Source organism: Delphinapterus leucas, chromosome X (genome assembly GCF_059928025.1).
Source record: "Delphinapterus leucas isolate spDelLeu-1000000601 "Yukka" chromosome X, BTC_Dleu_Yukka2, whole genome shotgun sequence".
Classification (NCBI taxonomy): domain Eukaryota; kingdom Metazoa; phylum Chordata; class Mammalia; order Artiodactyla; family Monodontidae; genus Delphinapterus; species Delphinapterus leucas.
The window spans coordinates 96,146,550-96,218,638 of NC_143150.1; the positions used below are offsets into that span (position 1 = coordinate 96,146,550).

At 43.1% G+C, this 72,089-nt stretch overlaps 1 protein-coding gene across 2 annotated transcripts; it reads right to left on the reverse strand.

The window, feature by feature from the left end:
• Positions 1-27,589: 27,589 nt before the first annotated feature.
• On the reverse strand, positions 27,590-43,557 carry DDX3X (DEAD-box helicase 3 X-linked). Of its 2 annotated transcripts, none has more exons than XM_022556324.2 (17): positions 43,402-43,557; positions 40,399-40,456; positions 38,208-38,255; positions 36,317-36,449; positions 35,127-35,285; positions 34,944-35,043; positions 34,355-34,490; positions 33,161-33,246; positions 32,856-32,954; positions 32,586-32,746; positions 32,024-32,168; positions 31,797-31,941; positions 31,424-31,605; positions 31,214-31,331; positions 30,773-30,926; positions 30,372-30,508; positions 27,590-30,167 (listed from the first exon to the last, which is right to left on the reverse strand). In XM_022556324.2, exons 1-17 carry the CDS (start codon positions 43,444-43,446, stop codon positions 30,088-30,090), a joined length of 1,986 nt encoding a protein of 661 aa, XP_022412032.1. In that variant the 5' UTR covers positions 43,447-43,557; the 3' UTR covers positions 27,590-30,087. The 2 variants fall into 2 exon arrangements, with proteins under 2 accessions (XP_022412032.1, XP_022412031.1); XM_022556323.2 differs by having other exon boundaries at positions 30,372-30,511; positions 43,402-43,556.
• Positions 43,558-72,089: the final 28,532 nt, after the last annotated feature.

Sequence of the window (72,089 nt, forward strand, 5' to 3'; positions counted from 1 at the left end):
AGCCTGTCCTCGGCAGGGACGCATGCATGGTGGGGGGTTGGGGGGTAACATGACACACCCGGAAAGGCAGGCCTCGGGACCTGACAGTCACCTCATCCCTATCCCTGTAACATGGGGCATGACTCTACCGTGGTGAGGAGTGGCCAGGAAGTCCAGGGGTCCATCCTGGGGCCAGGCCAGAACAGGACCCCTGCAGGATGCATCTAGTACAGAAAGAGCTGGTGGCAAGGCCAAGTTCGGTGAGCCCGGTGAGCGCCAGGCCTGAGGTAGCTGAGATCATTCAAGGAGACCAAAGGGTAAGAGGAGGACTGGACCTGAGAGGGAAAATGCAGCACCAGGAGCTGGAGTGCCAAGGGGCAAAGTCCAGTGGGAGGCTGGGAAGCAATGGGCAACTCCTAACCAGCTGAAGGCCTGGGCCCCCAGGGGAATGCTCCATGGCTGTCCGTGGTGAGCTGTGCCTGAATCAGTTGGGCTAACTTTGTCAACCGTTCCAGGCTGTTTGAAGAGTTTGGGGAAACCTTCAAGGAAATATGTAAATGCAGTTTTTTGTTTCAGTGTCAAAATGAGTGCAAAAGGGCTTCCCTGGTGGCGCAGTGGTTGAGAGTCCGCCTGCCGATGCAGCGGACACGGGTTCGTGCCCCGGTCTGGGAAGATCCCACATGCCGCAGAGCGGCTGGGCCCGTGAGCCATGGCCGCTGAGGCTGCACGTCCGGAAGGGGCCACAACAGTGAGAGGCCCGCGTAAAAAAAAAAAAAATGAGTGCAAAAGGCATGAGAAGAAGACGTAGTTTTAAAAATGTTGACCTTGTACCATCTATACTCAGTGTAAAAGTGGCATGAATGTTTTTTACAGTGGGAAATCTGACTTCACAAACACAGCCAAAGAACCATCAGTTCCCTACCCGTTCTGCAGCTTCTATTATGTCTGTGAAGAAAATTTTCATGAAATTATTCTATTAAAATGGAAGAGTACTTTTATAGTCAAATAAACAGTTGTCATTTAAGTGGATCACCCCATTACCTAACACAGCCATGATTTCAGATTGTACTAAACATCAATTTTCACATATTTAAAACCAATATTTTATCAGCACTAACAAAAAGTGGAACGATTGTAGAAGAGTTTTCTTCCAAAGCCTCAATTTCTTTTTTCTTCTTTTTTTGGCCACACCTCGAGGTATGCAGAACTTCCCTGGCGTTGAACCCACGCCCCCTGCAGTGGAAGCGGGGAATCTTAACCACTGGACCACCAGTGAAGTCCCCCAAAGACTCTTAAGAATTAGCCAGTGGGAGACTTCCCTGGTGGTCCAGCGGTTAAGAATCCGCCTTGCAATGCAGCGGATGCAGGTTTGGTCCCTGGTTGGGGAACTAGGATCCCACATGCCGCAGGGCAACTAAGCCTGCGCGCCACAACTAGAGAGAAGCCCACGCGCTGCAATGAAAGATCCTGTGTGCTGCAACTAAGACCCGACGCAGCCAAAAAATAAATAATTAATTAGGAAAAAAAAAATTAGCCAGTGGTATTGAGTGAAACTTTATCTCTTAGAAAGATTTCTCTAAATTCAAACAAAAAGTTGTTCCTATCATTACTAAAATTTTTTTATGAAAACACTATAGTTAATGTGAAAGCCCCTGAACTTTACATTCTACTGTGGTAGTTAACTGAGTGATTACATAAATATTGTCATTGTTATAAGCCATAAAGAACATGCTACTGAGATTGCTGGCACATCTGCTCAAAGTATAAATACTGACTTTGGAGAAGCAAAACTTACAAAGTTACAGTAGGGTTTAGAAGAAAGAAAAACTTCTGAAATTTTGTAGTTCCTAGAAATGAAATTTCAGGAGACAATTGCTAAGGACAGTAGAGGCAAATCTTGAGACCATCTATTGTTTATTCTAATTCAATAGGGGGGAAAGCGCCCTGAATAGGATTATCTGAAAAAAGCATGAAGTCTTTTAAAAATCCCTCTTCCTTCTATATCATAGTGTGTCTCATCTTTCTTTATTTCTCAGCGAGAACAGTAGTTAAACATTCTCAGGAATGGTTGGATGTTCCTAAAAGTATTCATCACAAGAAAACAAAAATATTGGTCCTTTCACTTCTAGGGAAGTGAGATTGTTTTGTTGATTATCCATTTTGAGGGATCTGAAAAGTAATTGACCATTGAAACTGTAAAACCTCTCCTAAGAATTCAAATTAATTATTCAGAGTCAGGTCAAGAAATGTTTGAAAGTTTAAAGAAGAATAAATAATGGTTGAGCAGACTGAGTTCCTCAGACAAGTACATGTAGACCCACATGAAAATTGCGGGAGATAATTATTAATAACAGCTTAGACAACTACCCACTAATCAATGTTCCTAACCTGTATGATCCTGTTGTAAAGTCCATAAAACCAAGTACTAAGTTTTTCTTGTTTAAGAGGAATACCCAATACCTAGAATAGTGCTTAGAATTTAGTAGAGCCTCAATAAATATTCATGGAATTTTAAAAAATAGGTGAATAAAAAATCAAGGCACTTATAAACTCCAGGAAAAAATGGTGTGGCAGAAATTATCCGCAGTAGCCATCCCTCCTTCTTTGTTAATAGAACTCTGACTTCGTTTAAGTATAGGTCAGTTTCATCTACTTCAGGAGTGTTGGGACTCCTCCTGTCCCCCAGAGGGAGAACACTGATTAGTCAAAGCCAATCATGGTAATTTATCCCCTTTGATGGTGACTGGTTTACAAATAAACACGTGACACAACACTGGTCAATGAGACCCAAGAAGAAGTCTGCTGGGAAGTTTCCAAGAAAGTTCTCACACTTAAGAAAAAGACAAGGAGACAGGACATCCTCCCTTCAATCCGATTGACACTCTGTGATCCTTGCAGCTGCTGCAGCCCCCCTGTGACCATGACGAGACCAGCCAGAGGACCAAAGCCAACAATTAGCAGAAAGATGGAAAAGGCTTGGAACTTTGCTGCCACTGTTGAGTCAGTGGCTAAATTAAGCAACCCTGGAATTCCCTAGCTCTGGACTTCTTTTACAAGATGACAAACCTCACTATTGTTTAAGCCATGTTAAGTTGGGTCTTCTGCCACTTGTGGAAAAAAGCACCCCAACAGGCTTATGCTATTGGTTGGCTACTCATTCCTCACCTCCTTTTTCATTATAGAAAGTGAAAATGCTTTCCCAGCTTCCCTTGCAGCTGGGAGCTCATGCGACCTCGTTTTGACCCATGAGATATAAAGGGAAGTCCACTTGGAGTTCTGGGAAAGGAATTACCTCCCCTCCAAACAAAATAAAAGACAGAGGCATGGGAGGAGAATTTTCTTTCTCTTCCTGAATGATGCAGTTGGAGCTGTGTCAACCACCTTGTGGCTATTAGGAGCAAAACTGAATATGAAAACCAGGACACAGGATTGCAGAATGGAAAGAGGGAAGGGACTGGGTTCTGATGACACTGCCAAGCCTCTGAACCAACCTTTGGCCTTCCTGCTTTACACACATTAAGAAAGTAAGAAAGAGACTTATGGTTTAAACCACTGTTTTGTTTTGTTTGTTTGGTTGGTTGGTTGGGTTTTTTTGGCCGTGTGGCGTGGCTTGTGGGATCTTAGTTCCCCGGCCAGCGATGGAACCCATGTCCCCTACAGTGGAAGCGTGGAGTCTTAACCACTGGACCACCAGGGAAGTCTCTAGCCACTGTTGGTGAGATGGGTTTTCTGTTACTTGCAGCTTAGAGCATCCTTACTGATACAGCCACATTTATGGAGCTGTTGAGTCAGAAAGAAAGTGTGGCTGTGGAGCTCAATCTAGCTCAGCAGTGAATGTTTGCCTGGCCATAATAACAGAAATGCTGACTTGTTTTAACCAAAAAATGTAATATAGCCCTGTTGGGGGGAGCAGAGGGAGGGGGAAAATGGGATCAGGGTATCTGAAAAGGTCCAGTTTTCATCACCATGATGGGAAGTCCACAGATAATGTCTAAACTTAGAAAATAAAACATAGTGGTTTAAGTGTATTAACTATTAATATGGAGAGATATATCAGGAGGAAGAGAGAAAAGGGCTGAAAATATCTGCTTTGGAAGAAAAGTGAATGAAGTAGGGAAGCCTGGGGCAGGGTGATTGCCCTGATTTATTATGAGCCTTTCAGTTCTACTTGACTCTTTAAGAAATGAACACATATTCTCTGATAAAATCTTAATTTCAAATCAAATAACATCCAAAAATGTTAGATTTGGAGACAAATTTTACTACTTAAACCAGGCCAAAGAGAAATAAACTAACAAAATGAGTGACTACAAGAGAGGTTACTCATGTAGTATCATTTAATAATTACAAAAATGGATGGAAGTCACAAAGACAAGGCTGTTAGGGGTGTATGGCGATGTGTATTTGTAATGAACATAGGAAATGTGAAGACAAAGCCTACACTTTTGACTTCCAGTTCAAGGCATCAATTTATCGGTTTACAGACACTAGTTTTATGCATATCACATGCTCAGTCTTATATTTGAATCTCTTTGAATCCCTGCAATGAAAACACTCAACATCACAGCTGGGGAGCCAAGAGTAACCAACATAGAACAGCATAAGAAAAGAGTCAAGAGGAGTTGATAAATGAGCATTGGTACGGTCAGGCATGGCCCTCCGGGCAATGTGGGTTTGACCTGGGCTGTAAAGAATGAATGGTGCTTCTGGAGGCAGCAAGGAGGAGGGTGGGGTTCTAGGTAAAATAGATAAGACAAACAAAGTCATTAAGGTAGCAAAGATCCTTAACGTATAAAGAGCTCTTCTAATTTAAGGAAAAGAAAAAGACCAGAAACCCAGTAGTAAAAGGGGCACAGGATATAAGCAGATATCATTCACCAAAAAAAACAAAGAAATGTAAATGGATCTTAAATATGTGAAAAGATTTCCAGACATAGAAAGAGAAAAATCCAATAAATTCCATTTTCATCTCTCACATTTTACAAAGATGAAAAAGTTTGATAATTCAGTGTGTGGCAGGCAGAATTCTAAGGTGGTCACCCAAATCCCCACCCCATGGTATACCATCACCTTCTCCCAGTTCTTCACTCATATACTAATCTAGGTGTTGCTGTGAAGGAATTTTGCAGATGTGATAATGTTCCCAAATCAGGTGACTTTAGGATAATCTGGGTGGCATGACTTAATCACATGAGTCCTTTAAATCTAGGTATAGAGGTCAGAGACAGGGAAGGCAGAGATTCAAAGCACAAGAAGGATTTGATTAGCTGTTGTTCACTTGAAGATGGAGGGGGCCATGTGGCAAGGGCTGTGGGCAGTCTTTAGGAGCTGAGAGTGGCCCCCAGCTGACAGCCAGCAGAGGCAGACCTCAGTCCTACAACCATAAGGAACTGAATTCCGCCAACAACAAAAACAAGCTTGGAAGCAGATATTTCACCAGAGCCTCCAGACAAGAACTCAGCCCTGCTAACACCTTATTTTTAACCTTGTGAGACCCTGAGCGGAGAACCCAGCCATGCCATGCCAGACTTCTGACCTACAGAACTATGAGCTAATAAATGGGTGGGGTTTTAAGCCACTGAGTTTGTGGTAATTTATTACACAGCCATAGAAAACTAATATGCTGTGTTTAAAAGGGCGTGGAGAAACTGGCTTATTCATTTCTTGCTGGCCAGCATGTAAATAAGCATAACCTCTATGCAGGGCAAGTTGACAATATCTATGAAAATTAAAGTTGCTCGGGGCTTCCCTGGTGGCGCAGTGGTTGAGAGTCCGCCTGCCGATGCAGGGGACACGGGTTCGTGCCCTGGTCCGGGAAGATCCCACATGCCGTGGAGCGGCTGGGTCTGTGAGCCATGGCCGCTGAGCCTGCGCGTCCGGAGCCTATGCTCCGCAACGGGAGAGGCCACAACAGGGAGAGGCCCGCGTACCACAAAAAAAAAAAAAAAAAAAATTAAAGTTGCTCATCCGTTTGACCCAGTAACTCCACCTTTAAAGACTCATCCTACGGGTATATCCACACGTGTACAAGATGATCCACAAACAACAACATCAAACAACAACATACACTGCAGTGTTGTTTGTAACAGCAAAAGACCATCTGCCGCCTGAATATCTAATCAATGGCAGGCTAGCCAAATACATGATGGTATGGCCTCCAAAATGAAACCACTCCAGATACACTGATGTAGAGACATCTCCAGAATTATTGTTAGGTAAAAATGTAAGGTTTAGGTGGTGTATAGAATCCTACTATTTATATGGGGCCCCAAAAATAGATACAATCAGATATGTTGGTAAATGCACAGGATATTTATGGAAGATACACAAGAAACCTGTCCCAAGAACACTTTGGGGAGTGGACCAAGTGACAAGAGGACAGAGGAGGAAGATCGTTCCCAGGTTACCTTTGTTCTCTTGTGTGTATTACCTGTTCAGAAAAATAAATACAAACAAAAGAACAAGGTTAGCTCTGCCCTTGTGGGTACTTGAAGAGAAGGAAACTACATTTCATTTGTTTCTCCTTCCTCCTTCAAAGGGAGGAAGAAGGAAAGAAGGGCAGGAGACAGGGGGAGGGAGGAAGTGAGGAAAGGAAAAGTAGCAGGAGAAACAGAAGGAGAAACTTCCCCTCTGTTCAACTGGCTACTTTTACTTGGTATGAGCATTATGGTTCATCTTCAGGTAGAGGTCCACTTGCAATTGGGCACAGAGACATCCCCTGTGAGAACAGCGCCTGCCATTTCTTTGTGCTGGCTGTGCACCCTCCTGGCTCCCAGTAGCTGCGCCATAAATATTTCCTGCAGGAAGAAGCGATTGACTAATGGCTGCTTTATCCACATTCTTTCCCTCGAAACAGTAGGGTGGAAATGTGCTTTTGTTCTTACGTTTGTGAAAGATTTCTAAACTTTTGCTAAAAAGTTGGCATTTCAATATGAGCTGTTGTCTCTTTTTGCCAGCGGGCGCCAATTGGGAGAAGACTGGGTTGGGGGGCTTGCTTATGGTGAACCAATTTTGAAATTGAGAAAGGACTTGATGGCAAATGGAATAGGGCAGAGAGGGACCCCGCAGACTCAGAGCCCACCCCAGCCCTGGCTGCAAGGACGATCACTGGACAGCTCTCACATGTGCGTACCCTGCATCCTGGTCCTTCTGAACTATTTCCAGTTCTCCACGATTTCCTACACACCTATCCCTTTCCACTTGTTGGCCCCTCTGCCTGGAAAACAACCCTTTCTCCCTCTTTGCCTGACCAACTCAGGCTTCTCACCAGACTTGGTTCAAGGCTTTCTGTTTGGTGAAACTGTCATGACCCACCCCATCTGGATTAGGGGCCCCTCCTCTGTGTTCCCATAACCCCCCGACACTGTTCATATCCCTACTGTCTTAGTTTGTGCTCCCCCCAAAGCAAGCCAAGAGACATTGAGACAAGGATTTTGGGTGCAGGTCGTTATTTGAGAGGTGACCCCAGGAATCACCAGTGAAAGAGTGGGGAAAGTGAGACAGAGGGAAGCCAATAAAGGATAAGTTTATGAGTTGATTATCACTGAGAGCAACCAGGCTGAATTCCCCTGGGGATCATCTGATTTGGGAGAGGGGGCGGGAAACATGCCTCAAATCTGTCCCAGTGGAGGACAAGGCTGGGGCATTTCTTCACCAACTCCCATTCCCCTTTGGTAACCACTCTCTCCCTACAATTCCCAGTTGCCCCTCCAGGTTCTCAAACTGAGAAGCTGAGAGAGGCAGGCCCTGAGGTAGAAAGCAGTTACCTGCCTAGCACAGCTGCCGGTGAGCTCAGGAGGCCCCCAGGAGACAGCATCTGTACCACCTAGCATAACACTTTCACATAGAATGGAAGGGTACATTTGTTGTTGTTGTTGTTGTTTAATATTTATTTATTTGGCTGCATCGGGTCTTAGTTGTGGCATGCGGGCTCTTTCGTTGAGGCGCATGGGCTCTAGAGTGCATGGACTCAGTAGTTGCCATGCCGAGGGCTCTCTAGTTGTGGTGTGTGGGCTCTAGAGCGCGCAGGCTTAGTTGCCCCACAGCATGTGGGATCTTAATTCCCCGACCAGGGATTGGACCTGTGCCCCCTGCAGTGGAAGCGCAGAATCTTAACCACTGGACCACCAGGGAAGCCCAGGATACATTTGTTTTTATTTGCTCCCTCCCTGCTCCCATAGACTATATGTTTCATCTCTGCATCCTCAGCTTCAAGCAGTATATTGGCACACATTTTGTGCTCAAAAACTGTTTACTGAATGAATGAATGAACAAGCTTGGAGTTTATGTTACTGACTACTGAGTGAGAAGACTGATTTTTAAAAATATTTTTTAATTAGTTTATTTATTTAGGCTGTGCCAGGTCTTAGTTGCAGCATGCGGGATCTTCGTTGCGGCATGTTTAGTTGAGGCATGTTTAGTTGTGGCCTGCGGGCTTCTTAGTTGCGGCATGCATGCGGGATCTAGTTCCCAGACCAAGGATCGAACCCGAGCCCCCTGCATTGAGAGCACGGATTCTTACCCACTGGACCACCAGGGAAGTCTGAGAAGACTGATTTTTGAGGTTCCAGGATCAAACTACAGTGGTGAATGCCAGAATGAGTTGTCTACTTTAATAATTCGAGGGAACAGTTTTTACATATAAAAATTGGCAGAAAACACAGGAGTTTCAAATCATAAAAATCTCAAAACCACTTGGCAAACAGGGCTGTGCCGTATCCATGTGGTGCCATGAGGATGAATTATCGCATGAAAAACGGTTGTCATTTCTATAATTTCTCAAAGCATCCGAGAGCCTCAGAAAATGACATCCCCACTCTTCCCTTCTCAACCAGGGGTTTGAAAAGCCATCCCCAAACTTCCCTCTGAGTCCAAATAGAGGCGCTCTTTCTTTTTAGTTTCCTTTTTCAGTTCAAGTGCTATGGAAAGTAACCACGGCACAGCTAAAATGACCCCGGGCAGGAAGAACAAGAAGGGGCAAGTCATGTGGAAATCGGGGGTTGTGTGTACAGCCACTGCCGTCCTCAGAGAGTTGCCCAACACACCCTCCTGGCCCAGTTCGGGGATCTGGACCAGGCAGGCCTGGCCACAGAAGTGACCTACCCACCTGCCCTTGGGCACTCCCACAGCCTCTGCCATGCTGGCACCAGGATGGGGCCACCCTGCCCAGGTTGCCATGGAAGTAGACGGGGACTGAGTTGATCCCATGACCTCTGGCCTGGAGCCAGGACCCAGGCTCCCCGCTGACAGGGAGTACTCCCCTGGGCTGTCAAAGGCCCTGACTCATCTGTCCTGGCTCCAGTAGGTGTGGCCTCAGCAGGGCCTCTACCAGTAGGGGCCTGGGTGGCCTCCAGGATGCTTTCCTGTCAGCCTGGGATCCAACAAGAGCGCTCTGGTTCCCCCAGAAAAGTACACTCAAGGCCTGGACAATTCAGCCCGCCTACACTAAAATGTAAGGCAAGCACGACTATGAGAAGGATGCAGGGAATGCAACTCTTTCCACAGGGATTAGCCTCACTTGGCCACCCAGTGCAGTGGGGGGGCCCTGAGCACTCATGGAATTGAAGCCCTGGCCGTCTCTGGCCTCTTTGACACAGTACTTTTCCAGCTTTCCTGCTACACTGCTGGCCTCTTCGGTGACTGTCTTTTCATCCTCCCCTTGGCTGGGGGTGCTTCCAGGCTTCTGTCCTCATCTTCCCTAATTTATACGTCTCCCCACCCTGTTCGTCAGTGAGCTCACCAAGCCTGTTTTCAAGGATCACTTTTTGAGAGCTCAAACTGTAATTGACCTTTGCACCACTCTCTATTTCCCAGGGCAGAACTTTCTAGGGGCTCAATGGATGTGGACTCCTAAATTTCTACCTAGAGCCTGACTCCCTCTTCTTAGCCTGAATCCAGCCAGAACAGAAATTTCTGTCCAGGCCATGCAGCACCATGGGACACTCCTGGATGGCTACAGCCCTGCCCTTCTATCTCACCATGCTGCACCGCCAAGACTTCCCCATGTGACCTCCAGTCTCCTCTTAAGGTACCAAAGGTGAATCTGGTCAAAGGCCTCCTGCTTCTGGCTTCCCTTTCAATTTCTCCAACTTTCCACCCTTTCCTGGCCAGAAGCCCAGAAAAGTGACCTTGGGACCCACTGCCACACCTCTCCTGGCCCTGCCTCTATGTTTCTTCCCATAATTCCTGGTGACCAGAAGGGACAAAGGCTGGGTTTTCACTTCCTCTAGATCATATCCTCCTCCTCAAAGACAAGTCCCGTGGCCCCATCGATGGTGGAAGGGGTACTGTCTGTCCATCCTGGAAGAAATACTGTGATCTAAGTTCTCCAAGAAATTCTCTCCGATTCTTGCAAGAAACTTAGGAAAACCTTCCTCACTCCCAAGCAAATGGCTCCTCAGGCTGCCCAGGGAGAAGGTGGCCTGTAGAAATGCAAGACAGAAAAGCCCATTTCGAATTCTCCAGTGTTCCCTGTTTCAAGTGGATTTTCCCAGTTACACCTCATGACAACCTATGTGGCAGTTACTATTATTTGAATTTTACTGTTGGAAATATTAAAGCACAGAGAGGTCATGTGAGTTGCCCAAGTCACACAGCCAATAGTGGCAGAGCTGAGATTTAAACCAGGTCCTGGTCTCACTCGGGAAACAGCTGTGGGTCCATGATTGTATAGCGTTCCCTCTGATTCTTTTTCTTCATTCTCCATTAGCCAATCTCATTCTAATTTCCCCTTTAAACTCTGACTTTGCTCTTTCCTCTGCAGTCCCCCATCAAGCCCCAGGCCTAGAACCCCACCATTTCATTTCTTGATTCCTGCCTTTGGCCTTTTACTGCCACTCCTTGCTTACAGTACATTTTTACACAAAAGCCAGGCTATTCCTCCTAAAACCCTGCTTTCTTCACATCGTTATAATCATCTCTGGGCCCACATCTTCAGCTGCAATGCATCCTGGCATTCAGGGAGGACCTCAGCCCACTCCTGCAAAACTGCCTTCCCCAACTTCCCCAATTTGACCGTCCGGTCAGTCTGCGCAGACCCTCAATCACTCCCAGCACATGCCATGCACATTCCCAGGCCCAGTCTCCCACCTAGAATGCATCCTTCTGTCTGCATAATCCTGTCTCTCCTCTAAGGCTCTGCTCAGTTCTCCCACCCCTCCCAGGCCACCCTGACCCACAACGGTCCTCTCTCTCCACAACTGTACTCTTCTCTAAGACCACACAGTTTGACCTTAGGGTCCCCTAAGAGACCCCTATGTTTCCCCAGTGTGACCGTGAGCTCCTCAGGGATGTGAGTGACGTTGAAACAGGAGGGAGGGGGGCAGGGCATAACCTTTAAAACAATGACATAGCCATAGGACATGACAAAAACTGATTAGAACCAACTAGAACCAAGATGGCAGAAGATTCAACTTCCAGGGGAGCTTGAGCCTCATTATATGCTCATTGTAATGCATTAGCATATGCTAAATGATACACAGGCGCCATGACAGTTCTGAGGCCAACCATAAAAGGCCAAAAACTGGGCAGTAGCCCAATTCCTGGAAATCCCCGCCCCTTCCTCCAAATAGTTGGAATAATCCCCCCACTCATTAGCCTGTGAAATTACCCAGCCCATAAAAACTAACCACCCCATATTTCAGGGCCTCTCGCCTTCTGAGATGGCCCACACTCGGTGTGTGGAGTGTGTTTATCCCAAGACCGTTCTTGCCTTTTGAGAGGTACTGCATTCTGTCTATGGAATGTGTATATCTCTAAATAAATCCACTTCTTACCTATCACTTCGTCTCTCACTGAATTCTTTCTGTAACGAGACATCAAGAACCTGAGTTTCATTAAGTCCTGAGACCAGGTGTGTGATCTCAATTAAAAGATAGCAGGGGTGAGGGGAAACTTCCCTGGTGGTGCAGTGGTTAACAATCTGCCTGCCAATGCAGGGGACACGGGTTCGAGTCCTGGTCCGGGAAGATCCCACATGCCACGGAGCAACTAAGCCCGTGTGCCACAACTACTGAGGCAGCGCTCTAGAGCCCACGAGCCACAACTACTGAAGCCCCGCACACCTAGAACCCATGCTCTGCAACAAGAGAAGCCACCACAGTGAGAAGCCCTCGCACCACAACGAAGAGTAGCCCCCACTCGCCGCAACTAGAGAAAGCCCGCGTGCAGCAACGAAGACCCAACGCAACCCAACGCAGCCAAAAAAAAAAAAAAGATAGTGGGGGGGAATTCCCTGGTGGTCCAGTGGTTAGGACGCCTTGCTGTCACTGCCAAGGGCCTGGGTTCAATCCCTGGTCGGGGAACTAAGAGCCCACAAGCCGTTCAGCGTGGCCAAAAAAAGGCAGTGGGTTCAAGTCACAATCTGGGTTTTGGCTGGGTTCAAGTCCCAGTCTGAATTGTGCGGTTTCAGTGTCATACATATTTCCTCGTAAACCACTCTCTCCCCAACGTTTAGGGTACTTTACTAAAAAGGCAGCTGGCCAGCTCCCACCTCAGACTTGCTAAAGCAGAATCTCTGAAGGTAGGCCCAGGTGTATGTATTTTTTTGGTAATAGCTTAACTGGGATCTAGTTTACATACCATAAAATTCACCCTTTTTTCTCTTCCAGCTTTAGTGAGATACGGTTGACATACAGCACTGTATAAGTTTAAGGTCTATAGCATAACAATTTGGCTTACGTAAGTTTAGTGAATAAGTTTAAGTGAATTTAAAGTGAACAATAAGTTTAGTGAACCTCCATCATCTCATAAAGATACAAAATAAAAGAAAAAGAAAAAAATTTTTTTCCTTGTGATGAGAAAATTCACCCTTTTAAAGTATACAAGTCAGTGGTTTTCAGTATATTCACAGAGTTTTGCAAGTATCACCACTAGCTAATTTTAGAACATTTTCATCACCCACAAAGGAAATTCCATACCCATTAGTAGTCACTGCCATCCCCCACCTTCCTCCAGCCCCTGGCAACCACTAAGCCACTTTCTGTCTCTATGGATTTGCTTAATCTGGAAATTTCCTTTAAATAAAATCATATGATATGTGGTCCCCTGTGACTGGCTTCTGCACTCAGCATAATGTTTTTAAGGCTCATCTATGTTGTAGCAGGTGTTAGTACTTCATTCCTTTAAATTGCTGGATGATAGTCCACTGTAGGGATAGACAGCGTTTTGTTTCCATTTATCTTTTTACTGTTGTGGCCTCTCCCGTTGCGGAGCACAGGCTCCGGACGCGCAGGCTCAGCGGCCATGGCTCACGGGCCCAGCCGCTCCGCGGCATGTGGGATCTTCCCGGACCGGGGCACGAACCCGTGTCCCCTGCATCGGCAGGCGGACTCTCAACCACTGCACCACCAGGGAAGCCCTGTTTCCACTCTTTGACTACAGTATTATGAATAATGCTGCTGTGAACATTCGTGTACAAATTTTTGTGTGTACATAAGTTTTCACTTCTTGTGGGTAGATACCTAGTAGTAGAATTGCTGGGTCGTGGGATAACTCTCTGTTTAACCTTTTGAGGAACCACCAAAGTGTTTTCCCCAGCAACTGCACCATAGAACAATCCCACCAGCAATGAATGAGGGTTCCAGTTTCTCCACATCCTTGCCGTATGTATTTTCAACATGGTCCACAGGTATGACACAGTTTGAGCATCCCTGTGCTAAATTCTGGAAGCCCTGCTTGTGTACGTCCTGAGAATTAGCTGGGACTACTCTGAGGTGTTGGGTGGCCCTGGGTTGGATGACCTTCTGAGACAGGGGGGAATAGGGCAGGACACAACCTTTAAGAGAATGACATAACCGTTTAGGATACGACATAAACTGGTTAGAACCGGCTAGGTCCAAAATGGTGGAAGATTCAACTTCCAGTGTACTTTGAGCCTCATTATACCCTCATTGTAATACATTAGCATATGCTGAATGACACACCCACAGGCGCCGTGACAGTTCCGAGGCTGATCATAAAAGGCCAAAATGTGGGTGGTGGCCAAATCCTGGAAATCCCCACCACTTCCCCAAAATAGTTGGAATAATCCACTCATTAGCCTATGAAATTACACAGCCCATAAAAACTAACCACCTCGGGCTTCCCCGGTGGCGCAGTGGTTGAGAGTCCGCCTGCCGACGCAGGGGACAGGGGTTCGTGCACCGGTCCGGGAAGATCCCACATGCCGCAGAGCGGCTGGGCCCGTGAGCCATGGCCGCTGAGCCTGCGCGTCCGGAGCCTGTGCTCCGCAACGGGAGAGGCCACAACAGTGAGAGGCCCGCGTACCGCAAAAACAAACAAAAAAACAAAAAAAAACTAACCACCTCCACAACCCCCAGGCCTCTCCCTTTCCAAGATGGCCCACACGCTGTCTATGGAGTGAGTACGTATCTCTCTCAATAAATCTACTTACCTATCACTTTGCCTCTCGCTGAATTCCTCCTGTGCCGAGACCTAAAGAATCTGAACTTCATTAAGTCCTGAGATGAGGTGTGCGGTTTCAGCTGGGAGACTGTGGGTTCGAGTCCCCCACTAAGCCAGAGACTGTGGGTTCGAATCCCAACCTGGGGTGTGCGGTTTCACTTCCAAGTGCGCATGGTGGAAATAGCGAGACTATGAGCGTGAACATTGCAGCCCAGGTGCTAAAACTAAAGGCCCAAGAAACTGAGTGCTTCGAGATATTTAGGAGGAAGTAGCTGGGCTAGGGGGAGGGCCTGAGACCAAGCCAGTTCCCGACTCAGCCTTTGAGTTGCTGTTTGTGTGTGATTGGGTCACTTAGCCTCCTGGGAGGCCTCTATTATGTAAAAATAAAAAATAAAAAAATGAGGATGGTATCTGCTCCCCATCCCCACCCCCACCCCAAGAAGGACGCTGTAAGGTTAAAATTGGTTAATCGAAAGCATACGGGGGGCTTCCCTGGTGGCCCAGTGGTTAAGAATCCACCTGCCAATACTAGAGGACACGGGTTCGAGCCCTGGTCCGGGAAGATCCCATATGCCACGGAGCAACTAAGCCCGTGTGCCACAGCTACTGAGTCTGTGCTCCAGAGCCCACGAGCCACAACTACTGAAGCCCATGCGCGCCTAGAGCCCGTGCTCCGCAACAAGGGAAGCCACAGCAACGAGAAGCCCGCGCACCGCAACGAAGAGTAGCCCCCGCTCGCCGCAGCTAGAGAAAGCCCGCGCGCAGCAACGAAGACCCAACGCAGCCAAGAATTTTAAATATAAATTTTTTTTTTAAATGAAAAAAGAAAGCATATGGTGCAAGTTCTGGGTCACTCCTTTGCGTGATTATGCTATTATCTCTGTTTTGTCCTCAGGTGGGAACGCGAGGGCGTGGTCGATGAGCCAGGCAACGCCACAATTTTCTGGACTGATCTATCTGTTCAGATTCCTTCCCAGTGCCACAGCCATGGTTTAAATCCCCGCCCCCGGGGCTTTAAAGGACTAAAATAAACAGGAAGTTTCCATTTCACCTCGACCTCTCTGAGGCTTGGGCGGCGTGTGACTTTTGCTGTCCAGTTCCTTATCTCTCTGGAAGGACCCGTCAGGCTGAGCTGTGGCTCCTTTGTACTCACAGCAAAGCGTCATCTTTTTTGTTTGTTTTGGGGTTGTTTTGTTTTGCTTGTTTTTTTGCCTGTATAACTTCCTGTCCAGAAGTGATTCTAGTCACACACACACACACACACACACACACACACACACACTTTTACAACATCGAGAGGACATGTGCTGAAATCACAGGGTTAGAATTCATAGCAAAGCCCCCCAGCCCAGATCTTGCTGCAAATCCAGACGAAGCTATTTGTGTGGGACGCGGACAGTTGCTACTCAGAAGCTCAGTTCCTGGCAACAGGAAGAGTGAAACCTTAGTCCCTGGAACAACTGAAGGCTGTTTTCTTGCCTTGCGGGGACAGACTCCCTGTGAGGTAGGTCAGAGTCCGTTGAGACCCAGCTTTTCTTTGCCCCTGGGCTTGTCATCGAGTCCCAGGCAGGACTGAGCGAGGGTCACCGCGTGTCAAAGGGCGGAGGAAGGGGTGGGTTTTGTTTCGTCTCTGCCGTGTAAAGGACAGCAGATCCCTGCAATGGGTCTACGTGGAAATAGTCATTGAGAATAAACAGCTGTTCACAGCTGACAGCCATCACTGATCAGCCTCCCTTCTCCTGCTTCCTGGAATTGTACTCCTTGGCTGGGAGATGAGCAGATGGTGTAAGTTCCTTTGCGGCTATGGAATGAAGGCTTTCCCCCACCCCTTTTTAAATAGAAAAACAAATGGATTTCACATGGGCTGCTGCCCAAGTCTTTGCTAAATTTTATGGAGCCTTTGTATGTTTCTCATGTCGCCTCATCATCTGGATCTCAGTCATAAATAAATAAGCCCATCGGAACGTCTCTCGCAGAAGCCAGTGAGAGTGGAGCTAAAGGGGACTCTGCCCTGAGGGAAAAGCAGCTGAGCCCTTTGCCCCCTGCCTACTCGGCAATCTTCTAGCTTTTGGAAAACAGAGTTCCAGTCCCAGGAGGGGGTGGGGGAACTCTGTTCATGACTGGAAGAGTCAAGACAGCTTCTCCTAAGTAGGCTGAGAAAATTCCCAGAGCTCTGAGGAAGAGCGAGCAAGGTCACCCCTGAGGAACAGAGGCCACGCAGGTGCTCGGGCTATGTCCCCAGGGCCATGTCCTAGGGATAGAGGCTGTTTGAGATAAGGCTTTGAACTGAAGGGAGAAATCCACGGGAGAGCTCATGGTGTACCGTCTATTTGCTCTAGCTTGCTTAAGGTCAGCCCTCCAATCTCATCCAGCCCCAGGCCAGGATTGGGGGACATTGAGAATTTGAACTCTGAATGTACCCACACTGACCTTCCAGAAGCTTCAGCTGGAGTCAAGTTCCAGACCTCGCTCCTTTGCAGCATCAGTGGATTGGAGCTGCCTTGTTCCTCACCAGGCACCCTGCCCACCCAGTTTGACGGGTTGGGGGCCACTGCGTCCCTGGGGGCCAGTTTCTAGCCTGGCACTAGCACCCCCACACCTGGCACTGACAACCCTCAGACTCCAGGGCATCGTCCAGAATGTTGATGGTTGGGAGATGGCTCTGGAAAATGACCAAAGTTTAAAAATAACTAAACAGTGCCTCCCAACCCACCACTCTGACTCCCTGCCTGGCTGTATGGAAAGGGGGACAGAGCCTCCTTTTCCAGGAACTCAATTCATTGGCTAATGATGCAAGGTCAAGATGGAGGGCCTCTCAGCCATCCCTCCGCCATGAGATTGATGAAATAAACTACACAGAAGGGCTTCCCTGGTGGCGCAGTGGTTGAGAGTCCGCCTGCCGATGTAGGGGACGCAGGTTCGTGCCCTGGTCTGGGAGGATCCCACATGCCGCGGAGCGGCTGGGCCCGTGAGCCATGGCCGCTGAGCCTGCGCGTCCGGAGCCTGTGCTCCGCAACGGGAGAGGCCACAGCAGTGAGAGGCCCGCGTACCGCAAAAAAAAAAAAAACCTACACAGAAAAAAAGCTCTCTACATAGCTGAGAAACAAAACTATGATGTGAAAGTGAAAGTGAAAATACAAATGACAAAGTTAAAAAAAATTGGCCACTCTTATAACAAAGAACAAATCTTCCTAATATAGAGAGCTTCTACAAATCCATAAGAAATAGACCACTAACACAAAAGAAAAATAAGCAAGAGATATTTGTAGATAATTCACAGAAAAAGAAATGCAAATAGCCCTTAAACATACGGGAAGGTGTTTAAGGTCACTCAGAAGAGAACTATTCATTAAAACCATACAGGTAAAAAATAGAATCGGTCACACTGGCCAAAATACAAGTTTGTCACTGTGTTCACAGACAAAGCTATGGGAAAAGAAGCACTCTGATGCATTGCTGGTGGAAGTGCAAATTGATTCAACTCCTGTGGGGAACAACTTGTTCACATGTACCCAAATTTCCACAGACATACTTATGTGTACAAAGTTAATCACTGGTAATAGCAAATGATGGAAAACTACCTATGTGGCCATCGATAGGAGGATAGTTGGATAATTATGGTATAGCCACACAATAGAATATTCTGGTTATACAAATGTAAAGAAGAATGGACTCTTTCTGTGTACTGATATGTAAAAATCTCCAGTATATATTGTATAGTAGGAAAAAGGTATGGAACAATGTTTATAGTGTTCTTTCATGTAAACTGAGGAGAAAGTATATTCATACATTGCTACTTTTGTATATGGACACTCTGTAAGGATATACAAGTAACTAATATGTGGTTACAAGTTGGGATGGGGCAGGTGGAAATAAAACTTCACTATAACTTCATATATCACGTGAAATAAGTGAATGTATTATCTACATAAAACATTAAATAATTAAAAGAGATGATAGCCGAGGCCATAAAGATGGATGAAAGCGCTTAGGGAGAGACTGGAGACAGAGAGGCTGATTAATGACTGCACCCTGGGGCCCTCCCCAGGTAAGTGTGAGCTTGTTGGGAACCTTAGGACAAAAGGGTCAACGAGACAGCGCTCAGTGTCAGCGCTGGCTGCTGAAAGGCCTAGTAAGATGAGGAAGAATAGGCGACTGTGACTTCAATAAGAGCCACTTCAGTGGAATGATGGAGAAGAAAAGCTGATTAGAGTAAAAGAAAAATACAAGAGGTAAGGAAGTAGTTGCAGTGAATTTGAGGTTTTGTGGAGACAGGCTGGGGTGGGGGGGAGAAAAATGGAGTAGCAAGCAGGAGAGGGACAAGAGATCAAGAGAGGGCTTTGAGATGGGAGATAATAAAGGAATGATCTGGGAGAGAGGGCAATATGGATGATGCACTAATAGATGAGAGAGTACCACAGCACTAGGTTCTTGGGAAAGGCACGAATAGAAGATTGGGCCTTAAACAGGAACCCTCCATGCTTCCTCACTAGGAAGTAATGGAAAACATGTGAGAGGAGAAAAAAGCATGATAGGGCCAGGGGTGATGATGCTAGTTCCTTTCTTAAGCTTTTTTTTTTTTTTGCTGTACGCGGGCCTCTCACTGTTGTGGCCTCTCCCGTTGCGGAGCACAGGCTCCGGACGCGCAGGCTCAGCGGCCATGGCTCACGGGCCCAGCCGCTCCGCGGCATGTGGGATCTTCCCGGACCGGGGCACGAACCCGTGTCCCCTGCATCGGCAGGCGGACTCTCAACCACTGCGCCACCAGGGAAGCCCTCTTAAGCTTTTTAAACGGGGCTGTTACCCAAACATAACCTTATCTTCTGGTACTACACACTTTTAAAAACACCTTTATTTTGGCTGCTTGATCATTAAAACATAGTAAGCCTGTAGCTATGTCCACCTTATTGACGCTACCATTCAAAATAAATCTCATCAGTTGTTTGATCTCCCCTAGTAGATAGCACATTCATAGGAACCATCCAGGACTGAGCCTCTGGAAAGCCACAAGACAGGAAGATAAACCCAACTTCCCGCTAGAGATAAAACCTGAAGAGTTGTATCCCACCCAATTCCTAAGCAGGAAATGAATAAGATTACTTGAGTTGCTGTGCTGACAAATTTTAGGAAAATTTTTTTAATTCTTAAAAAGTAATTTTTATTATCATCATTAAATCTAAATTCCTGTCCTCAAGATATTCCTTCTTGTTTGGTAGGAAACCAAAACAATACTCTAAAAAAACAATAGTGCTAAGTTTCATTTTATATATTTATACCTTATCTCTAAAATTTGGAGGCAACTTATAAATTTCCATGCAAGAAAATGAAAAAAAGTTGGAAAAGAAAAACTGAGTAGATGAAGATTCAACCAGGGATATCGTCAGTAAATGCCATAGACCTGGGGCTCGGTGGGGTGGGGGGAGGTGGCAAGTGAAATCATGTACAGCTTCCACAGTGTTCAGAAGAGAAAAACATGTTTCTTAGAAGCAAAGCCTATTTGTTACACTAATACCAAGATAAATTTATCCCACAGGTCCTCTTACAAGATAAACTGTTAACACTGTAGATCTCTTTGAAATCTACAGAATGAACAGGAGTGTGAATTGCACATGGCAGCTTCTGTGCCCCTTGTGAAAGAGAAGGCTCTGCCTGAGTGTATGCCAGCTAAAGAACTCCTACGGGAAGTCTCCACAGTACATTGCAAGGACACAGTTCCTTGATGAAAACTGCCATTAAAATTTTGTGTTATTAAAATTCTGGAACACTATGGTAATTAAGTTCGAAGCATGCTGAGAATTAATATTCAAGTAAGACTCCAAAGTACTCTCAAAATAATGAGTTTTAAGAAGATGAAACTGAAAAGGTGTAAGGTTTCTTCCAAGTTTGGGATTAGCTGAATGTTGCAATTTCTTCACAGGCAGTTACTAACTTACTTAATTGGCTATTGGGAGACCTCTGTCTCTCTCCCGACCCTTCCAGGAGGTGCTTACTGGCTCAGAAAAGGAATGATGGCATGAAATTTACACTTGCATTTTTATGGTAATCTTCAACAGGAGAGTTGGTCTGAAATACCCAGGCTGCCATGACTAGCAGCTGGACTCCTTAATATTCCTGCATGAACTTTCTCCACAAAATGTGGCGTTTCATGGAGACACTTGCACCATGGACATGCTCCAAAAGAGAAGCATGATCCTAGGATGAATTAATGGGAGTGTTCCATGTGAAAAGTACCAGATAATCTCCCTGTTGGCTGGATATAAGTTTTAGCACTAATTCAAAAAGATACATGCACCCGGATGTTCATAGCAGCATTATTTACAACTGCCAAGATAAGGAAGCAACCTAAGTGTCCATTAACAGATGAATGGACAAAGAAGATGTGGTACATATATACAATGGAATACTACTCAGCCATAAAAAAGAATGAAATTTTGCCATTTGCAACAACATGGATGGACTTGGAGGGCACTATGCTAACTGAAATTAGTCAGAGAAAGAAAGACAAATAGTGTATAATATCACTAATAGGTAGAATCTAAAAAATAAAACAAACTAGTGAATGTAACAAAAAAGAAACAGACTCACAGATATAGAAAACAAACTAGTGGTTACCAGTGGGGAGAGGGAGGAGGGGGCAAGATAGGGGTAGGGGATTAAGAGGAACAAACTACCCTGTATAAAATAAATAAGCTACAAGGATATATTGTACAACACAGCCAATATTTTATAATAACTATAAATGGAATAGAACCTTTAAAAAGTGTGAATCACTGTTGTACACCTAAAACATATAATACTGTACATCAATTATACCTCAATTCAAAATACATATATATATATGTTTTCAACATAGTAAAGATGTCAGTTCTCTCCCAAATTGATCTATAGTTCAGGACAATAACCATCAAAATCCCAGCAAAATTTTTTTGTAGATGTAGAAAAGCTTATTCTAAAATTAATATGGAAAGGCAAAAACTAGAATAGCTAAAACAGTTCTGAAAAAGAGCAAATTGGGAGAAGTCACTCTAGCCAATTTTAAGACTTACTATATAGCTAGAAACATAATTGAAACTCTGGTATTTGTGGAAGGATAGACACATAGATCAATGAAACAGAACAGAGAGCCCAGAAATAGACCCACACAAGGATAAACAACTGATTTTTGACAAAGTTGCAAAAGCGATTCAATGGAGGAAGGATAGTCTTTTCAACAAATAGAGAAAGAACAATTGGACATCCATAGATAAAAAAGTAAATCTCAATCTAAACCTCACACAGTAAAAACTGAGTCAAAATAGATCATCAATTTAAATGTAAAACAATAAAATTATCAGAAAAAATAGGAGAAAATCTTTAGGACCTAGGACTAAGTGAAGAGTTCTTAGACATGACACCAAAAACAAGACCCACAAAAGGAAATATTGATAAATTGGGCTGCATCAAAATTTTAAACGTTTTAAAAAAAAATTAAAAGTGTTCTACAAAAGACCCTGTTAAGAAGATAAAGGGGGGCTTCCCTGGTGGCGCAGTGGCTGAGAGTCCGCCTGCCGATGCAGGGGACACGGGTTCGTGACCCGGTCTGGGAGGATCCCACATGCCGCGGAGCGGCTGGGCCCGTGAGCCATGGCCGCTGAGCCTGCGCGTCCGGAGCCTGTGCTCCGCAACGGGAGAGGCCACAACAGTGAGAGGCCCGCGTACCGCAAAAAAAAAAAAAAGATAAAGGGACTTCCCTGGTGGGACAGTGGTTAAGAATCCGCCTGCCAATGCAGGAAACACGGGTTCGAGCCCTGGCCCGGGAAGATCCCACGTGCCACGGAGCCACTAAGCCCGTGCGCCACAACTGCTGAGCCTGCGCTCTAGAGCCCGCAAGGCAGAACTACTGAGCCCGCGTGCCACAACTACTGAAGCCCGTGCACCTAGAGCCCGTGCTCCACAACAAGAGAAGCCACCTTAATGAGAAGCCCGCGCATCACAAGGAAGAGTAGCCCCTGCTCGCGGCTACTAGAGAAAGCTAGGTGCAGCAACGCAGCCGAAGGGGAAAAAAAGACAACGAAAAGACGCGCTATAGACTGGGAGAAAATCTTTGCAAATCCAATATCTGACAAAGGACTTGTATCTATGATATATAAAAACTCAACAGTGAAAAACAATAATTAAAAAATGGGCAAAAGACACGAACATGTATTTTACCAAAGAGAATATAAGGATGGCAAATAAGCACATGAAAAGATGTTCAACATCACTAGCCATTAGGGAAATGCAGATTAAGACCACAATGAGATATCACTTCACACCAATTAGAACAGCCAAAATGTGAAAATACCAAATGATGGTGTGGACACAGAGAAACTGGATCTCTCATATGCATTGCTGGTGGGAACGTAAAATGGTACAGCCACTCTGGAAAATGGTTTGATGGGTTGTTAAACTAAACATAACTTACCATACAATCTAGCAATTGCATTCCTGGGCATTTATGCCAGAAAAGTGAAAACTTATGTCCACACAAAAACCAGTACACAAATGCTCACAGCAGCTTTAATTTGTAACAGTCAAAAATGGGAAACAAGCCAAACGTCTTTCAATGGCTGAGTGGATAAACAAACCACGGAACATCCATACTGCTCAGCAATAAAAAGGAACAAATTATTTGCAAAAACCTGGATGGCTCTCAAGGGCCTTATGCCGAGTGACAAAAAACCCCAGTCTCAAAAGGTCACATCCTGAGCAATTCCATTTATGCAACAATTTTGAAATGACGTTTTAGAGATGGAAAACAGGTGAGTAGTTGTCAGGGGTTGGTGACAGGGTGGGGAGGCAGGAAGGGGACAGGTGTGACTACAAAGAGGTAGCATGAGGGAGATCTTGGTGATGATGGAACACAAATCAACACATGATAAAACTGCATAGAATTATATAAATCCATGTAAAACTGGTGACATCTGAATAAGGTCTGTGGCTTGTACCACCATCAATTTCCTGGTTTTGATGTTGTATTACAGTTATGCCAGATGTAACCACTGGGGAAACTTGGGGAAGGGTACTCAGGACTTCTCTGTACTATTTTTGAAACTTCCTGTGAATCTGTAATCATTTCAAACTAAAAAAATTTTAAAAACCTAAGTTTTGGGAGTTCCATGGCAGTCCAGTGGTTTGGACTCAGCACTTTCACTGCCATGGCCCCCGGTTCAATTCCTGGTCAGGAAATTAAGATCCTGCAAGCCATGCAGTGTGGTGAAAAAAAAAAAAAAAGAAAAAACAAAAACCTAAGTTTTATTAGAATATATATTCTAGGGCTTCCCTGGTGGCGCAGCGGTTAAGAATCCGCCTGCCAATGCAGGGGACACGGTTTCGAGCCCCGGTCCAGGAAGATCCCACATGCCACGGAGCAACTAAGTCCATGCGCCACAACTACTGAGCCTGCGCTCTACAGCCCGTGCTCCGCAACAAGAGAAGCCACTGCAATGAGAAGCCCGCGCACCGCAACAGAGTATCCCCCGCTCGCCACAACTAGAGAAAGCCCGCGCACAGCAACAAAGACCCAACGCAGCCAAAAATAAATTTTAAAAATAATTTTTTAAAAAAGAATATATTCTAATTGTATAAAATTTGTTCAATAAGAAGCAACAGAAAAGCTTTAGTCAGAAGCAAGTATTGTCATTATTTTAGCAGATTCCCTTCTATGTATTTTCAAAATAGTTGAGATCATTCTACACTAACTGTAACCTACCCTTTCTTCCACCCATTAGAGAAATTATTTTCTCCACATCCGTTATAATTGTAAATGGCAGCTTAATATTCTGAGTACAATACATAAAATTATTTTAAACATTAATATAGCGCCAATTCCAGCTAGAAGGAACAGGGTGAACAAAAACTAAGTCAGAGGCAGAGTGTGGGACGCATCTGGACAACAGCATATTCGGCTACTGTTTAAGGCCTGAGAAATAAAAGCTGCAAAGGTAGACTAGTACCATACCATAGGGGCCACTTAATAGACTGCCATTAATTTGGTTGTATTATAATTTGGAATACAGTGATGCTTCTGCCATGAACTACCTGAAGCATGATAATGGTATTTGGAACAAATGATAAAGGGTAGAGAATACTGGACTCCATTCTAATTTTGCTGCATCAGCATTAACTAGGGAGCTTTAGGAACAAAAACAAAAGCAAAAGCAAAACACAAGATCCCTGAGGGAACCCCAGAAATTTTATTAGGACAGTTGCCCCAGAATCACTTCCCAGGTACTTCTGTTGCAACCCAGCGGGGAAACCACAAAAGAAAACCTAGGTTCCAAGAAGACAAGGACTACACCTGAGTTCACTGTTACATTCCCCAATGCCCAATACTCAGCAGACCCCAAACCAGTTTTTGAATGAAACTTAAATCAACCTTTGCCTCGCAAATGTCTACTAAATAACCCACTAGAGTCTATCAGGTGACTGGGTCAGAAGTTGAGGCTCCGAGACCTTTTGGCATACCATTAATCAACTGGTATTAGGTAAATGAGATGGACTGTTGAAACCCTAGGTGTGGAGTGCACCCACACTAGGATGAGTGGAAAATGAAGAATGAGAATTTCCAGCCCAAGATGGAAGAGGTATTTTTTATTCTATTTTCTCTTTTAAAAATGTCATCTTCAGTGTTACAAGAGTGGCAACCCCAATTATAAACCATGACTGTATCTGCAAAATACAATAAAATCAGAACTGAAACAGGGCATTCATCCACAGAAAACCTAAGTGTCACAGTGCTAACAGGCCCACCTAGTGATCCTTTGAAGAGTAAGGAAATTAGGGATGTGGTTGGGTGCCCAGATAGAGATAACATCAGTACTTTATTCTTCATCCATCCACCCGTTCATTAGCATTTGGGTTGTTTCCACTTTTGGGTTGTGAATAATGCTATGAACATTCACGTGCAAGCCTAAATTGTGGATTCTTTCTCCTGGGTAGAATTCTCCTAGGAGTAGAACTGCTGAATCATATATAATTCTGTTTAAAAAAAAAAAAAACCAACCTCCATGTTTAACTTGTTTTGAGACACCTCCTCTTAAATGTGTTGAGCTGCTGTTTCCTCCCGTAATAAACGTTTCCATGTCATGAAATTTTCTTCCACAATACAACTAAACATAGTGCTGTGTCAAAATAATCTTACTTCTGGAATTACTCTAAACACAACCCAGTCAGGCCTAGGTAGGGAAAATGGAGATAGAAAAGAATCAAAAAGAAATGGAGGGCTTCCCTGGTGGCACAGTGGTTGAGAGAGTCCCTGCCGATGGAGGCGACACGGGTTCGTGCCCCGGTCCGGGAAGATCCCACATGCCGCGGAGCGGCTGGGCCCGTGAGCCATGGCCGCTGGGCCTGCACATCCAGAGCCTGGGCTCCGCAACGGGAGAGGCCACAACAGTGAGAGGCCCGCGTACCGCAAAAAAAAAAGAAATGGAAAAGTCACTAGAGGAGAGCCGCATTAGAATCAGACTAAACATGCTGAAAAGTAGACTATAAACTGACATGAGAACAAGCAGCAAAGCAGTTTAAAGCATACCCAGAATCGTGTTCAATGAGAACAGAAATGTTGAGGAAAAAAAAAATCCCAAACTGAACCCGTAACCGCAGTGAATGAAATCTCTGCAATCTGGTGGAGAGGGGGATTAAGAGCAGTCAACACCCAGATATCTTAAATTACTGAACTTCAGAATGCGTCTGTGACCACTTCAACCAGGTCACTTAAAAAGGGCTAGGAAAAAAGCCATCGGAACAAGTTTATGTCTAAGCATCAAGACACTGGATATTTTCAAACATAAGCCCTGCAAATCGTTTTTGGAAAATTATCTGATGTTGAAATTCATCTAAGAGATGGGAGGAACGAACCCAGGAACACTTTAAAAGTGGGGAAATTATGAATTTATGTATTTAAGTATCTACAGAAATGTTAATAAACTTGGGTAATCATCTGCTAGAGTAGAAATAATCTCAAGAATTTAGGCAGTTCTTCCAGAGCAGTTATCTTAAGTGTTCACTCCTCATAATTTACATAAAAGGGCCAGTGAACCACTTACAATCCAATTTCACTCTATTTGAACCACCTTCAGCCATTTTTTTTCCGTCTAGCCATTCTAAGTCAACCTCTTTCCACGCTTTCGATTAAGTTGACTCAACTACCTTCCTATCTCCAAAATCAGTATAACATATTATGCTCCAAAATTCTGCCCTACAAATTTAGGCTTGCTGCTCTGAAATTACAACTGATAAGCTCTGAAAATCTAACTATCCAGAACCAAGTATATCTTTACAATGCAAAAAAGTTCTTAATCATACTGTAAAATTAGAACTCAAAACTGCAACGAAAGGTGAATACATGTACTTAGGTGAAGCCATACCAAATTGCCAACATTTGACCATTTTTGACCCCCAAAACCAGAATAACCGTTTCATTTGGTTCATCACAACTTGTTAGAAGTCATCCAGTTATGGCTCTTGTATCATCTCCTGTTAACTGGCAGCAGCTGCCTGCAGCAATGTGTGTTAAAACTGGATGTCAGCAAATAAAACTAAAGGTAGAGGGCACACCCAGGCCATCTCTATCAACCTGACCCCAAATACATGATCACTAAGTACTTACCACACTTGTTAGATTACTAATACATTTGATTTTTACCCAATTCATTTTCCCACTGTTCAACCATCCTTTGTATCAAGTGCTTCCAAGAACAGATCCCCCCCATAAATTTCAAACTATAATCAGTGAGGACCTTTTAGATTTCTACTACAAAAAGCCTTTTTTCACTGTACTCCAAACACACACCATCTTCATCATTTATTAAAATTGCACCAGAGTAATTCTGTATCCAAGAGGCACTTCAAAATCAGCACTGGGGGCTTCCCTGGTGGCGCAGTGGTTGAGAGTCCGCCTGCCGATGCAGGGGACACGGGTTCATGCCCCGCTCCGGGAAGATCCCACATGCCACGGAGCGGCTGGGCCCGTGAGCCATGGCCGCTGAGCCTGCGCGTCCGGAGCCTGTGCTCCGCAACGGGAGAGGCCGCAGCAGTGAGAGGCCCGCGTACCGCAAAAAAAAAAAAAAAAAAAAAAAAAATCAGCACTGGATGGCAACCCAAAAAATTACATCTTACAACTCTTCAGGCAAGAGCACAACTTTATTTTCACCTCTAATAATAAACCACAATTGACAACAACAAAGGAGACTGTGCAGTTCAACTTTTTATTTTAATAAAATCAGAATATGCACAGCACATGCAGTGCTAGCATCTAAACTAATACAATAAGCAATTACTAAAGCTACAGTGACTTGAGGTTCAATCTTCACATTCAGCAAGTTTAAATCCACTCTTATGTGATTTTTGAAACCTTATTTATTAACTGAAAATATTGCTTGCTGATAAAACTTGCTCAAATGTTAACGCTGAATGTACAAGTCACTGATTATGCCAATACAACAAAGATAACCACATGTTTGAGGATTGCAATGAGCCAGACATTCACTGAAAAAAAAAAATACACACAACGAAACAAAACTCACACAATATCTGAGAATCTGGACACTTCGTATCAGTGTTTTGAAGTGTTTCATTAATATCTTAAGACAAGTGTATCAAAACCTTGGCATGATTTAATTTAAAGTCGCCAATTTTATTTTTTACTAACATCAGAAAGTTATGGCTACACTGCCAATGCCGGGTCTGCTTAATTTGACTTAAGAGTTTATTATGACTTAACATTAAAAGCTCACACTACCCCGAAATATATAATTTCACGCATACGGTGACATTCAACATTCAAGTGCCAGTGTTTTTGTACTGTCTTTTGGTCAAGTTTCTTTAAACTTTCAAAGAATCACTTTTAGGCTTACAAAAATAAATATTTGTCAAAATGTTCAATAAATATTACATAAAACTAGCAGCAAAAAGTATCTAGAAATCTGTCGTGTGCAAATAGTTTTCTTCCCAACTATCATTCCCATGGTCCCAAATAAATTTTAGAATCTAGTCCCATCCCCTTCCTAGACAAGCTGCGTTCAACAATCTCCAAGAGACAAAATAAGATTGGAAGTTTAAGGACACGCACACAAGACATATATATAAAATTCTCTGAATGTGCAATAAAAGAAGTACTTTGTAAAAAGTTATGGGCAAAATGTACAAGGGCCTAAACCTAGACTAATTGAAATAGCACCATAACAAATGACCTCAATACTGTCAAGTGCACCTACTTAATAAAAGTTTTAGAACAAGGCACAATACACTTGAAAATCTATTGCACTTTAGGAAATTTTTGCCATCTTCCTATGCCACTGTAAAAAGATTGAGCGTTTTGATCACCGCATTCTGGCCACAAAATTAGCACAGAATTCAAAGTGGCAGAGGCATTTTAGTGGTGGACAATGCTCATCTTTGGCCAGATTTAGCATAAACAGACTATAAATACAATGGAAACCTATGCAACTAAAACTGACTAAAACTGCACTGTATAGCAGAATTGACACCTTGTGCAGTTATGTACATATTTCCAACCTGTGTGATCTCAAAGATTTCAGTTTGTTACTCTTCTGGAGCCATTTTTACAAAGTCTATAGTAAGCCAGTTTAACATCTCAACGCAGCTTGAACAGAGTAATGTAAATCGGCGTTTAAAATAAAGCCTGCTGCATTAATTCTTCCTGTTCATACCCTCTTGACCAAAAAACATCAACACTAGCATGCGTTATTAGACCAAAAATCATCCAGGGCCCTAAATGAGGGCTGGTCATTGCTGTGGTCAGCCATTCTACCATTTCAATTTCACTTATGGCAGGCATTTATAAAGTCTAAGTAGATGAATTCTCCTAAAAACCTATCTCAAGTTATCAGACCTTTATACTTTCCCTGTAATAGTATGCCCACATCTGGCTAGCTCATAATTAATGATCTGCCTAAACATTGAAAGAGGAATTGCTGTATTTACTTGCATTAACTTTGAAAACAGTGCTTTGAATGTATGCATGTATTCATACATCACCTCATCATGACTGGAATGGCTTGTTTAAAGACTATCAGGTTCTAAATACCTATCCAGGATAGAGTGAGCAAATCAGAACTTTAACTTAATACAGTTTGCCACATTAGAAACTAATTCCATTAATATGCTTCAAGACGTTTGTTGTTTGTTTTCCCCCAATCTGCAAGTATCAAAAAGCCCTAATGCAGGCTACCGCATAAGTTTTTTCCTTATAATATTTATGGATGAATCGATGATTCCTGTTAAGTTGTATCACACCTGTGTGCCAAGGTTTGATTTTAGCCCAAGTTCAGTAAATTTATTTTGTCAAAACAATTGGTATCTTGAGCATTACTGAGCCAACAGGACATCAAAATAAAAAGTTGTCTAAAGTTAAAGGCACAGTACATTAACAAACAAATGATCCTCAGTCACAAAATTATAAATGCAGTTTGGGATGGGGGTTGGGAGGGGAGTTAATCCAAACTACAGCAATGAAGTCTTCAAACCACCTTCTGAACAGGGCTGCTGATTGTTCCTTTCAACTCTTCATGTGACCTTGAGCTCCCTTAAAAAAAAAATTTCAGTGGAGAATCACAGCTGGTAATGTACTGCGAGTTCTTGAAGCTACACAAGGTATAGTCTGGCTAAGTTACATGTGGTTTCCATATTAGCTTGTTTGGCAGGGTGACCTACTGCAAAGCAGGTTCAGTTACCCCACCAGTCAACCCCCTGGGAGTTATAATTTCCTCCATATCCATCACTGTTGTAAAAGCCTCCATAGCCACCTAATGAAAGATTTAAAAAAGAGAAAAATTAATTAAGTCATCCACTGTTTAATACAATCTTTCCCTTCTTTAAGTATTTTGATGTAAAATTATAGAAAGCAATCTACAGGGCCGAACTTCCCCAATATTTTTAATTATGCTTTGAAAAAGATGGAAAAGAAAAAAAACCCTTCCCAAAGATATGAGGTGAAAAATAAACATTACCTCCACCAAACCCTCTGCTGCTGCCATGGCCGCCTCCACCACTGCGGCTGCTGCTGGCGCGGCTGCTGCTGAAGCTGGAACTGCTGGCACCACTACTCTGTCGATAGTCTCTGGCACCAAATCCTCCACTGAATCTACTACTACAAGGACAAAATGTGTTAGGTTCACATAAAGATGAAATTTCGACCACATAACCCAAATCTTGTTAAAATTTCCCAATGACCAATTTCTGATTTTCCAATTCAAACAATTCCATCCAGCCCTATCTTCCCCAATAGTGATTTTTAAAAGGCCTTAGCTATGAAAAGGCTCACATCAACTTAATGTCACTTAAATAACCTTGAAAAGTTAACCTTGGACATAGCACCCATCCCCATCATTATACACCATCTGTAACTCACCTTTTGGATCGTCCACGACTGCTACCCTTGTAGTGATGTTCATAAGCCATGTTTTCTAACCAAGATGGCACTTCTTGTTTAGCTTCAACAAGAAGATCCAACAAATCCTTGGTAATATTTACGTTCCTCTCATTAAAGAATGAGGTGGCAAGGCCTAAAACAGTTCCCAAAAGTACATAAATTAAGGTCTTCCATAAAGTAGCACAGTATTACTTTCATACTAGAGTATTAAGTAGAATACTAAAAAAAGAAGTAACTATTTGCTATTTAACCAACTCAAAGTTCTTTGAACAAACCCTGACTTTTCCTGCCACTTCTGCTAAGATATATCTTAATCGCATTCCTTGAAGAGTTCTTCTAATAAGATCCTGAAAGTTCTTTGCTGCAAGAATCACACTGAAAACCAGAAACCACCACACCATCAAGTAATCACACACTTACCAAGGTTTCCTACACGTCCTGTACGGCCAATGCGATGTACATATTCTTCAATATCACTGGGCAAATCAAAATTGATAACATGTTTCACATTTGAAATGTCCAGTCCTCTTGCTGCTACCTAGAAAATAACTTCTGTTACATATGGTCCATTTAAAAGAAAGCAAATAGTTGAACATGGCGACCTTGAAAATAAGATTATATTATACATACTGCTGTAGCCACTAGAATCGGGCTTTTTCCTGAGCGGAACTGGTGAAGAGCCTCTTCTCTATCTCTCTGAGATCGGTCTCCATGGATACTTGTACAGGCATATCCTTCATGGTACAAGAAATCCTCTAGAGAATCTGCACCCTTTTTGGTCTCCACAAACACTAAGGTCAGTGAATCTTTGCCTAAAGTAAAATATTACAAGGTTTCTGTCACTAAGAGTGGCTTGGTTCTCTTTGCACTTAGTAAACTTGCAAATAGAGGCAATTAAAATAGACCGTTTTCAAGAGAATGTTTTGGATGAGGAGGAAAAGCAATAAAGGTGATCCAAATGGGATTTATTACCTAAGCCACCAGAGTGATGCTAAAATTATACCTGTTGCATTTAGAAGGTCAAGCAGAAATGACCGTTTGTCTGACTCTTCCACCCAGACTACTTTCTGTGTGATGTTCTCAGAGGTAGAGCCAACTCTTCCTACGGCCAGAAAGATATACTCATCCAAGAAATCACGAGCAAGCATCTGAAAGAAAAAAAAAATATTTTATTATCTATTGAGATAAACAAATTCCTAAGTAAATAAGATTTGCAGCATCAAACAATACCTGTATTTCCTTCGGGAAGGTAGCACTAAACATCATAGTGTGGCGAACTCCCTTTGGTGGCATAGTATCTTGTTCAACGATTCTACGTATTTGAGGCTCAAACCCCATATCCAACATCCGATCAGCTTCATCTAACACCAAGTATCTGCCATGAAAAAAAAAAATCCAGTTTAGAATTAGAGGAGAAAAGATAGTTTTAATATAGCTGTTTCTATAAGCACAATTAATTACTCATTCAGGTAGTTAAATTCCTCACACCACACAATTTGACCCATGTACGTGAGACACAGCACAGGATCTTTGCCACTAAATAAATGGTCCAAGATAGTACACACCCAAATTAGCTCTTATACTTGCCTGGTCCCAAAGTCTGGTCATTCTCAGACTACTAAAATGTCACTGATTTTTCAACATTAAAATTACAAAGAGCAAACTTTTTGGAAAAGCTGGGAGACTAAAATAAATCTCTTCTCCATCTTAAAATTTATGGACAAGTTCCAGAAAACTAATCGCCAGTAATTTTTAAAATTAATGTATTCCACACATTTAAAAATTAACATACTTGCAGAAGTCTAATCCAATCTTCCCTCTTTCCATCATATCCACTAGACGTCCTGGAGTGGCTACTAACAAGTGACATCCACGTTCTAAGTCTCGAATTTGCTGACCAATATCAGCACCACCATAAACCACGCAAGGACGAACTCTAGATCGGTATGAAAACTGTAAGCAAAGAAATTTTATCAACTTTAAGGCCAAGATTTTTACGTGGTCATAAAACACTGCATCAGAATCAATGAGAAAGCCGATAATCTCTGAAATGCATACTTACTTTCCTGGCTTCCTCATAGATCTGTACAGCCAATTCTCTAGTTGGTGCTAACACCAAGGAGATTGGGTATTGTTTGCGGCGCCCATATCTTCCATTTTCCTAAGAAATTATTTATAAGTTAAACTCTTAACATTCTTTTTTAAAGGTCCATTACACATAATTCCCTTCTGTAATTCACTGATTATACGTAAAAACTTTCTAATTATATAGGTTAGAATACAAGTCTTACTGTCATTTAGAAAGCTTTCTCAACAGCTACCTACAAGGTTCTACAATCATTTCCCATTTTATACAGAAATATTTACCTTCATGGCCCTCAAAGCCTCGCCTGGACCATCAGAATAAATCTGACTCAAGATGGGCAAGAGAAATGCTGCAGTTTTTCCAGACCCTGTTTAAAAGAAAGCATATTCATTTAACCACAGAAAAACCTGCTTATTATTTTTGAATATATATTGGTAGATGACTTTTTTTAACTGCCCAACAACTTAACAATTAATTAGCAATTTTACTTTATTCCCAAATTAATTTTCTAAAAATTAATAGCTAATTTAAAAAATACCAAGTGACGACTTTGATCAATCTGTAACAGGAGTTAACAAACTAAGGTCCAACCTATATCCTTGTAAATAAAGCTTTACTGGAATATACCTGTGACCAATAATTTTACATATCATCTATGGCTGCCTTCACAGAACAGCAGAGCTGAATAGTTGCAGAGACCACATGGTCCATAATCCAAGAAAATATTTTGTTCATTTACAGAAAATGTATACCAAACTCTGGTCACTCACAATGTACTGGTTAGTATTCACTTCTTCGCATCTGTGCAAAGAGAGCAGGAATTCTGTCTCAAAACTGGTGTCAATTTCAATTTCTAACACTTCCTTGTAGGTACTGTACATACTGATAATGTATAAAGGATGACATTCTCACTCTTCCATAGGGCAAGAAAGATATCAAATTATTCAAGTGCCATATATTTTTATTGGGAGAATCTTATCTCTCTTTCAAACTGGCCAAACTCACACAGATATAATAAAGCCTGTTCTCAACTGATAGGCTGTAACTATCCCCATTCCCCAAAGATGGGAGGTTAAGGACCCTTCCCTTGGCCACATTCCCATGGATCACAAGCTATTCTTATCCTTCTTATCCCAGATACAATAATGTTATATAGTGCTAACTTTCCCACCACTGCAATCACAGTAACCTATCCCTGTTGCACCAATATCAGGGTCATGACTTTCTATAGGCTATCCCCAAGACACCCTAATGGAAACACTAGAGGTAACACAGGATCCAAAGGGCTAAGACAAAAGAGATACCATCCAGCTACTCCTTATCTATATCAAAGTATACCAGTCAGGCTACAAACAGGACTCAAGCTTCCTCGTGAAACTTAGATACTCCATGCATATTTTTTTGGTATTGGTTTTACGAGAGCAAGCAGAGTTAAGGTATTCTGGACAACTTTTTACTTTATCAAGTCTGCTTACCTGTTTGGGCACAAGCCATCAAGTCTCTCTTCTCTTTGATAATAGGAATAGCATGCTTTTGCACTGGAGTTGGACGAGTGTAGCGAGTAAGCTCAATGTTTCCCATAATAATTTCTCCCATCTCAAGATCACTGAACTGTCAAGAAATACGTCAGGGTTAAATAGGTAGAAATACGACCTGGAGCCATTTTGCTTTATACAAATACAATGGGGGAAAAAACCCTATCAACCAACTTGTACTTTAGTTTACAGCTGCTTTAAATAAAAGTTATCATGTTACACTTTGAGGGGGAGGGGGAAAAAAACAACAACACCCCCTAAGCTTAACCTACACTGGAAAAGTTTTCAGTTCCTCCCATGTCTGACCCATTTTCTATTTCAAATATTAGTAATGGTAACATTGAACTCAATCTCCCCCTTTCCACAAACCAATGAGGCAGGCTTTTAGAGTAACTTTAAAAGATTGTTAACACAACGCAGGCATGGTCTATATAGGCCTTTAGGAAGCCCATCTCATCTTGATGTGCTGTGAAAATACTTATACTTCCCTCTGTCTTAAAGTATTTTGCTGTCAAGCAAAATTACTTACACTTTCAATGTGTGGAGGACAGTTGTTGCCTGTTGCCTCAACTGGAATGTCATCGTATTTTTCAAAGTTAATCCCGGTGTTGCCTCCAGAAAAAAGTTCTCTGAAATCAGAAGATCGGTAAGTTTATTTGTTATACTAGCCAATAAGGCTTCATCACAATTAACATACATTTCAAAAACTTACTGTTCCAAGCGTTCACTTGGCGGGAGTGGTTTTGACCAATCATCTTCATCTGATTTGTCACACCAGCGACTGTTTCCACCACGTTCATATTTTCCAAAGCCACCTCTTTCACCACGGCTGCCAATGCTGTCATAGTCACCTCGTCCACGATCATCAAACCTGAACAGCACAACCAATTAATCAGAATCTTATCATTTAACCATTATCAGATTCCTACCACTACTCTAGAACTGTGCCTGAAGAGAAGTTCATTATGGCTGATTTCAAGGATGTCAACAATCCAGTTCAGGCTTACTCTTATTTGACAAATAAGGTCTTCTAACCAGATTGTATCATTTACATAACTTTATTTTCTAAATTCAGTATTCTTCCTTATTCTTATTACACAGCCTACACAGGCCTCATACATGTTGAAATTGAATCACGTCTTTATACCTGAAACTAACAGAGTATTGTAAATCAACTATAGTTCAATAAAAACAAACTACGCTTGGGAGGGGCGGGGGGGGGCGGGCGGGGAGAATCAGTCTTATACACATGAAACCAGCATATAACTTATACCTTTAAATATTCTCATCCAAATATTTCTAGTGGTAGGGAAAAGAGGAAAGTATCACACCAAATATCAATTGTCCCAGTTATATCAGGATGCTACTTAAAGGACAATTCACCTGTGTGACAAACTTTGGATAGAAAGGTAGAAAATAATCCTTACCTGAATTAAGATGTTTTTAGTTTTAGGCCTGTTTTCGAAAAATCAGGACACAGAGGACTAACCACAGCTATTAGGCGCATGAGGTCAGTTCACCACACTTGTGTAATCAAAAATATAAGGTGTTTAAAAATTGTCATATAGAATATCCATGAAAATGTCAACCAAATTAGGCCATTCACTAAAACTCTTTTAAGTAGAATATGTAAAACTAGAGAAATATAAAAATAACTGATTTCATTATGCCAAAAGGAAAGTTCTTCTAATCTAATTCTTGAATAACAAGTTCAATTTAGTAGACCTCTTACAGTTAAAAAAATACATAAATACGATTAAACAGACAATACTTAACATCCAAGTAGGTGGTCTACTAAGGGGAAAAATATCATGCTTAATGGTCAGAGTACAAATTAAAGACCAATTTCTAAATTGCTGTATTGTACACGTAAAAAAGGCAAGAAAATAAGAAATCACTCACCTTCCCCTTGATCCACTTCCGCGATCACTGAAGAAACTAGACTTCCCTCTTGAATCACTACGGCAACCAAAACTGCTGTATGCATCCTTATCTTTACTAGAACTCCACCCTGAACTGTCTTTATCATAGAATCCTTCAAAAGAAAAAAAACGCAAACCCATTTTATTATATTATTTAGAAAATGACAATACTTTAAAACATGTTTCCGAATCTGAAGCCCTCCACTGACTATCCCATCTCTGGACCAGAGGGACAATGGAAATATTCCTACCACGGCACTAGAATATACTGTGCACTAAACAAAGCAATTGACAGTCTGAAAATGTTCTGAATGAATACCACTTCTAAAAGGTCAATAGCTTTGCCTGTAACACAACTTTTATGGTATTGTTACATAACCATCACAATTTAACTTCCATTCATTTTATAAGTGAGTTTACTAGGAGTTACCATTATTTCAATGTCTCTTAGAAGTGACATTCATTTAAAACATTAAGAATGTCAGTTCACTTGGTTTAATACAGTATTTCTTAGTTTCAATAGTAAAAAGTTTTAAGAACAGTGCCCTGTTCTCATGAAGTACATACTACCAGATGAGAATTAGGAATATAATAGAAAAAAGGAAAATCCTCATCCCTACACAACTCAGTGTAGACAGGTTCCTAGGGTACAGCTATAAACATTCAGTAAGAGGGGATGACAAAGGTGTAAATTATCCCAACAGATAGACGGTTTAAAGACAAGTAGAGGGTTTAACTAGCTTCAGTGACACTTTATTAAACAGTCAGAGATATAGTTTGTAAGTTAAGTTACTTTCCTTCCACCTCCTGCCAGGTGATCAACAGTCTTGGCTACCAATAAAGAGCTGAATTAGATTTCTAAGATCTCTTTCAGCTCTAACTCCTATATCATACCGCCTCTCTCCCTGCTTTGATTCCTGTCATTGCAACAAAGGGAGAAAAGCACTAAATATACCTGGAAATCAATTTCAGCTAGTGCATTCTAAGGAATGAGAACCCATGACGATTAAGACTCTACAGTAAATAAAAACAATGCTATGATAGCTAAGAAATTATAATACAGATTTTATATTCCATGTATTGCCAGGGACAGTGAAGCTAACACGGACTGCATATGGATATGGAGAAACGACAGCAAACCATGTGCTTCTGTGGACTCTCCACCCTTCCAATCCTGCCTTCTTTATCCAGTATCTTCCCTCTTCTTGACCTTGTTTTCCTGACCTTCCCCTTTTCCTCCAAATCTCAGATCACCTATTTTATGGAATACACAGCACCCAAACAACTGTCCCATAATATGAGCCATCTACTAGTTCTCTGTCACTTATTTACAAAGTTAATGGGAAAAGACCAGCTGTTGTGATACCTTTTAGATAAGACCTTTCAAATGAAGCAGTTAAGGCAAGGAGATGAAGCCAGAGAATCACTCCCATCTATTGGGAGCATGCCCAATGCTTGTTAACTATTCCCCAATAACCCCATCTTCATTTTGGCACCTCTGCAAGACAGAAATAACTGGGTTGTCATCACTATGCAGCAGTTTGGTTTACACAGTAATGGGTGCCCAATCACCTTTTTCAAATTGAAATCATGCTGTGAATGATTACAAACACAGGTTAAGCACAAGACTAGTGAAATTGTACAAAACCATGCCCTTGGCCTCAGAAGAGTTTGACATAGGAAATGCAGTTTTCCACTGTCTGACATTAGATGAGTTTTTCCAAAATGAGTAAACCCTAATATCTGAAACAGTTCTGCCAGTAGCAGGAGGAGCACAATGTTTACAGACTTCTCTAGGGTCTCATTTTCCCTAGGCTCCAACTTCTAAATGCAGCATGAATTAAGTATACCAAGTTGTTCAAAGGACTTACCTTTAGTAGCTTCTCTGTTCCTTAAGTGAGGAGGAATATAGCGCCCTTCTAAAAGAAATTAACAAAGTTAAAACTTCATATTCCATAAAACTTTAAGTTAAAGCTTTCTGGCCAAAATTTGCGCTATTAAAAAACAGTCCTGGAAAGAAAATTTTAAAATCTATAGTCCTCCAGTCTGACTATGTAGTTGGAAATTGAGAAGTGGGGAAAAAAACAATCTACTTTTAAGGCTTCCCTGGTGGCGCAGTGGTTGAGAGTCTGTCTGCCGGTGCAGGGGACATGGGTTCATGCCCCGGTCCGGGAGGATCCCACATGCCGCGGAGTGGCTAGGCACGTGAGCCATGGCCACTGGACCTGCGCTTCCGGAGCCTGTGCTCTGCATCGGGAGAGGCCGCGGCAGTGGGAGGTCCACGTACCGCCCAAAAATAAATAAATAAATAAAAACAAATTTACTTTTATTTTAAATGGGTTATTGCTTTAATAAGTAGAATTTTAAAAGGGAAAGGAGAACAGGTTTGACTTGGAACCTAATAGTTGAAATCTACAAATACATAAATTTAACTTGTCACTAGTGGTTAATTTAATACAATATTTTAAAAGGCCTGCTATGATTTCAGAGAATTGTTACAAACTAACAAAAGAGTTACAACGTTAAGTATCACTACAACAACGTAACAAACATTAATAAATTACCTAACATGTAGCAAAAGTGTTACTGTAACAACCTAAAAGTAATAAACATGTAACTAGCCACTAAAAGGCTTTTTTGTTTCTACCCTGGTTAAGTTCCAAGACATAGAATACATATGTAACATGGGAAAGTTGCAAGAGGGAGAATGATTTCAAGGAACTGAATTTTAATTCGAGACCTGCAGAGTTTAAGGAAAGTCAACTGTTTTTCTGTATGCACAAGAATACAGCCTAGACAATGGATGAAAATCAAAAGCAAATAATGTATATACCCACCAAGTAAAGTCAACTTGCTTTAATCTGCAATTTAACTTTTTCACTTCTGGGTTGAATTATTAAAGATCTCTATTAGAGTGGTTAAGTCCTAAATGATTCTTAGCATGCCAAATAAAGTGAAATTTAAAACAAATACCAAGTAACTGTGCCCAGTGAGGCCCTTCTTGCCTAAAAATGAAGACATGCCCTTTACTATGCAACAAAGAGAGCTTGAAGAAATGGTGCTTTCAGACCTTACATACAGCCGATACACATTTTTTCTTTTTGGTTAACAGGGTGGGAAGAGACCTGAGCTGAAGCACGTCTATTGCCAATAATAAACCACCAAGATCCCATATACCTTAATACTAATCTCTACCAAGTATCCAAGAAACCCTTTTAAGGAAAAAAAAAATTAAACAAAACTTCTATATCTAACTTCTTTTCAACAGAATACAACAATTCAGCATTTAAAATCCTAACCACCACCCCAAGATTCATTATGGCCTCGTTCTATTATTTTTTTAAAAAATATTTATTTGGCCTCACCAGGTCTTAGTTACAGCATGCGGGATCTTTAGTTGTGGCATGCAGGATCTAGTTCCCTGACCAGGGATCGAACCCAGGCCCCCTGCACTGGGAGCAGGGAGTCAACCACTGGGCCACCAGTGAAGTCCCTAGCCTTGTTCTATTATTAAGTCTCATGTTCTTCATGGGAAAGGGATAGCTGTAGCTGATGAATGTGAATGTTCCCTTTATTCAGTTTAATTCTGGTAGATTCACTCTAATAGTGATATACACATTCCCATCACCTTTAAGCTGGGCTCAGGATTCATAATGGACACAATCAAACCCTTCTAGAGATAATTTGTGTTTTGTATAAGGTCCTTAATGATTGTTTTCATTCAAGAAAACTACTGTTTTGTTATCAAAAGACCACAACACAGGACTTCCACTGCAAGAGGCATGGGTTCCACCCCTGGTCAGGAAACTAAGATCCTGCATGCTGCGCAGCGTGGCCAAAACAAAACAAAACCACCCCCCCCCAATGCTACCCACCTAATTCTTTACACAGTAAAGATTGGCAGGGAAATTCTTAAATTTTAAACAAATCCAACTAAATATTAAGGTATTAAAGCTCTAATACTCAAGTAACAGCATTGTAAATCAACTGTATTTCAATGAAATAAATTTTTTTTAAAAAGCCCTAATTATTCACAGTAAATCCATAAAATGTTTTACTTACTGCTGGCGGTACTTCCTCCACTCTGATTATCAGAAGAGTTCAGGTCTAGGCCAGCAAACTAGAAAAGAGTTATTAAACTTTGGTTAGCAGCCCATGTGCAGAAATATTACACTAAGACAAAACTAGTCTTGCTCTCTAGCATTTACTAGCACTAGTTGTCCTGTCTGCCTCACCGGGGATGTGAAACTCTTAAGGAGAATGTGACGAAGAATGTGCTTCGAAGACAACTAAGTTGTAAGCAAATGCAAAATACTTTACTACAGTACTACTGTATATACTGCAGAAAGTACCACACCAAGATGGTGGTGCTATCCAGGAGAAACTGGGTCCAAATTTAACTCATTCATTCAAAATGAATCTTCCCTGTAACGTTTTCCATAGTAAAAGTTCAAGAAATTTAAATTATTTTAAAATGTCAAATAGTCATTGGACTCATTTTAGCTCCAAACATTTGGAGACAAATGTTTTCAATGCCACCAACTTTCTACTTGGAATTATTTTAAACCTACAAAGCACACCTGAAAAATGTCAGAACAAAAATTTTATCGACCATGTCATAGTTCCTTTATCCCTAAATACTGCACAAATATTTTAAATTAGGGTAGCACGCTTCAGAACAAAAATTAATATAACCACCACTTACTGAGCACTACTAAGCACAAACCTATGAAGTAGGTACCTACTTGTTCTCCCACTTTCAGTTAAGTTCAGAACACTTCGGACATAAATGGCACAACTGGCATTTAGTGTCCCTGATGCGTAGGACACATTTTACTGCCTTTATCTCCACGTCTACCCGTTCCTTTACACTGGTAGCTCAAAGCCTCAACATTCTAAAAAAGAGATCTATCTTCATCGCATTCTGCAATAACAAACTATTTACAAGCAATAGGGGGAAAACTGTATGTGCCAAAAGCAGTTTCATTTTTTTAATGTACCCAGTCACAGCACTATTGCCACCTGTTTGCAAAGGTGATACGCTATACCATAACGTTTAAGTCCTCTGTTAAAAGCTCAAGGTTATACTGTCAAATTGCAAGCATCATCAACGGAGGCACTGAAAATTGGAAGCAGATGCTAAACCTTGAAAAAAAAAATGAGTTATGGTAAGGCAGCTCACTTCCTAATTTCTGTCAGCAAAAACGCTGTCATGTTTTCTCTGCACTAGTTATCTCAGCAATTGACTGATACTTTAACGCACAATAGTAACAAACTTTCTTTTTGCACTTGTTGCCGTACGTTTTGTTATTAATTTTACACTTGGCAAACACTAAATGCTACTGTAAACTGTTAGGATTACGTTATTGTAATTTTCTCAGTTGTGAATTAGCCTGCTGCTTAATTCTAACGACTCTGCATACTTTTTCCAATTATTTCGATTACAAATTTCATTCCTACCTAGAATCTTAAATACAGCACTACCTACATGGTAAATGTTAAAACTGGGAACAGCCTATGCTCTTGATAACAGATTTTTTATGTCTCTGCTCCATTTAACATGACGCGTCAGCAATTTGGAGGATTCAAACTGATTCATTAATGGAAAAAACGCTCCCCCCCCAAAACAGGTCGTTAAGTCCTTAAAAACTTATTACACACGACTACATTAAAGTCTATTGACAATTCATTTGCGTCACTCGACTTCATTTCAGAATTTCGGAGCTCGTGGTAGGCATAAGTTTACTTAAAGGCTACAAACATCGCACTGAAGAGCTTCTCTGAAGCGCGGTGCCACTGTTGCTGAGGGATGCAGACTTCCTGCCACCTCAGCCCAGAACCCCTCCTCTACCTCTAAACCCTTAGAAGAGGGCGTTCCGGGTAAGACGACAGACCCGGAGCCTCTGACCTATTTCAAAATTTTAGTCCATAAGCAGCAACAAGTCAACAACAAAATTGTTTATTTCTCCCCAAGCCACATTCCGGGTGTTTTCCCCCTGGCCGAGTCCCTAATCAAACGCCCGCATCAAAGTGTCCTAACCCTGAGGACACTCGTACACTCCGTGGCGCCCCCCCACCCCCCAAAACGACGCGCGGCCCTGGGCTAAATCGCCACACAGTGACTATGGTGAGCATGTGAAGCGGGGCGGCCGCAAACCTCCCTGACGTCTCCCCACCGCCTTCAACCACGAACTCCAGAGCCCGGCGCCACCGCGACGCAGCGGCCCATTCTTCCCTCCCCCCCTCCCTTCCCCCCTCCCCCTCCCCCCTCCCCCCCCCTAATCTGCGTCACAAAACTTTCCACTCCGGAAACGCGGCCTCACGGGCCGTGGCTCCCGGCCTGCGGAAGCCGGGCTGGAGCGAAAAAGACCTGCGGAAGGAAGCCCGGGAGGAACAAGATGCCCATCCATCCCCGTTTCCGGGCCCTCGGCGGCCCGGCCTCTCCCGCTCGTGGGCCGCAGCGCCGCCCAGCCACCCGACACCACACAAAGGAGGCCGCCGCCATTCCCCCGCGCGAAGGCCACCTCCCGCGCCGCCCCCTCCCACATTCCAGGGCCGCGTTCCTCCTCCCGCTCACACGCGCGTACACACACACACACGCCAACCCCGCTCGGCTCTCTGACCGGAATCCGAGCCGCGCACGCCGCGAGAGCCGGAGCCCTCAGGACCAGAAAGGTCCCCATTCGTGAACCACCGCGCCGCGCCGCGCCACCCTCCCCCCACCCACCCATGGGTCACTAGTCAGTCGAGGTTCGCGCGTGCTCGCCTCCGCGAGAGCGCGCGCCCCCTCCCCCTCCGCCCGCCTGCGCACGCACACACAAAAGCCGCCATTGTGCCCGGACCGGGGACAATACCGCGAGCCAAGTAGGGGCCCCAGCGACAACCACAACTAGCATTCCTGTCACCTTCCCGTTCCCCCACAGCCCTGGGGCATTCACACTCACCAGCCCGAGGGACCCAGCAAATGGGAACTGAGGATACCAGCTAGCACTGCGCCACAAACCATGTTAGGTCAGGGGAGGGAATTCATGCAGCAACAACCCTGGTAGGCTCCCTGCGGCTCACCTGCTGGTCCAGCCCGAGCGCATTTTCCACCGCCACATGACTCATCCCTGAAGAGTACCGAGAACTCGGAGTCTTCCGCTGCTGAGCTAATGTGTTTGGCTCACCGCAAAGACCCTCTCACAGGAGAACTGCGGCTCTAAGGCGCACGGCGCGGCCACGGATCTAATATACCCGCTGGAACGGCTGCTACGTCAGCACGTAAGACGTGTGCCCTCCCTCTCACACCCACACTCCTGCCGCCGCTACGACTTCTGCCTAGCTACTGCGCTCTCGTTTAGTCCTAACCTCGCGGGATTTCCTAGTCGGTCGCGTCCCCGGCTCGTCGTCCTACCTTGGCACTGAGAGCGCCAAATACTGTCCTAGTTCGCTTGAGTTCCACTTCCCCTGTCCTCCGCTATTACCCTAGCCGAGGTCTAGGAGGTCTCGAGATCTCGCGAGAATTCCTCGCCTCCCGCTTTCCGCCAGCTGGGATACCTTAAAATCTAATCCATGCCTTTTCCCCTTTTCTTTCCGTAACGTCCCCGGTGTTCGCTGTTCCATTGTTTCTTGGGAGCGCTCTCTCCTTTCTCTCTCAGCCCCCCAGACTTGGAGATGTTGTGAGATTTCTCCAAACTAATTGGCCCTAGCGTTTTCGCGGGCAGACTCCCCGAAATCGGAGTTAGGCCGACAGACCCAAAGCCCAGGGGGCGGCGGGTCACGTGACTGCAGGTGTCGAACGCGGAGGCCATTTTGTGGAGCAGGAAACTGGTTTTAAATAGAGTGCTCGGAATCGGGGGAGGAGAGGGAAAAGAGGGAGGGAGGAGGCGGGAAGAGGGGGAAGAGGAGGAGGGGAAAAAAGAGGAAGGAGGAGGGAAGAGGGCGGCATGGTGACCAGGGGAGCGGGGAGAGGAGTGGAGGGGAGCTGGCGGCGCGCACAGGTGGTGAGACGCTTTACCGCGCGGTTGCCTAGGCAGCGGGGGCACCGCCTAGGAAAGCCAGAGCCCCTCAGGTTCTCTACACCTCGTTGACCCCGCGCCCCCCCCAAGCGAGAGCGCTCTGGCGCGCGCGTCCCCGCCCCCCGCGGTGTGGAAACAATGAGACAGTCACGCGGTGAACTAGACTGGGTGGTAGCTCACCCTCCTGAGACCCCAGCCCTCCGCCGGTACGACCGCTCAATTAGGCCCGTAGTTTCTTCATGCGGGGCCGTCCAGCTTCTCAGGGCCGATTGCCACCGGCGTGGTGCTGCCTCCCTCAAAGCCAGAGGACCCTGGGGATGGAGAACGGCTCTCCTAGGGAGTCGGGGGTGTTTGTGGCTGGGCGCAATCTGGGCGTGACTAAGGAGGTCTACTGCATTATCGGCCTGGGTTCGGGGTGACCCTCAGGCCACCGCAGTGGATGGGGAATGGGAGGAAATGGGTTTTTGCCATCGGAGGAACCCCTTCTTCTGATCCCCTCCTAAGGAAGTGACCCCTAGTCCCAGCCTCGGTGCTACAGAACCTTAAATAGAAGAAGTGTTGACTAGTGGATCCGTGGCTTTAAGCGAGCGGCCTCACAAACGTGGTTCTTAAAAACGTTTTCCCCCCTCTCCTCGGACCCTCAGCCTGACAGAAATAATATACAGAGTTTTCCACCATCCCTTAAAGGATCTGCTGCTGCCAGAATTCAGATAGCTAGTTCTCATTACGTGATCTACCACGTAACTTCTCTCCCTTTCCAATTTTTAAAATTGAAAGTGAAATTCTAACGAGATAGGGAGATAATATAACACTTGTGTCCTGGGCAAGTTGCTTAACTGCTTTGGGTCTCAATTTCCTCATCTATAAAAGGAGCTGGACTACATGACCCTGTGAAAGACCCAACTCCTTTTTATAACGAATATTTTGTAATGCACCCTTTAACTATACTGAAATAACAAATCATCGATAATATAACCTAAACTTAACAACACACACTTTCAAAAAACAGGACCTAACTGGAGAATAAAAGCAATTATAATAAAGCGATGTATTTTATGTGAATGCTCCCACACAAGGACACTAAATGATGTTATCTCCCTAGTGCAGTCACAAATGCAAACTGAAAAAGTGTGTTTTCACAACTCAAGTACCGTAAGCAACGTTGCCATTGGTGACCTTATTTTCCAAAATGCCGAATTCTTGGTAATGTTTGAAACAAAACACAATAGTCTTCCCTCAGTTGATACAGTAGTTACATTCCTAGAGAATTCAGTGTATTTATATCGAAACTGGGTAAAAATACTTTTGTTTATATGTAAAATGGTGTTAGTTCTAGGCTTATATAATGATGAACTAGTTTTTCACTTAATGTGAGTATCTGGCGGGTCAATTCTTCGCTGTATGGTACTGTCCAGGATTGTAGAATATCTAGTATGCCTGGTCTCTGCTCACTAACTTCCCGTAGCCCTTGCTAGTCATGGCAACAACCAAAAAAACATTTCCACAGTGCCCCCTTGAGAACTATTAAGCTTAATGATCATTAAGATCCGTTTCAGCCCTAAGATTCATGGATTCTTACAGAGTACGGGTGAGGTGTGTTTTTGCTTGGTTTTGCTTCCTTTTCATATAGACCAGGGTAAACAGTCTAAAGCTGTGAGTTCTGACAGTTCAAACTGCATATAGCAACGATGGGATGTACCGAGTACCCAGGTTCTGGGCTTTATTTTGCTTTTGAGTAGAGCCGGTTTACAGGGTACTGCCATGGGAGTACCTAAAAAAATTAAAATACATAGCCGTTTCCTATTTTCAGTTACCCCCTGCTCATAGGCTTACTAAGTTCAAACCACCGGGGTGTTTTGTTATTTTGTTATAATTGGAATATCAATTTGGAAAGGAAGCAGGGTAACATAAAGCTTTGTCTTCAAACACATTCATTCTGAAAAAGGTTGGGCGCACTTGAAGTAGCTAAATGAGCCAACTTTCACAGAGCTCCGAATGACTTTACATGCCACTAAGCAGTCATTTGTATATCTTTTCCACAAGCCCGCCTTTGCAAATTTTATTTGAAGGGACCTAAAAAGAGGAAAAGCTGAAACCAGAGAAACTCTTTTCACATGCTCCTTTTCTTACATTCCCAGGCATTGTTAAGCTGAGCACCCATGTTGAAGCAAATATACTATTTGCACCACCCCCATTCCCATCTTCACCCCACCCCTCCATCAAGAGCTCACCAGAGCCTAGGAACTGTAGATCCTTGAACTAGCAGTTCAAATCGCTGCTCTACTGCTTACAAGCTGTGCGACTGGGGGCAACTTATTTGACATCTTAGGGTCTCAGGTTCCTTGTCTATAAAGTTAAAATATTTTCTGCCTCAAAACATGGTTGGGATTCAAGGGCTCATGCATGAAAGGAGTGAGACTTTAGTACATGGTGGATATACTTACACGTCTATCTCCCCATCGTTTCAACTTCCCCAGCAGAGTGGGTTGCTCCGGCACTGGGCTCCCAGAGCACTCGCTGTTCAAGTCTCCACTGTAACACTCACTGTGTTATACTGCAGTTCTGTGTGAGCCCATGGAGGGAAGGGAACTTGTCCCACCCCAGGACTGTACAAAGTGTGGCACACAGAAGCCCAGTAGGTGTTGAAGATCAGTGAATAATGCAGATGCCCGGCCTCTGCAAGTTGTAATGTGGGGCATGTTAACAGGTCTAGATCCATTATTTTGCTTCCACACGTGGCTTTAAGTAAATTTCATCACCACTCTCTGAGACTAAAATAGGCTGAAATCACATTATCGTGATGCAAATAATGTGTCCAAGTAGCGTAAAAACTTGTAGAAAGATAATTATACTAGTCTGCAACTTGAAGAAAAGCAGTAATAAGAGGAATTCCAAGAGACAGAAACCTCAGAGCCTTTAATCAACTTCATGATTGCCAGTCGTTTTTCTGCAAGGTCCAGGGAGCCTTCTGGGTTCAACTGACCCACACTTCCCTTTAGTGTGGATAGGGGATAAAGTTCAAGGAGGGCGGAACTCCCCTGTAATCAGAACGATAATTATAGGTGTGGAGGTAAAAGCAGTTGCCTACTGAGTCTCCTTTTATGTTTTAAAGTGTAATTGCCTTTTTGAGTGTTTGTTTGTGGCTTAAGATGCAGCAGGTTAAGCTTCCAATGCCAGGTAATTTACAGTAATTAGGAAGATGTTACTATGAAGGTTGATAAAAGTTCTAAAGAGAAAAGAGGAGTCTTAGGCACTAGGATCTTGCTGTACACTTTTATTCTCCAAGGACAAGAGCTGGTACATACAAAACCAGGTTTGTTTTAGACAATTATTATACTCCCAAATAGCAGATCTGGCCTGGAATCTGCTTTCCTCTCACAAAGATGGCAAGGTGAAAAACAAAATTATATTGGAGGGCATCTTCTCTACCACTAACATTGCTAAAAATATTTTCAAACAAAAATCCAGTGTCCTTCTGCCTTCGTTCATGCAAAGTGACTGGGCAGTACAAGGAATAAATAACAGGGAAGCCTTGGGTAGAGGCTCTGAACTGGAGGGAATGGGGCAAGGAGGCTGCCTTGCTTTGGGAGAGAAGACAAGGAATCTTGGAAATACAGCAAAGGGGGTCACATACTTTCAAGATTCCATGCTGTGTCTTAGGTAATAGGGGCATTTTTAGCAGTTTCTCTCTCAGGTGATGTAGAACTTGGCCATGACCTCACAGATACGGCCGAGTAGCAGTCCTTGTGTTGGAATTACAGTTGTCCCTCTGTATTCATGGGGAATTGGTTCCAGGACCATGCTCAAATACCAAAATCCTCGGATGCTCAAGTCCCTTATATAAAATGGCATAGTATTTGCATATAACCTACACACATCCTCCCGTATACAGGCCGACTTCGGAGGTATTTCGGGTTTGGTTCCAGGGCACCGCGATAAAGCGAATATTGCAATAACACGGGTCACAAACTTTTTTTTTTTTTTTTTTTTTAGGGTCACAAACTTTTTACTTTCTCAGTGCATATAGAAGTTATGTTGGGAATTCCCTGGCAATCCAGTGGTTAGGATTCTGCGCTCTCACTGCTGAGGGCCTGGGTTCAATCCCTGGTCAGTGGTCAGGGGACTAAGATTCCACAAGCCGCGCGGTGCGGCCAAAAAAAAAATAAGTTATGTTTCCACTATACTTACACTGTAGTGTATTAAGTGTGCAATAGCATTATGACTAAAAAAACAATGGACATACCTTAATTTGAAAATACTTTATTACCAAAAATGTTAACCATCGTCTGAACCTTCAGAGAGTCATAATCTTTTTGCAATAGTAACATCAGAGATCACAGATCACCGTAACAAATAACGAAACAGTTAGAAATATTGTGAGAATTACCAAAATATGACACAGAGACACAAAGCAAGCAAATGCTGTTGGAAAAAAGACGCCCATAGACTAGCTCGATGCGGGGTTGCCACAAACCTTCAATTTGTAAAAAACGAAGTATCTTGGAAGCACAATAAAAAGAGGTATGCCTGTACTTTAAACCATCTCTAGATTACTTATAAAACCTAATACAATATAAAGGCTCTGTAAACAGTTGTAAATACAATGTAAATGCTATGTAAATAGTTGCTGGCACAGGGCAAATTCAAGTTTTGCCTCGGGAAACTTTATGGATTTTTTTTCCCAAATGTTTTCCATCCTGGGATACAGAACTCAGATATGGAGGGCCAACTGTACGTACTATCAGCTTCCTAAAATTAATTCACTCTTTCCCCTGCACCTTCCTAAGAATTAATTCACTCTTTCCCCTGCACCTTCCTACTTAGTGATTATTACTGTCATTATCCTATAGACGTTGAGAGCTGCTAGGCTTAATCATTTTTAAAGTTTTTAAAATCTTTTCAATGTTTTAATTTTTATTTCTTCAAAGACTTCTAGTTTTTACTGTAATCTTGTGATTTATCATAAATATATACAGTATTTGGTCTTTGACCCTGTTCCCGGCACAGAGCTCCTAAAACCCTAGGAATTTCCTGTGACAAGAGTGATTAAGGGTCTTTTGTAATGTTAACCAGGTGGCTTTTGGACGGCAGCTAAGGCTGGGGGCTGGCTGCCAGAGGAGCCAACCACGTGATTAGAGGGTGGGAACTTTCAATCCCACACCCTCACCTCTAGGGAGGGGAGAGAGGCTGGGACTGAGTTCAGTCACCAACGGCCAAGGATTTAATCCGTCGTGCCTACATAATGAAGCCTCCATAAACACCCAAAAAGATGGGGTTCAAAGAGCTTGCAGGTTGGCGTGGAAGCTCGTGCCCTTTTCCCATAACTTACCCTATGCATCTCTCCCATCTGGCTGTTCCTGAGTTATATCCTTTTATAATAAAGTGGTAATCTACTAAGTAAAATGTTTCTCTGAGTTCTGTGAGCTGCTCTAGCAAATTAATTGAACCCAGCGTTGGCGGGTGGAGAGCTTGAAACCTCCATTCTATAGCTGGTTGGTCAGAAGCAGAGGTGACACCTGGATTTGCGATTGGCTTCTGAAGTGGAGGAGGAGCAGTCTTGTGGGGCTGAGCCCCTTAGCCTGTGGGACGTGATTCTCCAGGTAGATAGTATCAGAATTGAGTTGAGTTGTAGGACACCCAGCTGGTGTCAGAGAATTTCTCGGTGGTATGGGAAAAAACATAACATTGTAATTAGAGCCAGAATCCTACTGTCCAACCCAGTGTTCTCTATTAAGAAATATGGAATTGAGTTCTTAAGTAGAACCCCAGACCTTCTATGAATTCTTCCTTCAAATTGGCCATTCTAATGTTATGAAGCAAAAGACTGGGAAGATTCATCCTGGAAATACAGTTTAATTACAGACGGTCTGTGAGTGTCACCAGGCACACAGGGCAGGTGACCCCTCCTGGGATGTGGAGACCAGAAGGGAAGGTGCTTTGGATCTCTTCTTGACATTCTCTGGGAAGATGAAGAGCTGCACCTTCAACTGTTTTCTGTGTCTATTTAGAAGCACTATTCTAATTACTTCAGATGTATTAGCTTGTCTAATCCTTACAGCAGCCCTAGAAGGAAGGTACCGTTTCCCCCCCAGTATACAGTTGGGAGGCCCCAGGACTTGCTGTGGTTCACACATAAGGCTGGTGAGGCTAGTGAGTGGTGGGACCGAGTGAAGCCAGGGCCACGCTGTTAACCAAGGCGTCTCAGACCCCTCAAACTCAGCCAGTCCTAAACAGGATTCCTCATCTCCCAAAATGACTTCCTCCTCTGGTCTTTATCTCAGATAATAGCGTCATCATTTCTCACACCCAAACTTAGCACCTCTGATTTTTTGACTGCGTCTCATCTCTTCTCTCCTCCCCGCTATATCCATAAACAGTACCTTCCTCCTTCCCACCTTATGCCTCTCAAATTGGTCTCCTTGTCTCACTGCCAAGTTCAGGCCTTTTTTTACCTCTGCATCAGTAGTGAGCACCCTTTTTTTTTTTGCATGAGTGTCAATTTAAGAATATACATGTTTATAAGCTGTCTTTTCCTACATAGATAAAAACTGTATATTCTCCCCGATAATTCGAGCATTGTTCAAGCCTGCTCTTGATTATCCCAGGAACTTCCTCACTGCCTTTCCTGCCTCCCTCTTTCCCCCTCTACCCCACCCTTTACATGTCTGCCAGAGTTTTCTTCTTAAAAGAGTCCTAATGTGCCACTTCCCTGCTCAGAAACTTTTGACACCTCCCTTTGCATCCAAGGTCATTCCCGACCTAGCTCCCATCAAGCTCTCCAATTACATTTTCTCCCTTTCCCCACCATTCCCCACCCCACCTCAATCGTACACAGGTCAGTACCTCCGTGGTTACACGTCCACTGAGGGCAGAGGCAGTGTCTTTCTTTTTTTGGGGGGGGGGGTGCAAGTAGTTTATTTTATTTGGAAGCAGAAATGAGTAAGTTGGGAGAGGGATGGAGGACATATGACTGTGTGTTACAGAAGTCACTTCTGCAGGCAATGGGGGCCTCTATAGAGGCTTACCTCTACAGAGATCTCTCTGGAGCACACAGAATTCCACTCTAATTTGCCTGTCAAAAAGACAAGACAGAGACACTTTCTTATCTGTACATCTCCATAGAGCCCAGTGCCTCTTAAAGGTCCTGCTTCACCCAGAAAAGAGATGCCCCAAAGCAGAGACAGGAGAACTGGGGAAATGGAGGGCTTGAACCGTGCAAAAGGGGAGAAAACCAACCCAGAAAGGAAACACATGTGCTAGGGGTTATGAACTCGGATGCCTCAGGGCCAGACAGGTCCTGTGGATGAAGGAAGGCAGCCAGATAGCAGACACGGGGTAGGACGTGGTGAACTGGAGGGGCAACCCCACGCAGGACCAACCAATTATTTCCCTAGGGGAATGCAGGCCCAACGGTGCCAGGTTTTTCCAGAGAGGCTGGCCATCCAGATTTCTGTGTGAAATGCCCCAATTTTTAACTCTTGGCAGCTCATTCGGATTATTTCATGTACTGTGTCTGCCTAGAAGGTTTCAGGGCTATTGGTATTGTTCTATTTGTTAAGCTGGGTTGATGGGTACATGAGGGTTTGTTTTTCTTGATTCTTCTTGCCTCATAGATGTTATAAATATCCCTTTCTGTGCATTCCAAATTAAACTGAGAAATCTGTAAACCCTTTATGTGAGTTCACTTGTGCCAGTAGACCACCCATCTGTATCCTCTGCTGTATGTTAGTTTGTTGTTTTGCAAAACTCACAGATTAAATGAAGGCTTGTGGTTATACACCTTCTCTTGAATAATGATTGGATTAGTTAAGTGTTACTTTGTGCTGAAAATAGAAAAAGGCAGCAATGCTGTGTCTTCCACAAGAATTGTTCTGTGAAAGGAAAAATGTTGCAGCTCACCAACTGCCACCCACTCTTTCCTCTCTGGAATGTTTTTGAATCTATCATATGTTACCTTTCATACAACTTGATCTTGAATAGAAGGATATTAATTATACTGCACAAACCAAACTCTGACTCCGAACATATACATGTTCCTCTTTGCAATTTTGATGAAGTCTGTATGTGTGTGTAATGGGGCACAATTTGTACTCAGCATCTAAGAGAGATATCTAAATACTGGCACCATGGAGATCGCGCTGTCTTTGGTTCCAAAACTGTTCAACCTCTATTTTGAATGAAGCAACCATGACCCACTTACAGCCTGGAACAAGTTACTTCACCATTCTGTGTCTCAGTTACCTCATTGATAAAATAAGGATGATGAGAGCCATCTCCTAAGTATCATGTATAGGTGGTTGGAAATTATTTTATCTGGGTGGAGGAAGAAAACCACGGAGAGGGGAAAATATTAAATCAAATTATTATTTTAATCATTCTGTTACCAAACCAAACTTGGGTCTGCTCCCCTGCACCAGGTTATGGTGAAGGAAAGTGCAGTGTTTATTGTAAGGAGCCATATAAGTCGTCTGGGCCAGCTAGTGCTGAAAAAACCCGAACTCCCTGATGGGTTCCAGGAAAGTATTATTAAAGGACAGGTGAGGGAGGGAGGTCGCAGGGTATGTGATCTGCTCGTGCACGATTCTCTGACTGGTTGATGGTGAGGTAACAGGGAGGTGTCACAGGGGTTAACATTATCAATTCTTAGGCTCCAGTAGGCCTGGGGGGCTATGTACTCATGGTCATCACGTAGTTAACATATTCCATTTGGTGGGGAGTGTTCACATCTGTAAAACAACTCAGATATTATTATCTAGGTATCACCTCCCAAAGGCCCCATCTCCTTCAGAGAGGAGCTAAAGCTAAGGATATGGGGGAGGGGCCTGCCCCAGGAAGGCCCCATAGGGTCCTGCTTGGTTACAATTCAAAAGATGTTTGTTGAACACCATGATAAGAGCTGGGGGTGAGGGGGAGACAAATAAGTTTAAAACATGGCCTCTGCCATCACAGAACTGGGGAGACAAGACAAACGCACAAAAAGTCATTGACCCAGACTTCCCTGGTGGTGCAGTAGTTAAGAATCCACCTGCCAATGCAGGGGACACGAGATCAAGCCCTGGTCCGGGGACATCCCACATGCCGCGGAGCAACTAAGCCCATGCGCCACAACTACTGAGCCTGTGCTCTAGAGCCCGCGAGCTACAACTACTGAGCCCCCGTGCCACAACTACTGAAGCCCACGCGCCTAGAGTCCATGCTCCGCTACAAGAGAAGCCACTGCAATGAGAAGCCCGCGCACCGCAACAAAGAGTAGCCCCCACTCACAGCAACTAGAGAAAGCCCGCACGCAGCAACAAAGATCGAATGCAGCCAAAAATTAATTAATTAATTAGATTTTTAAAAAAGTCATTGACCCAACATGAGGCAGTATGTGGTAAATACCATCTAGACTGTGAACTCCTCTACTGCAGGGCCTGCATTCTGTTCATCTTGTTAAATGTGGAACGAATGAATGAGTGGTGCCAAAAGTGCAATAGCTCTTCTAAGGAGGAAGATACCATGGTGGGCTAGGAAGTTCCAGAAGCCTTCAAAGTTGGAGCTTGAGTCAAACCTGGAGACATGGATAGGATTCAGATTATCAGAGGGGAGGGGAAAGGCTGTTTCTGGTGGGGGTAGCTGTGGGGATGAGGGAGAAAACACCTAGTATGTGGAAACTTGTGGGCTGGGGTGTAGGAATGGCCAGGGAATTTTTGGAAACAGTGAGTTTTAGAAACAATTGGAGGGGACGGTTTGTTCATTCACTCAACAAAACCCACAAAGCAGGAATACAGTGGTGAATGAGCAAGACTACAGTCCTTGACGTCATGGAGCTGGCCATCTGTTGACTATGGTGTTTAAATGGGTGTTTAGAAAAATAGGAGGAGATTAAAAGGTAAGTAGAAAAAAGGCAAGAAGAAAAAAAGAAGGGTAGATTGAGGTTGATTGTGGAGAATGAAGCATTTGGACTTTATTTTCTAAGTGGTGGAGAGCAACTAAAGATTTCTAAGCAGGGGAGTGACAGGAGGAAGTATTGCATTTGAGATGTAAATCTATTGTTGCTATCTTAGCTGGCACTGCTCTCACAGAATGCCACAGACTGGGTAGCTTATGAACAACACACATTTACTTCTCGTAGGTGCTGGAAGCTGAAGGTTCAAGATCAAGGCACCAGCAGATTTGGTGTCTGGTAAGGGTCCACTTTCTGGTTCACAGAAGAGGCCTTCTCACCATGCTTTCACATGGTGGAAGAGACAAGGGAGCTCTTGGGTTTCTTTTATAAGGGCACTGATCCCATTCATGAGGGCTCCACCCCCAGGACCTAATCACCTCCCAAAGGCCCCACCTCCTAATGTCATCACATTGTGGATTAGGCTTCAACATATGAATTTGGGAGGACACAAACTTTCAGTCTAGAGTGTAAAGGATGGGTTGGGGCAGAGAAGCTGAAGCTGGGCAGCTGGATGTCAAGTGTCCCCATACCAAACTGCGGTAGGAATAGGAAGGGAGAATATAAGGGAGCAACAACCCCGAGGGAGAACTAACAGAATGAAGTATTGATTAGACATAAGAACAGAAAGCATTCTCACGTTTTGAGCCTCAAGTATTTGTCATAATGATAATTTGATCAGGTCTTCTACTTAAAAAATTCTTGGGGGAAAACTGTGGCCTAAACCACAGGTTCAATCCTCTCTTCTCACTTAAGAATCACTAGGTTCCTCCCAAATGTGTCACTGGACATACTCTTCTAGGTACCTGGGTAGGGAACATCATACTTTACTTGGAATATAGGCCACTGCATTTCTTCGAAGAGTCAGTGCAAAATGAGGCAGCTTGTCATGTGAGTCAAGTCCTTTAAGCTTCTCGGATGAATGTTGCTATATTAAGACCAAGGACTGTTATGCAACAAGACCCAGCTACACCTTTCCTTGATGCCTGAACTTCTCAGTGAAGACCACCTGTTGAACTAACAGGTGTCATTTTATTTTTGAAAAATGTTCACATCCAGGGGTGAATTCTCCATTAATCTCATAGGATCTCAGTTTGAGTATTAGTCACTGGGGGATATAGAAAGAATATTCTAGAAAATGAACCAGTGGTAATTTTCACTAGAAGAATGCATGGAAATGTTTTTACAAAATACACTATGACCTGTATATAGCTAGAATAATAGTAGGATTTCAACTGGTCCATAACTGACAGTCTCTCAGAAACTATATGAAGGAGGCATGCAAGGATCAGCTTTCCCACCTCCCCCCGCCAGAGCACGTGCTCTATCTTGGGCTCCCACAGCCTGCTTTCCATCCCTTACCACATGTCGATGGAAGGCATGTGCTCCATGTCCCCATCCCCACTAGACTGTGAACACTTGAGAGCAACTGTACTTTATACCTTTTCAGATCACTAGTACCTGGCACTGAACCTGGAACATAGTAGGTGTTCAATAAAAACATTGGATGGATGGATGGTTGGACAGACAGATGAATAAAATATGTACATGCCCTTATTTGGCATGGAATTTAGGGCAGGCCAGGAGATCACTATATATTTTTTTTAACTTTAAAATGAAACCACATCAAAATTTCAAACTTTGCTCTGCCAAAGACCCTGGTAAGAAGAAAATGAGACAAGTTAACAGCTGGGAGAAAATATTTACAAATCATACATCTGACAAAGTACTTGTATCTACAATATAAAGAACTCTCAAAACTTAATGATAATAAATAATCCAATCAGAAACTAGACAAAAGACATGAACAGATATTTCACTGGAGAGAGTATACAGATGGCAAATGAGCATGTGAAAAGTTGTTCAACATCATTAGCCATTACAGAAATACACATTAAAACCACAATGAGATAGTACCACACACCTATCAGAATGGCTGGGGGCTTCCCTGGTGGTGCAGTGGTTGGGAATCCGCCTGACAATGCAGGGGACACAGGTTCGAGCCCTGGACTGGGAAGATCCCATGTGCCGTGGAGCAACTAAGCTTATGCACCACAGCTGCTGAGCCTGTGCTCTGGAGCCCACGAGCCACAACTACTGAGCCTAGAGTAGAGCTCCGCAATAAGAGAAGCCACTGCAATGAGAAGCCCGCGCACCGCAACAGAGAGTAGGCCCTGCTCACCGCAACTAGAGAAAGCCCGCGCGCAGCAATGAAGCCAAAAATAAATAAATAAATTTACAAAAAAGCTTATGTATCAGAATGGCTGAAATTTAAAAAATCATCACAACACCAAGTGCTGGAGAGGATGCAGAGAAACGGAATCTCTCTTATGTTGCTGGTGGGAATGTAAAATGATGCAGCCACTCTAGAAAACAGTTGGGCAGGTCCTTTTAAAACTAATACGGGGACTTCTGTGGTGGTCCAGTGGTTAAGACTCTGCGCTTCCACTGCAGGGGGCACGGGTTCTATTCCTGGTCAGGGAAGTTCCAAATGCTGTGCGGTGTGGCCAAAAATTAAAAAAAAATAATTAAAAAAATTTAAAAAATAAAAATGGGCTTACCATACTACCCAGACCTTGCACTCAGGCATTTTTCCCAGAGAAATGAAAACTTGTTTTCACACAGAAACTTCTACACAAACATCATAGCAGCTTTATTTGTAATAGTCAAAGACCGAAAGCTACCCAAATGTCTTTCAATGGGTGACTGGTTAAACTATGGTAATCCATACCATGGAATACTACTCAACAATAAAAAGAACAAACTATTGAATTATGGACTCAATGTTTGTGTCCCCCCCCAAAGTTGATATGTTGAAGCCCTAGTCCCCCCCCACCCCACAGTGAGATGATGTTTGGAGGTGGGGCCTTTGGGAGGTCATTTGGTTTAGATGAGGTTATAAGGGTGGGACCCTCATTATGGGATTGGTGCCCTTATAAAAAGAGCAAGAGACACCAGAGTGTGCTTGCACTCACTGTCCCTCTCTCTCCCTCCCTTCCCTGCTGTCCTACACACAGAGGAAAGGCCTCTTGAGGATATAGCAAGAAGGCAGCTGTCTGCAAGCCAGGAAAAGGGCCTTCACCAAGAACTGAATCTACCATATCTTGATCTTGGACTTCCAGCCTCCAGAACTGTGAGAAATAAATGTCTATAGTTTAAGCCACCCAGTCTGTTGTATTTTGTTACAGCCACCTAAGCTAAGACATATTGGACATATCACAACTAGATGGACATATATTCAGGGAATTATGTTGAATGAAAAAAAAAAGCCAATCTCAAAAGGATACATACTGCATGGTTCCATTTGTATGACCTTAATGGAATAACATAATTCTAGAGATGGAGAATGGCTTAGTATTGCCAGGGGGTTGGGATGGGGGAGGTAAGAGGGATGGGTGTGGCAATAAAGGAATAACCTGAGGGAGACTTGTGGAGATGGTAGAGCTCAGTGTCTTGATTGCAGTGGTGGTTACACAAAGCTACACATGTGATAGCTTTGCACAGAGACATACACACACATACACACACACACACATGCGCACACACAAATGAGTGCATGTAAAACTGGTGAAATCTGAATAAAATCTGTGGATTGTACATTTCCTGATTTTCATTTTGTACTGTTGTGCAATTTCCTGTGAATCTATAATTATTTCAAAATTAAAAGTGTTTATGCACCTGAAACTAATATAAAATTGTAAATCAAACTATACTTAAATTAAAATTTTTTTTCTAATTTAAAAAAGATTGCTTTCTAAAAAAGAAACCAGTTAGCATTTCTGACTTGCAACTTTGTTTTTTCTTTATGTACTCCCTCTCTTTTAAATACTGCTTCTTGCGTGTGATTTGTGAGAACCTTGAGGCAATTAAAATATACCTAGAGGCTTCAAAGGTGCCTTTAAAGATGTAATCCTTTTGGGCTTCCGGGAAGATGGCAGAAGTGTAAGGCGCGGAGATCACCTTCCTCCCCACAGATACATCAGATATACATCTACACGTGGAACAACTCCTACAGAACACCTACTGAACGCTGGCAGAAGACCTCAGACCTCCCAAAAGGCAAGAACCCCCCCCCCACGTACCTGGGTAGGGCAAAAGAAAAAAGAGTAAACAGAGACAAAAGGATAGGGACGGGACCTGCACCAGTGGGAGGGAGCTGTGAAGTAGGAAAGGATTCCACACACTAGGAAGCCCCTTCGCGGGCGGAGACTGCGGGTGGCGGAGGGGGGAAGCTTCGGAGCCACGGAGGAGAGCACAGCAACAGGGGTGCGGGGGGCAAAGCAGGGAGATTCCCGCACAGAGGATCAGGGCCGACCAGCACTCACCAGCCCGAGAGGCTTGTCTGCTCACCCGCCGGGGCGGGCGGGCCTGGGAGTTGAGGCTTGGGCTTCGGTCGGAGCGCCGGGAGAGGACTGGAGTTGGCGGCGTGAACACAGCCTTCCAGGGGGTTAGTGCACCACGGCTAGCCGGGAGGCAGTCCATGGAAAAAGTCTGGACCTGCCGAAGAGGCAAGAGACTTTTTCTTCCCTCTTTGTTTCCTGGTGCGCGAGGAGAGGGGATTAAGAGCGCCGCTTAAAGGAGCTCCAGGGACGGGCGCGAGCCGCGGCTAACAGCGCGGACCCCAGAGACGGGCATGAGACGCTAGGGCTGCTGCTGCCGCCACCAAGAGGCCTGTGTGTGAGCACAGGTCACTATCCACGCCCCCCTTCCAGGGAGCCTGTGCAGCCCACTACTGTCAGGGTCCCGTAATCCAGGGACAACTCCCCCGGGAGAGCGCACGGCGCACCTCAGGCTGGTGCAACGTCACGACGGCCTCTGCCGCCGCAGGCCCGCCCCGCACTCCGTGCCCCTCCCTCCACCCCGGCCTGAGTGAGCCAGAGCCCCTGAATCAGCGGCTCCTTTACCCCGTCCTGTCTGAGCGAAGAACAGACGCCCTCCGGCGACCTACACGCCGAGGCGGGCCGAATCCAAAGCTGAGCCCCTGGGAGCTGTGAGAACAAAGAAGAGAAAGGGAAATCTCTCCCAGCAGCCTCAGGAGCAGCGGATTAAATCTCCACAATCAACTTCATGTACCCTGCATCTGTGGAATACATGAATAGACAACGAATCATCCCAAATTGAGGAGGTGGACTATGAGAGCAAGATTTATGATTTTTTCCCCTTTTCCTCTTTTTGTGAGTGTGTATGTGTATGCTTCTGTATGAGATTATGTCTGTATAGCTTTGCTTCCACCATTTGTCCTAGGGAATCTATCCTTCCTTTTTTTTGTTTGTTTAAAAAAATTTTTTTTCTTAATAATTATTTTTTAATTTTAATAACTTTATTATACTTTATCTTACTTTATTTTATTTTACTTTATCTTCTTTCTTTCCTTCCGTCCCTCCTTCCTTCCTTCCTCCCTCCCTCCCTCCTTTCTTTTCTTTCTTTCTTTCTACTTCTACTAATTCTTTCTTTCTACTTTTTCTCCCTTTTATTCTGAGCCATGTGGATGAAAGGCTTTTGGTGCTGCAGCCAGGAGTCAGTGCTGTACCTCTGAGGTGGGAGAGCCAACTTCAGGACACTGGTCCACAAGAGACCTCCCAGATCCACATAATATCAAATGGCGAAAATCTCCCAGAGATCTCCATCTCAACACCAGCACCCAGCTTCACTCAACGACCAGCAAGCTACACTGCTGGACATCCTATGCCAAACAACTAGCAAGACAGGAACACAACCCCATCCATTAGCAGAGAGGCTGCCTAAAATCATAACAAGTCCACAGACACCCCAAAACACAGCACCAGAGGTGGACCTGCCCACCAGAAAGACAAGATCCAGCCTCATCCACCAGAACACAGGCACTAGTCCCCTCCACCAAGAAGCCTACACAACCCACTGAACGAACCTTAGCCACTGGGGACAGACACCAAAAACAACGGGAACTACGAACCTGCAGCCTGCAAAAAGGAGACCCCAAACACAGTAAGTTAAGCAAAATGAGAAGACAGAAAAACACACAGCAGATGAAGGAGCAAGATAAAAACCCACCAGACTTAACAAATGAGGAGGAAATAGGCAGTCTCCCTGAAAAAGAATTCAGAATAATGATAGTAAAGATGATCCAAAATCTTGGAAATAGAATGGACAAAATGCAAGAAACATTTAACAAGGGCCTAGAAGAACTAAAGATGAAACAAACAACGATGAACAACACAATAAATGAAATGAAAAAGACTCTAGAAGGGATCAATAGCAGAATAACTCAGGCAGAAGAACGGATAAGTGACCTGGAAGATAAAATAGTGGAAATAACTACTGCAGAGCAGAATAAAGAAAAAAGAATGAAAAGAACTGAGGACAGTCTCAGAGACATCTGGGACAACATTAAACGCACCAACATTTGAATTATAGGGGTTCCAGAAGAAGAAGAGAAAAAGAAAGGGACTGAGAAAATATTTGAAGAGATTATAGTTGAAAACTTCCCTAATATGGGAAAGGAAATAGTTAATCAAGTCCAGGAAGCACAGAGAGTCCCATACAGGATAAATCCAAGGAGAAATATGCCAAGACACATATTAATCAAACTGTCAAAAATTAAATACAAAGAAAACATTAAAAGCAGCAAGGGAAAAACAACAAATAGCACACAAGGGAATCCCCATAAGGTTAACAACTGATCTTTCAGCAGAAACTCTGCAAGCCAGAAGGGACTGGCAGGACATATTTAAAGTGATGAAGGAGAAAAACCTGCAACCAAGATTACTCTACCCAGCAAGGATCTCATTCAGATTTGATGGAGAAATTAAAACCTTTACAGACAAGCAAAAGCTGAGAGAGTACAGCACCACCAAACCAGCTCTACAACAACTGCTAAAGGAACTTCTCTAGGCAAGAAACACAAGAGAAGGAAAAGACCTACAATAACAGACCCAAAACAATTAAGAAAATGGGAATAGGAACATACATATCAATAATTACCTTAAAGGTAAATGGACTAAATGCTCCCAGCAAAAGACACAGATTGGCTGAATGGATACAAAAACAAGACCCATATATATGCTGTCTACAAGAGACCCACTTCAGACCTAGAGACACATACAGACTGAAAGTAAGGGGATGGAAAAAGATATTTCATGCAAATGGAAACCAAAAGAAAGCTGGAGTAGCAATCCTCATATCAGACAAAATAGACTTTAAAATAAAGACTATTAGAAGAGACAAAGAAGGACACTACATAATGATCAAGGGATCGATCCAAGAAGAAGATATAACAATTGTAAATATTTATGCACCCAACATAGGAGCACCTCAATACATAAGGCAAATACTAACAGCCATAAAAGGGGAAATCGACAGTAACACAATCATAGTAGGGGACTTTAACACCCCACTTTCACCAATGGACAGATCATCCAAAATGAAAATAAATAAGGAATCACAAGCTTTAAATGATACATTAAACAAGATGGGCTTAATTGATATTTATAGGACATTCCATCCAAAAACAACAGAATACACATTTTTCTCAAGTGCTCATGGAACATTCTCCAGGATAGATCATATCTTGGGTCACAAGTCAAGCCTTGGTAAACTTAAGAAAATTGAAATTGTTTCAAGTATGTTTTCCGACCACAATGCTGTGAGACTAGATATCAATTACAGGAAAAGATCTGTAAAAAATACAAACACATGGAAGCTAAACATTACACTCCTTAATAACGAAGTGATCACTGAAGAAATTAAAGAGGAAATTAAAAAATACCTAGAAACAAATGACAATAGAGACACGATGACCCAAAATCTATGGGATGCAGCAAAAGCAGTTCTAAGAGGGAAGTTTATACCAATAGAATCCTACCTTAAGAAACAGGAAACATCTCAAATAAACAACCTAACCTTGCACCTAAAGCAATTAGAGAAAGAAGAACAAAAAACCCCCAAAGTTAGCAGAAGGAAAGAAATCATAAAAATCAGATCAGAAATAAATGAAAAAGAAATGAAGGAAACGATAGCAAAGATCAATAAAACTAAAAGCTGGTTCTTTGAGAAGATAAATAAAATTGATAAACCCTTAGCCAGACTCATCAAGAAAAAAAGGGAGAAGACTCAAATCAATAGAATTAGAAATGAAAAAGGAGAAGTAAGAACTGACACTGCAGAAATACAAAAGATCATGAGAGACGACTACAAGCAACTGTAGGCCAATCAAACGGACAACCTGGAAGAAATGGACAAATTCTTAGAAATGCACAACCTGTCAAGACTGAATCAGGAAGAAATAGAAAATATGAACAGACCAATCACAAGCACTGAAATTGAAACTGTGATTAAAAATCTTCCAACAAACAAAAGACCAGGACCAGATGGCTTCACAGGCGAATTCTATCAAACATTTAGAGAAGAGCTAACACCTATCCTTCTCAAACTCTTACAAAATATAGCAGAGGGAAGAACACTCCCAAACTCATTCTACGAGGCCACCATCACCCTGATACCAAAACCAGACAAGGATGTCACAAAGAAAGAAAACTATAGGTCAATATCACTGATGAACATAGATGCAAAAATCCTCAACAAAATCCTAGCAAACAGAATCCAACAGCACATTAAAAGGATCATACACCATGATCAAGTGGGGTTTATTCCAGGAATGCAAAGATTCTTCAATATACGCAAAACAATCAATGTGATAAACCATATTAACAAACTGAGGGAGAAAAACCATATGATCATCTCATTAGATGCAGAGAAAGCTTTCGACAAAATCCACCACCCATTTATGATAAAAACCCTGCAGAAAGTAGGCATAGAGGGAACTTTCCTCAACATAATAAAGGCCATATATGACAAACCCACAGCCAACATCGTCCTCAATGTTGAAAAACTGAAAGCATTTCCACTAAGATCAGGAACAAGACAAGGTTGCCCACTCTCACCACTCTTACTCAACATAGTTTTGGAAGTGTTAGCCACAGCAATCAGAGAAGAAAAGGAAATAAAAGAATCCAAATCGGAAAAGAAGAAGTAAAGTTGTCACTGCTTGCAGATGACATGATACCATACGTAGAGAATCCTAAAGATGCCACCAGAAAACTACTAGAGCTAATCAATGAGTTTGGTAAAGTAGCGGGATACAAAATTAATGCACAGAAATCTCTTGCATTCCTATACACTAATGATGAAAAATCTGAAAGAGAAATTAAGGAAAGACTCCCATTTACCATTGCAACAAAAAGAATAAAATATCTAGGAATAAACCTATGTACGGAGACAAAAGACCTGTATGCAGAAAACTATAAGACACTGATGAAAGAAATTAAAGATGATACAAATAGATGGAGAGATATACCATGTTCTTGGATTGGAAGAATCAGCATTGTGAAAATGCAATCTACAGATTCAATGCAATCCCTATCAAACTACCACTGGTATTTTTCACAGAACTAGAACAAAAAATTTCACAATTTGTATGGAAATGCAAAAGACCCCGAATATCCAAAGCAGTCTAGAGAATGAAAAACAGAGCTGGAGGAATCAGGCTCCCTGACTTCAGACTATACTACAAAGCTACAGTAATCAAGACAGTATGGTACTGGCACAAAAACAGAAAGATAGATCAATGGAACAGGATGGAAAGCCCAGAGATAAACCCATGCACATATGGTCACCTTATCTTTGATAAAGGAGGCAGGAATGTACAGTGGAGGAAGGACAGCCTCTTCAATAAGTGGTGCTGGGAAAACTGGACAGGTACATGTAAAAGTATGAGATTAGATCACTCCCTAACACCATACACAAAAGTAAGCTCAAAATGGATTAAAGACATAAATGTAAGGCCAGAAACTATCAAACTCTTAGAGGAAAACATAGGTAGAACACTCTATTACATAAATCACAGCAAGATCCTTTCTGACCCACCTCCCAGAGAACTGGAAATAAAAACAAAAATAAACAAATGGGACCTAATGAAACTTCAAAGCTTTTGCACAGCAAAGGAAACCATAAACAAGACCAAAAGACAACCCTCAGAATGGGAGAAAATATTTGCAAATGAAGCAACTGACAAAGAATTACTCTCCAAAATTTATAAGCAGCTTATGCAGCTCAGTAACAAAAAAACAAACAACCCAATCCAAAAATGGGCAGAAGACCTAAATAGACATTTCTCCAAAGAACATATACAGACTGCCAACAAACACATGAAAGAATGCTCAACTTCATTAATCATTAGAGAAATGCAAATCAAAACTACAATGAGATATCATCTCACACCAGTCAGAATGGCCATCATCAAAAAATCTAGAAACAATAAATGCTGCAGAGGGTGTGGAGAAAAGAGAACCCTCTTGCACTGTTGGTGGGAATGTAAATTGATACAGCCACTGTGGAGAACAGTATGGAGGTTCCTTAAACAACTACAAATAGAACTACCATATGACCCAGCAATCCCTCTACTGGGCATATACCCTGAGAAAACCATAATTCAAAAAGAGTCATGTACCAAAATGTTCATTGCAGCTCTATTTACAATAGCCTGGAGATGGAGACAACCTAAATGTCCATCATCGGATGAATGGATAAAGAAGATGTGGCACATATATACAATGGAATATTACTCAGCCATAAAAAGAAACGAAATTGAGCTATTTGTAATGAGGTGGATAGACCTAGAGTCTGTCATACAGAGTGAAGTAAGTCAGAAAGAGAAAGACAAATACCATATGCTAACACATATATATGGAATTTAAGAAAAAATAATATCATGAAGAACCTAGCGGTAAGACAGGAATAAAGACACAGACCTACTAGAGAATGGAGTTGAGTATATGGGGAGGGGGAAGGGTAAGCTGTGAGAAAGTGAGAGAGAGGCATGGACATATATACACTACCAAACGTAAGGTAGATAGCTAGTGGGAAGCAGCCGCATAGCACAGGGAGATCAGCTCAGTGCTTTGTGACCGCCTGGAGGGGTGGGATAGGGAGGGTGGGAGGGAGGGAGACGCAAGAGGGAAGAGATATGGGAGCATATGTATATGTATAACTGATTCACTTTGTTATAAAGCAGAAACTAACACACCATTGTAAAGCAATTATACTCCAATAAAGGTGTAAAAAATAATAATAAAGTAGATAACTAATAAGAACCTAGTGTATAGCACAGGGAACTCTGCTCAATACGCTGTAATGACTTATATGGGAAAAGAATCTAAAAAAGAGTGGTTATATGTATATGTATAACTGATTCACTTTGCTGTACAGCAGAAACTAATACAATATTTTAAATAAAAAAGAGATGTAATCCTTTTGTTATTGTTTTGTGGTGGTAAAAGTGGGAGCCGATTTCTTCTTTTTGTTTTTTTTAATATCTTTATTGAGATATGAGATATACGCACATATGTGCATGGGTTTATCTCTGGGCTTTCTATCCTGTTCCATTGATCTATATTTCTGTTTTTGTGCCAGTACCATACTGTCCTGATTACTGTAGCTTTGTAGGGGAGCCGATTTCTTTTAAGGGCCTAATACCAATCCCCTCTCCTTTCCTTTCTTCCTGGTTAGTGAAATCATCATCGCCTTCCTCCTTGATAAGCTCTTCTGACAAATGTTGGGTGAAGTGTTTTCTGAGGATCCTGGAAGATCAATAGAGAGCGTCCAGAAATGTAAACTAGTCAGTAACGTACATGCTGAACTTTCCTCTTGTCATTTCCCCCAAAGGTTTATTGGACAATCATGCTCTTCAGTTAACCTAACTTTAATAGCAGGCTGGGCTCCTTACTTGGTGGTTAATTAACCATCACAAGTTTGTATTATTTCTTGACCTCATCACAAGGACAGCTGGAGAACTGTCTTAGTCCTTTCAGGCTGCTATAACAAAACGCCACAGACTGGGTAACATAAACAACAGACATTTATTTCTCACAGTTCTGGAGCCTGGAAGTCCAAGATCAAGGTGCTGGCAGATTCAGTGTCTGGTGAGAACCCATTTCTTAGTTCCCAGAAGATCATCTTCTTGCTGTGTCCTCACTTGATGCAGGGGGCTAGGGAGCTCTCTGGGGTCTCTTTTTACAAGGGCACTAATCGCATTCATAAGGGCTCTGCCCTCATGGCCTAATCACCTCCCAAAGGCCCCAGCTCCTAATTTCATCACCCTGGAAGTTGGGATTTCAACATTAGGAGGAACACTTCTCCTAGGTCCTCCAGTTGAGGGGACCCAGCAGTGGTTGGATGGGGAAGCAGAGAGAAAAGAAAGGCAAGTCCCCTTAGGAAAAATGTTTCTCGAGAAAGATCTGGGAGTCTGTGGCTGTGGAGGCGGGATCAGGCCTTTTCTTGTTCTGCTTCTGGTTTCCCTGCCATCAGCCATTGGGCCTCCAGCCCAACACTGCTGGGGAAGGACTGGAGCCATGTAAACCCTTCCTAGTGGGCTTCCGTCTGCCGGCTTCTCTGGCTGCCTGCCTATACCCTCGTCATGCCCGTGGGAGCCCAAGAGAAGCCAGCTGTCACAGTCCAGCTCACAAGCAAGCACCTTTGTCACTTCTGAGTCTCTACTCTGTGCGAGGCCCCTTGGCGGTGCTGACAATAGGGTTTATGCCGCACTGGGTTTTGAACAAAGCCTTCCAACACAGAAAAAAGATTTGTTACATCCTCTGAGATCAAACCAGTAAAAGATCAGAAATGTTTGGTGTTAATATACCGGGCAACCATAAAGTCTGGAAACAAAGACGCTGTTTTTTTTCCCTGATGATGTCCTGATGACATTCTATATTTTTGCTTGTTTCCATCCTGGTTGAATACCCTGTATAATTAGCTAGGGTGTGACTCAATTACAGTGTGAATGGAGCTGTTTTCAGTCTGGCTATTTATAGTATCCCTGTGGGTTACCTGACTCCAAGCTACTCAGTTTCAGGACTTCTAAGTCATAGATTCATTCATTAGGCAGACATTTTTGAGCACCATCTGTGTTTCATGACAGCATTCCAGGTAAAAGGAGGAAAGCAACTCCTGTTGATTACCTACCCTGTGGGGGACGCTGACCCCTGGACAAATTCTTTGTGTCTTATCAGCTCCACTAACGTAATCACATGTTTCGTTTGTTCTTCTGAGAGGAGGGAATTGGTGAAACTGGGATCTCTCAGTCAGCTCGATGACTGTGTTGTCCTGACTGCCTTCATTTGTGTAATTGTTCAACGATGAGTGTGCCAGCCTCGTCATCAAAAACAACAACCCAGTGAAAACTCAGCAAGAAAATGACTGCTCTGCTAAAGTCATTTCCGTAGCTCAAGGAATCTCAGGCAGTGTGCCCAGATGGTCTTTCTTTACTCAGTTCCTTAAGCCAGTATCTGAAAAACACATGTACTGCTTTATGTCTCCAGAAGGACCCAGTTCTTAGAAAGAGATCCTGGAGAAACATGATTTTAACTAATAGCGGTGAAATTGTAGCAACAGGAAACTGTTTTTCCCGTCAGCTCTGGAACATTGGCCCAGAGTTACTTCCGGGGTTCCACCAAGGCTGCCCTACCAGAACGCTACCAGTAGCTAATGTTACCTTTATTCATTCAAGAGGTTCATGGTTATTACCTAATTTATTTTCCTTAACTGTAATCACAAGAATTCCAACCTAGCAAAGGGCCCACGGGTACGATCTAAGGAGAAACTAATTGAGGTCTAAAAGCTGAGGTATAAATGCTGGGGAGATTCTTGATGTTCCCTTGTGCTTAGCATGTGGAAGGATGAGTCAGCACAGCCTCATGGGAGGAGACAGTAGTTTGGAACTGAAATGTTGGTGCACTTTGTAGGAAAGTAAGTTTTGGGCTTAATCGGGGTGCTGATTATCTATTGCTGTGTAAAAGACACCCCAAAACTGAGTGGCTTAAAACAGCCATTTATTTATTATTCCACGCAGTTCTTGGGGGATGATAACAGGCTCAGCTGTTCGATGCTTCCTTGAGGTTCTGAGTTTGGTTGCAGTCAGATGATGGATAAGGCTGGACTTATCTGAATCTTATTCACGCACGTCTGGCCCCTGGGCCGGAGTCGCTGGAAAGCAGCTGTGAGCTTCCTTACAGCATGACAGTCTCCAAGTACTTGAGCTTCCTGAAGCCAGCATGGCAGCCCGGCTTTTCCCAGAGCACATGTTCCAAGAGACCCAGGTGGCAGCTGCAAGACTTCCTAGGACCTATCATCGGAAGTCACACAGTGTCATTCCACAGCATTCTGTTAGCCAAAAAGCAAGTCCCAGGGTCAGCCAGGATCTGAGAGCATGAATACCAGTCCATTGCAGCACTACGGAGCAGGCGGGCTCTCGGTTTCAAACACCAGTATTAAAGCAGGTCTTATTTGTGAGTGGTGGGATATACATGGTGCCTTCCATGCCTTTCCCAGCACCAGGTACAGCACCCAAGCTCTCAGGCCCCGAGGAGCCATTCTGTAGACAAGGGCACTGGCGGACCCAAGCTTTCTTTCCCTCAGCATTCTTTTTTCTCACCGCCGTCCATTACCATGCCACACAAAATAATTCCACCTCAGACTATCTTTTTTCACTTATGTCCTCCCTCACCTTTTACCTAGAGCTTCTTTCCTACTAGTACATAGTTAGTGCAGTAACATCTCACCCTCTTTTAATTCCATGTACCAGCCCAAACCCCACCTAACCATGGCTGATGTTAAACCATAGCAGTTTTAGGGCTATGATTGTACTGAAAAAAGAAAAGGCCATAAATTGTGAACTAAAATTAGACAAAAAGAACCAGTGACTTCAAGTTCTTAAACTCTTTGAAAGTTCCCAGAAGTACCTATTAAAATCTTCCTAAAAGTTAATGACTTCTTTCCTACTTTCTATTAAGTCTGTTTTTTTTTTTAAAGTACTAGTGATTCAGATGAATAAAACCTGTCCTATTTTCTGTTCTGAAATTGTTTTTTCTTCGTTTTTTTTTTTTTTTTTTGCGGTACGCGGGCCTCTCACTGCTGTGGCCTCTCCTGTTGCGGAGCACGGGCTCTGGACGCGCAGGCTCAGCGGCCATGGCTCACAGGCCCAGCTGCTCCGCGGCATGTGGGATCTTCCCGGACCGGGGCACGAACCCGCGTCCCCTGCATCGGCAGGTGGACTCTCAACCACTGCGCCACCAGGGAAGCCCTTTTCTTCGTTTTTTTAAAAAAAATTATTATTGTAAAAATGACATTTTGTTTCCTACTAATTTTTAATTATAAGATATGGGTATTTCAGCCATAATATGACTTATATAGAAGTTTGAGGTCTAGCCTAGAAATCTAACGACCATTTTAAACATTGCTTTTTTTCCTCTGGGAAAAAGAATTCCAACTCAAAACCACAAACTTCAAAATGGCATTTTGTGGACACGCCCCATTTGCTTCTGACCTCTGCCTGCTCATTTGCTTCTTTCCATGGAGTTATATCATGAACTTGGATTTGGTTGTACTACATTAAGATACTGAAAAGCAGGGCTTCCCTGGTGGCTCAGTGGTTAAGAATCCTCCTGCCAATGCAGGAGACATGCGTTCGAGCCCTGGTCCGGGAAGATCCTACACTCCGCGGTCTGCAGGGAGCGTGGGTCAGGGAACTAATACCCCACATCCCACATGCCGTGCAACGTGACCAAAAAAAACGAAATAACAAAACAAAACAAAAAACGGCCGGTTAACATTGCTGGCCAGTTTTAGGATAGTACTGTCTGGGATGGTGACATCTGGGGTCATTTTCCACATTTATCTGCTTTCCCTCAGCTGTGCCCTTCCAGCTGCTGGTGCCCAAAGGTTGAGAGGACAGTGGGAACACTTGTGACAGTAGCAGTGGCCCCAGCAGGAAGGAGGGACAGTAGTAGACCCAGCCTGTCAGGGACCCTGCTACACTCCTCAATGAAGCCCAAGGCACAGGACTGAGACCCCAAACTAAAAGCAGAATCCTTCCCACAGGTCCTAGCATAATGTTGTTCACACGTTAGGCTCCTGGTAAGTGAACTGACTAAGTGACTTGCAGCCCTCCAGCTAGACAAAAATGTGGATTTGCAACAAATGTTATTATTTACTTTACAAAGAGAATCACCCTGGGCAATCCTAGAGAAATTAGAAATAGGATTTCAGCTACACACAATTTTCTGGAATCCCAACATGTCTGTTACATAAAATAAGAAATGCCTTTATGCAGATGTTTGTTAATTATGGATGGTTTTTATTTAGACATACTTATTTTTCCTCAAATTACTCAAAAATTGGTGTATGCCAGGGGGACTTTGGGATGAGCCACAGTTTTTTATTTTTTATTTATTTATTTTTTGAGCCACAGTTTTTAAAAATTTACTTATTTTTTATTGAAGTACTGTTGACTTACAATATTATATTAGTTTTAGGTATACAACATAGTAATTTGACATTTTTATGGATTATACTCCAATTTTTATAAAATATCAGCTATATTCTCTGTGCTGTACATAACATCCTTGTAACGTATTTATTTTATACCTAGTAGTTTAATCCACTTCACCTATTTTGCCCCTCCCCCACCCCTCTCCCACCAGTAACCACTACTTTGTTCTCTGTATCTGCATGTCTGTTTCTGTTTTGTTATATTTGTTTTATTTTTTAGATTCCACATATAAGTGAAAACATACAGTATTTGTCTTTCTCTGCCTGACTGACTTCACTAAGCATAATACCCTCCAGGTCCATCCATGTCGTCACAAATGGCAAAATTTCATTGTTTTTTTGTGGCTGAGTAATATACCACATCTTCTTTATCCATTCATCTGTTGATGGACATTTAGTTTGCTACCATACCTTGGCAATTGTAAATAATGCTGCTATAAACATTGGGGGTGCATATATCCTTTTGAATTAGTCTTTTCATTTTCTTCTGATAAATACCCAAGAGAAGAATGCTGGATCATATGGAAGTTCTATTTTTAATTTTTTGAGGAATCTCCATACTGTTTTCCATAGTGGCTGTACCAGTTTACATTCCCACAGTGCACTACAGTTCCTTTTTCTACACATCCTCTCCAACACTTTTTATTTCTTGCCTTTTTGACAATAGCCAATAGTTCTTACTGACAGGTAAGAGGCGATATCTCATTGTGGTTTTGATTTACATTTCCCTAATGATTAGTGATGTTGAGCATCTTTTCTTGTGCCTTTTGGCCATCTGTATTTCTTCTTTGGAAAAATGACCATTCAGCTCGTCTGCCCATTGTTCTTTTCTTTCTTTCCTTTTTTTTTTTTTTAATTTTTTATTTTGACCATGCCATGTGGCTTGCAGGGATCTTAATTCCCCGACCACGGATCAAACCTGTGTCCCCTGCAGTGGAAGTGTGGAGACCTAACCACTGGACTGCCAGGGAATTCCCTCATCTGCCCTTTTTTTTTTTTTAAGCATCTTTATTGGAGTATAATTGCTTTACGATGGTGTGTTAGTTTCTGCTTTATAACAAAGTGCATCAGTTATATATACACATATGTCCCCATATCTCTTCCCTCTTGCGTCTCCCTCCCTCCCACCCTCCATATCCCACCCCTCTAGGTGGTCACAAAGCACCGAGCCGATCTCCCTGTGCTATGCAGCTGCTTCCCACTAGCTATCTATTTTATGTTTGGTAGTGTATAGATGTCCATGCCTCTCTCTCACTTTGTCACAGCTTACCCTTCCCCCTCCCTGTGTCCTCAAGTCCATTCTCTAGTAGGTCTGTGTCTTTATTCCCATCTTGCCCCTAGGTTCTTCATGACCACTTTTTTTTTTAGATTCATATATATGTGTTAGCATATGGTATTTGTTTTTCTCTTTCTGACTTACTTCACTCTGTATGACAGACTCTAGGTCCATCCACCTCAATACAAATAGC

What these genes read in the sequence shown, in the direction of transcription:
- DDX3X (XM_022556323.2), bottom strand. Translation starts at nt 43,446, where the DNA reads ATGAGTCATGTGGCGGTGGAAAATGCGCTCGGGCTGGACCAGCAG. An exon ending in GGAAGTGGATCAAGGGGAAG is followed by an intron (nt 35,286 to 36,316) that starts GTGAGTGATTTC and finishes TGTGCTGTTCAG; the next exon opens with GTTTGATGATCGTGGACGAG. An exon ending in GATGGCTTGTGCCCAAACAG is followed by an intron (nt 33,247 to 34,354) that starts GTAAGCAGACTT and finishes TCTTTTAAACAG; the next exon opens with GGTCTGGAAAAACTGCAGCA.